The sequence below is a fragment of the Cherax quadricarinatus genome, chromosome 16 (assembly GCF_038502225.1).
Source record: "Cherax quadricarinatus isolate ZL_2023a chromosome 16, ASM3850222v1, whole genome shotgun sequence".
Classification (NCBI taxonomy): domain Eukaryota; kingdom Metazoa; phylum Arthropoda; class Malacostraca; order Decapoda; family Parastacidae; genus Cherax; species Cherax quadricarinatus.
In genome coordinates, this window is record NC_091307.1 from 37,568,542 (window position 1) to 37,640,630 (window position 72,089).

Genomic DNA, 72,089 nt, shown 5'->3' on the forward strand with positions numbered 1-72,089 from the left:
ACTTTTCACAGATATTAAACAATATATTAAAATCATTGAACCTAATGTGTGAGTAACTTACAAGGTAAGCAAAATTATTTACCTTGTATCAGTGGTTTAATTCATTTAAATTATTATTAATATTATGAGGAAGTAATTCTAACTTGAAGAGAGAGATACATATTTGAACTAATATATAACTCATATTTAACTCTTCGTGAAATGTGTTACTTACCATTTCGGCCTTCTCTCTCTCTCTCTCTCTCTCTCTCTCTCTCTCTCTCTCTCTCTCTACCTGAACACAAATAATCATTTCTACCATAGAGAATGTTTACTTCATTTAAGTTAACAAGAAGAAAAGCAACTTAGTTCATTTAAGTTAACAAGAGGAATACTGATGTAACACTTGAGAGACATATGTTTGGGGTAGTGAAAAAAATATATAACTTTTAGTTGGTTTATATCTTTTACAGGTGATGATGCAAAATTCTCCCATTATATGCTAATGAAATAAACAATATTAACATTTACAGGTATCGATGTGACGGGGCTTGGAAGAACAAGAAAAAGACCTAGAGAGGAGGATTTATGATGTTTAGAGCATGTTGTTACACCAAGACTAATAATATATGATGATTCTTTCATTAAAAAGAGAAATGTTTAATAAAAATTTTAAGACATGATGATTTTTAAATCAATCAATCCTTACCATGAAAAAAATATTGAGGTAGAATACCAACGTTATATCTCTATACATGTTTACTTCGTTTAAGTTAACAAGAAAAAGAAAAGTAACTTAGTTCATTTAAGTTAATAAGGGGACACAATACGATTATGCTTTCAAGTTAATAATGGGAAGATATCTGTTGTGCTTCCTTGCACACTTTTAGTTCATTTAAGTTAATTTCATGGTGTCTGTCAGCCCTGTGACCTCACCAAATTTTAGCACAAGAGGACACAGTTGGACTGGAAAGAGATGATTATCTTAAATCTAGCTTTGGTGTGAATAACATTTATGGCACTCGTCTGTCTAACCTGTGTTGACACAGGTGTTCAGTAAGGAGATATGTAATGACTATGTGATTTTCTACCTTGGGTGTGAACACCATTTCATGGCGTCTGTCAGAGCGAGGATTGTGTTTCTATCAGGAAATCGAGTAAATATTTCTACCATTGACTGTTTTCACCAACAAGAAAACAATGTTCGATTTTAAGATAAAGTCTCCAAAACTAATTTGGAAATATCCAAAATGGAGTCATTCAAAGTAATTCTGGAGTACTCTAATGTATTTTGGAAGTGTTCCAATATATTTTTGAATGTGTTCCAATGTAATTTGGAAATATTTTGGAAATGTTCTAATGTTATCCCAAACACTTTGTTCATATTACAGAAATCGAGGGAATGTGGCTAAAATGTGATTTGTATCATATCATATCTTAGTTGGATGTGTTCGTGATATATTTATAAAAAATAAGTGTTTTCTAAAAATTTGTGACACGTTCTGAATATTACTGAGTCAAAATGAAAATGTGATGACTTTTTTTTTCTGTTGAAATAGTTAAAACGAGAAAAATTGTGGGTTATAAGTATAATATTAATCTATGTGGATTTGAGGAGATGGTATGGAATGAATTTTATTAGAAATTTAGTGAGTGTAGGGAGGAATGTGCATTACATTTAAGAAAAAATTGTGGGTATTTCTATAAAATGGGTATTAGCTGGCAGTGCTGATCTTAGTTTCTGGTGATTTTTAGTGGCGTTTGAGCAGTATTCAGTGGTGTTTTTGGTAGTATTCAGTGGTGTTTTGGGAGTATTCAAACATAATTGATGTTTTTTTTTTGTGTTGTTCAAAGCATAGTGTGGTATGTATGAGTTAGTTTTTATGATAATGTTGTAAAGCTTGGAGAACGCAGGAGGAGTTTGGTGGATGAGTTGTAATTTAATGAAATGTGTAAGTGTAGATGAGAATGTAAATTGCTGGGTGAGTTAGAGAAGACAAAAATGTTATGTGATCTTAGTAAAAGTATAGATAGTTTTAGTGATCTTGACATAAGCAATCTTAGTTTTTAGTGATCTTGGTTATGATGTTTTAAGTGAATGTGTGTACAAAACTTGTGATCTTAGCGGTGGGGTTATAGAATTTGGTAAACGTCTTGACTGTGGTGATCTTAGATACTGGAGATATAACAGGTTGAAACAAGTAACTTCCTCTCATGAAGTTAAATGAAGTAAAAGTGGGGGTGTGACATCATGTTTTGGTGGCAGTGAGGTGAGTGTATTAGATATTGTAAGGAGTTGATGATTGTGATTTTTTTTGTGAATGTTTATAAAAATGAGTGTGGGGTTGTTTTTGGTGTATTCAAAGGAGTTTGATGATGTTTATGAATGTGTTCAAATGATGTTTTTGAAGTAATCAAAGGTAATTGATGGTGTTTTTGGTGTTGTTCAAAGTAAAGTGCGGTGTGTGGTTGTGTGTGTTAGTTTTGGTTAAATGTCTCATGTCATAAGTGTTTGAGTTAGTTTTTGTGATAATGTTGTGAAGTCTGGAGACTTAGGGAGGAGTTTGGGTAATGAGTTGTAATTTAATGAAATAATGTAAGTGTAGATAAATTAGAGATGTCAAATCTTATTTGGGAGTATTCAAAATGTTATTTTAGAAGTGTTTTAGTGTTGTTTGAAAATGTTCAAAGGTGTTTTTGTGAATATTCAATGATTTATGAGAGTGTTCAAAGTAATCTGGGAGTTGTTCTGTAGTGAGATGATAAAGGTGTTCATGAGAGAATATATTTCTTAAGGGAAAAGTGTGTGTGTGTGTGTGTGTGTGTGTGTGTGTGTGTATTAACTTTGTAATATGTAAAATTGTGACTAGTGAATTTATCGAAAAGTGGTTATAAGTTGTAAGAGTTGTGGTGACTTTTTCTGATGAAATAGTTAAAACGAGAAAAATTGTGGGTTATGAGTGAAAATTATGGCTTGGTGGAGGAGAGCAGGTCATAGTCTCAGACAATGCTATGGGGTGACCTGAGATGTTATCTGAGATTGGTCAGATAAGACTCGCCAGTTGGCAGATGTCTAGACTTGAGGAGAGTGAATCTTGTGTTGTATTTTGTAAAAAATTGTGGATTGTTGTGCGCATTAACGATAATGAGGAATTATTTGGATTATCCTGGGTTGAGAGTGAAAATGTGTATGGAGTGAGATGGTGATGACGAAGAAGATCCAGAATAAAATGCACAGAATTTCTTCAAGAGAAAAAGAATTACTCTATGTTGATTTTAGTCAATGAATTGTACCTTTTTTCAATTAATTTGTATTTTTTTTGTTGGATGTATATGAATTATTGTGTATTGGTTGTATAATAAATAAATGAAAATATTGTGTATTAGTGTTATCCTGCATTTTAAGATAATGTTTCGTCGACAAGATTCAGCCTGTGTGTGTGAGGTCATCACATGAGTCACTGACCGCTGAGGAAACACAGATGGGGTGAGGTCACACTTGTTTAGACCTGCATTAAGAGAAAGTACCATGCCTCATAGGGGGAGACCATTTGAATGCTTACCCCCCTTAGGGAGGAACCCAAAAACTTGATCCAAGGAGATAGAGCAGAAATATTGGGTTTAGAGGGTGGTGTGAGGGAGGGTGTTGATCCAAGAAGTTGGAGATCACAAGAAAATGAAATTTAAAAAAAATTTGAAAAAATCGGAAAAAATTCGAGGAGCGTGGCGATCCGGACGACGCTGCAGAAGGCGCAGGCGGGTGCACGGGACGGGCACGTGGGGCAGGCAGGGGGCGCGGGTGGGGGCGCGGGTGGGAGGCGTGGGTGGGGGCGCGGGTGGTCGAGGATGAGGTGGTCGAGGGTGAGGTCAAGGTCATTATCAAAGGTGCAAAAAGGCGGCACATGCCCTGAAGGGTTATTATCAGATAGGTGTCAAATTTCACACCTAGGTGTGAAAAGGTGGCATCCTTTGAGAAGCCATACCGTGGAAGCCATACTTTGGGAGCCACACAGTGGGAGCCATACTGTGGGAGCCATACTGTGGGAGCCATACTGTAGAAATCATTACTACTTGCTACAACCAGTAGTCACACATGTATTCCCTACACCAACAATGCTACAACCAGTAGTTACTGATATACCACCTAAACCAAGAACACTGTTACAACCAGTGGTAACTCATGTATCACCTACACCAACAATGCTACAACCAGTAGGTACTGATACACCACCTCCACCACGAACACTGCTACAACCAATGGTCACTCATGTATCACCTACACCAACAACGATACAACCAGTAGTAACTGATATACCACCTACACCACGAACACTGCTACAACCAGTGGTCACTCATGTATTACCTACAACAACAATGCTACAACCAGTTACTGATATACCACCTACACCAAGAACACTGCTACAACCAGTGTGACGTGTACTTAGCTGTGGTGACGTGTACTTAGCTAAGTGGTGACGTGTACTTAGCTCTGTGAAGTTCTGTCCAGTGTGTTCCCCATGAATCTGCACAAGATGTCCTCTCTTGAGCAACTGTACCAGCAGCTGAAAGAGGAGCTTAGGGCTGCTAAGCTTGAGATACAGCGACTGACGGAGGAAAACAAGAGGATTCGAAGTAATCCTTCCGTTGTGAGTCCTCAGGTCAAGAGAGGAACTTGGTCAGTGGCCGGCCAACATAGAACAAAGCTGAAAATCAAGAAGTCTTTTGGAGTGGCGGAAACAACGAAGATCCAGAAGATTGCTGTGGAGACATCCAACCCATTTTCGGTGTTACCAGACAAATGTGGATTGTCTACTGGGAACGTCACAACGAGCACCAAGGGAGCATTGGCAGACGTGAGTGAGACATCCCTTGATACCCCAATGAAGACCATCAAGAACGTCATGACAAATTCCACAAATGAAAGTAAGAACATTGTTTTAGTTGGAGACAGTCAGGTTAAGTTTATGGATAGGGCCTTTTGTTTAAGGGACAGGAAGAGGAGGCACAGGGTATGTTTTCCTGGGGCTGGGATGGGGGATATTGTTAGCCATCTGGACGACATCATGAAAGGTAATGGGAGAAATCCTATTATCTGCCTCAGTGCGGGAGGCAACGATGTTGGCAGATGTAGGAGCGAGGACCTGATTAGCAGGTATAGGTCAGCAATAGAGATAATTAGGAAGAAGGGTGGGAGCCCTGTCATATGTGGTATTTTGCCAAGGAGAGGAGTTGGAAATGAATGGTTGTCCAGGGCAATTGGTGTCAATTGCTGGCTGGACAAATACTGTAAGGAAAATGCGGTAACATTCATTGACAACTGGGACCTCTTTTATGGCAGAAATGACATGTATGCCAGGGATGGGGTTCAATTATCTAGGTCTGGGGTGGGGGCACTGGCAATGGCAGTGGAGGGAGCTGTTAGGTCTTTAAACTAGGAATGGATAGTGGCATAGGTTTTGTCGTGAATACAGTGAAGTCCCGGTGTAGTAATACTATGAGTTCTAGGGGAACTAGTAATAGGCAGAATGAGGTGGATATTGGAAAGCCAATGGCACTAGGCGACAAGGACAGTAATAGGTTTAGTGAAAAAACAGATATGAGCAGGAAGGGTAAAGAGAAAGGAGGGTCTTTAAAATTATATTATGCTAATTGCCATAGAGCTAGGAATAAGATTGATGAGTTGAGATTAGTTGCTGATGCAGGTAACATTGACGTATTTGCAATCACTGAGACATGGTTTAATTCCAAAAGTCGGGACATGCCTTCGGAGTGTCACATTCAGGGTTTTAAACTGTTCCAAGTAGATAGAAATATCGGTAAGGGAGGTGGGGTGGCACTGTATGTCCGAGATCACTTGAACTGTTGCTTAAAAATGGGTATTAAATCTGAGGTAACACATACAGAGTCTGGATAGAATTTTCAGAGGGGCATAAAAAATTGATGCTAGGAGTGATATACCGTCCCCCAAACTTAGATAGAGACCAAGGGAAATTACTGTGGGAGGAAATTGTTAAGGCCACGAGGCATGATAATGTAGTAATTCTAGGGGACTTTAACTTTAGTCACATTGATTGGAATTTCTTGACGGGGAATTTAGAATCAAATGACTTCTTAGTAGTAGTTCAGGAATGTTTTTTGAAGCAGTTTGTGACAGAACCTACAAGGGGAAATAGCCTACTTGATTTGGTTCTCGCAAACAAGGAAACCCTTGTTAATAATTTAGAAATTAATGAGTAACTTGGCACAAGTGATCACAAATCAATTACCTTTAGCATAGAATGGAAGTATGATAGTAGAGACAACTCAGTAACAGTTCCAGATTTTCGCTTAGCAGATTACAATGGGCTTAGAGAACACTTATCATCTGCTGACTGGGGTAACGAAGAGAGCTATCAATATGACAGTTTTCTGAACACTATACATGCTGCTCAAAGAACGTTTATCCCATATAAAGAAATTAGATCAAATAGAAATGACCCAAAATGGATGAATAATAGGCTCAAATATCTACTAGGGCATAAGAAAGGAATTTATAGGCGTATCAAAAGAGGTGAGGGTCATCTTATGAATCAGTATATTGACATTAAGAGGGACATTAAAAAGGGGATAAGAAAAGCTAAAAGGGACTATGAAATTAAAGTTTCTAGGGATTCTAAAACTAACTCAAAAAGGTTTTTCCAGGTCTATAGAACAAAAATTAGAGATAAGATAGGTCCCCTCAAAAATAACTATGGGCATCTTACTGACAAAGAGAATGAAATGTGCTCGATTTTAAATAATTATTTTCTCTCAGTTTTTACACAGGAAAACACTAACAATATTCCAGTAATTAACTTTTATAGTGGGCTAGAAGAAGATAAATTATGTAACATCACAGTCACTAGTGAAATGGTTGTGAAGCAGATAGACAGACTGAAGCAAAATAAGTCGCCGGGTCCTGATGAGGTTTTTTCAAGGGTTCTTAAGGAATGCAAAATGGAACTCTGTGAACCATTAACTAATATTTTTAATTTATCTCTTCAATCAGGTGTAGTGTCTGATATGCGGAAGATGGCTAATGTAATTCCTATTTTTAAAACAGGGGACAAGTCGTTACCGTCAAATTACCGCCCAGTAAGCCTGACCTCAATTGTAGGCAAATTACTAGAGTCAATTATAGCTAATTTTATAAGAAGCCATCTCGATAAGCATAGCTTGATTAATGATACTCAGCATGGATTCACAAGAGGCCGGTCTTGTCTAACTAATTTATTAACTTTCTTCAGTAAAGCTTTTGAGGCTGTTGACCACGATAAAGAATTTGATATTATTTACTTAGATTTTAGTAAGGCTTTTGATAGAGTTCCGCACCAAAGACTGTTAAAGAGAGTGGCAGCTCATGGCATTAGGGGAAAAGTGCTCTCGTGGATCGAGTCATGGCTCACAGACAGGAAGCAGAGAGTGTCCATAAATGGGGTTAAATCCGAGTGGGGATCTGTAACAAGTGGCGTTTCACAGGGATCAGTCTTGGACCCATTGTTGTTTATAATATATATCAATGATCTTGATGAGGGAATTACTAGTGATATGAGCAAATTCGCCGATGACACAAAGATAGGTAGGATAATTGATTCAAACGTAGATGTTAGGGAACTTCAGGAGGATTTAAACAAACTCTATTCTTGGTCAGAAAAGTGGCAGATGCAATTCAATGTAGATAAATGCAAGGTTCTGAAGCTCGGAAGTGTCCATAACCCTAGCACTTATAAGTTAAATTATGTAGAAATTAGCCATACAGATTGCGAAAAGGACTTGGGGGTTATGGTGAGCAGCAACCTTAAACCAAGACAGCAATGCCTAAGCGTACGTAATAAGGCAAATAGATTACTGGGATTTATATCAAGAAGTGTAAGCAACAGAAGTCCAGAGGTCATACTGCAGCTTTATACATCATTAGTAAGGCCTCACCTAGATTATGCAGCTCAATTCTGGTCTCCATATTACAGAATGGACATAAATTCGTTAGAAAACATTCAGCGTAGGATGACTAAATTAATACATAGCATTAGAAATCTTCCTTATGAAGAAAGATTGAAGACTCTTAAGTTACACTCACTTGTTAGACGAAGAATGAGGGGAGACCTGATCGAAGTGCATAAGTGGAAGATAGGTATTAATAAAGGGGATATTAATAAGGTTGAACATTAAAATGGATATTAATAAGGTCTTGAGGATGTCTCTCCAAGAGAGAACCCGCAGTAATGGATTTAAATTAGATAAATTTAGATTTAGATAGGACATAGGAAAGTATTGGTTTGGAAATAGGGTAGTTGATGAGTGAAACAGTCTACCTAGTTGGGTTATTGAGGCTAGGACTTTGGGTAGTTTCAAATTTAGGTTGGATAAATACATGAGTGGGAGGAGTTGGATTTGAGTGGGACTTGCACACCAGAGCTTATTTCTCGGGTAGCATTGAAAATTGGGTTGTGCAAAATTTTTTTTTAGTGGGATGAATTGTAAAGGACCTGCTTAGTATGGGCCAACAGGCCTGCTGCAGTGTTCCTCCTTTCTTATGTTCTTTTAATTAACCAGTGGTCACTCATGTATTACCTACAGCAACAATGCTACGACCAGTAGTTACTGATGTACCATGTACACCAAGAACACTGCTACAACCAGTGGTCACTTATGTATTAATTACACTAACAACACTGCTACAACCAGTGGTCACTCATGTATCACCTACACTAACAACACTGCTACAACCAGTGGTCACTCATGTATCACCTACACTAACAACACTGCTACAACCAGTGGTCACTCATGTATCACCTACACCAACACTGCTACAATCAGTGGTCACTCATGTATCACCTACACTAACAACACTGCTACAACCAGTGGTCACTCATGTATCACCTACACTAACAACACTGCTACAACCAGTGGTCATTCATGTATTACCTACAGCAGCAATGCTACAACCAGTAGTTACTGATATACCACCTACACCAAGAACACTGCTACAACCAATGGTCATTCATGTATTACATACAGCAACAATGCTACGACCAGTAGTTACTGATACACCATGTACACCAACAACACTGCTAAAACCAGTGGTCACTCGTGTATCACCTACACTAACAACACTGCTACAACCAGTGGTCACTCATGTATCACCTGCACTAACAACACTGCTACAACCATTGGTCACTCATGTATCACCTACACTAACAACAGTGCTACAACCAGTGGTCACTCATGTATCAGCTACACTAACAACACTGCTACGACCAATGGTCACTCATGTCTTACCTACACCAACAATGCTATACCAGTAGTTACTGATATACCAAATACAACAAGAACACTGCTACAACCAGTGGTCACTCATGTATTACCTACACCAACAATGCTACATCCAGTAGTTACTGATATACCACCTACACCACGAAACACTACTACAACCAGTGGTCACTCATGTATCACCTACACCAACAATGCTACAATCAGTAGTTACTGATATACCATCTACACCACGAACACTGCTACAACCAGTGGTCACTCATGTATCACCTACACCAACAATGCTACAACCAGTAGTTACTGATATACCACCTGCACCACGAACCCTGCTACAACCAGTGGTCACTCATGTATCAACTACACCAACAATGCTACAACCAGTAGTTACTGATATACCACCTACACCACTAACACTGCTGCAACCAGTGGTCACTATGTATTACCTACAGCAACAATGCTACAACCAGTAGTTACTGATATACCACCTGCACCACGAACACTTCTACAACCAGTGGTCACTCATGTATCACCTACAGCAACAATGCTACAACCAGTAGTTACTGATATACCACCTACATCAAGAACACTGCTACAACCAGTGGTCACTCATGTATCACCTACACCAACAATGCTACAATCAGTAGTTACTGATATACCACCTACACCAAGAACACTGCTACAACCAGTGGTCACTCATGTATCACCTACACCAACAATGCTACAATCAGTAGTTACTGATATACCACATACACCACGAACACTGCTACAACCAGTGGTCACTCATGTATCACCTTCACCAACAATGCTACAACCAGTAGTTACCTGTGTTCATAATAGGTAGTCTCCTTTAAGAGTGAAGGGAGAGCGTTGATGAGTCGGGGTTCCTTAACACTTAGTGAGTTCTAATTCAGTGTGCTCATCGCTTCCATGCTTCGCATTAGACTAGAAGTATACTGTACCGTCTGCCAAGCCTCTTATGTTTTTTGTAACATAAGTTAAATAACGGGTTTCGAATTATCAAAGAAAAAAAAGAAAAGTGTGTGTGTGTGTGTGTGTGTGTGTGTGTGTGTGTGTGTGTGTGTGTGTGTGTGTGTGTGTGTGTGTGTGTGTGTGTGTGTGTGTGTGTGTGTGTGTGTGTGTGTGTGTGTGTGTGTGTGTGTGTGTGTGTGTGTGTACTCGCCCAATTCTCACCTAATTGAGGTTACAAGGGTGGATTCATAACTCCTGGTTCCGCATTTTCACTGGTCGCCATAGGTCCACTCTGTGTGTGTGTGTGTGCACTCACCTATTTGTACTCACCTATTTGTGGTTGCAGGGGTCGATTCATAGATCCTGGCCCCGCCTCTTCACTGATCGCTTCTTTGTCCTCTCTCTCCCTGCTCCATGAGCTTTATTAAATCTCGTCTTGAAACTATGTATGGTTACTGCCTCCACTACATCACTTTCCAAACTATTCCACTTCCTGACAACTCTGTGTCTAAAGAAATACGTACTTCCTAACATCCCTTTGACTAATCTGAGTCTTCAACTTCCAATTGTGACCCCTTGTTACTGTGTTTCATCTCTGGAACATCCTATCTCTGTCCACCCTGTCAATTCGTCGCAGTGTTTTGATCTGTCGTTATCATGTCTTCCCTAACCCTCCTGTCCTCCAGTGTCGTGAGGAAGATTTCCCTTAACCTTTCTTCGTAGGACATTCCCCTTAGCACTGGCACTAGTCGTGTTAGAAAACTTCGCGCTTTCTCTAACTTCTTGACGTGCTTGACCAGGTGTGGATTCTAAACTGGTGTTGCATTCTCCAGTATGGGCCTGACGTACATGGTGTAAAGAGTCTTGAATGATTCCTTACTGAGGAATTGGAACGCTATTCCCATATGCTGCAGCAGTTATCTGGTCGATGTGCGCCTCAGGAGATGTGCTCGCTATTATAATCACCCTAAGACACTTTTCCTTGAATGAGGTTTGCAGTCTTTGGCCATCTAGCCTATACTCTGTCTGCAGTCTTCTTTGCCCTTCCCCGATCTTCATTACATTTGCATTTGGCAGGGTTAAATTCGAGGAGCCAGTTGCTGGACCTGTCTTCCAGCCTGTCCAAGTTGCTTTGTAGTCCTGCCTGTTCCTCATCCGATTTAATTCTCATTAACTTCACATCATTTGCAAACAGGGACACTTCTGAGTTTATCCCTTCCGTCACGTCATTCATATATACCAAAAATAGCATCCCTGTGGAACCCCCGCTTGTCCCAGGTGCCCACTCTGACACCTTGTCATGTACCATGACTCATTGTTTTCTCTCTGTCAGGTATTCTCTAATTCATTGCAGTGCCCTTCCTTTTAAGTGTGCCTGATCCTCTTGCTTTTGCATTATCTCTTGTAAGGAATAATTGTGTCTAAGGCCTTCTTGCAGTCCAAGAAAATGCAATCTACACACCCCTCTCTCTCGTGTCTTACTTTCATTGCCTTAGCATAAAACTCCAGTAAATTTGTGACACAGGATTTTCCTTCCCTGTATCCGTGCTGGTTGTCGTTTATAAGCTGGTTCCGTTGTAGGTGCTCCACCACTCTCCTCTTGATAAACTTTTCCATGACTTTGCATTCTATACACTGGTCTGTAGTTTAATGCCTCGTGTTTGTCTCCTTTCTTAAAAATGGGGACTACATTTGCTCCATAACTCAGGTAGTTACCCATTTTCAATGGATGTGTTGAAAGTTGTCAGTGGCACATACAGCATCTCTGCTCCCTCTCTAAGGACCCACGGAGAAATATTGTTCGGCCCCACTGCCTTTGAGGTATCAAGTTCACTTAGCAGCTTCTTCAGTTCCTCTTTGGTTGTGTTTTTTATCCAGCACTTGTTGGCATATCCCGTTGGTGTACCCCCCTAATCTGACTTCCCGGAGTCCTTTCTGTCCCAACTGTAAATACTTTCTTAAATCTCATGTTGAGCTCCTCACATACTTCCTGGTAGTTTCTTGTGAGCTCCCCACCTTCTTACCTCAGCCTGATTACCTGATCCTTGACTGTTATCTTCTTCCTGATGTTGCTATACAACAGCTTCGGGTCAAACTTGACTTTCGATGCTATGTTGTTTTCGTACTATCGCTGGGCCTCCCTCCTTATCTGTGCATACTCGTTTCTGGCTCTCCGACTAATATCGTGTTGTTGTGTGTGTGGCGCTGGGTGGGTATTTTAATGGGTGTATGGTTGGGTGAGTGGGTAGCGAGATGAGTGACAAGACAGCTCAGGACAGCGACGCAGAACTGAACATAACACAAACAACCAACATAAACAGGAAACGTCTCGTCAATGCAGGAGAAAAAAAATGGAAAAATAAACATTACTTATGAATATCCGCTGCGACTGTAAAAAAAAATGAAAAGAGAAGGGAGAGGAATATGTAGCTGGATAAGAGAAAGGTACATTATCCATCAACAAGGAGGCCCATTGCTTCTCGCTTCCTGTAAACATTCAGATACAATTTTCTAAATTTGAAGTTAGATTAGGCTAGGTTGGGTTAGGTTAGATTAGGCTAGGTTGGGTTAAGTTGATGAGGTTAGGTTGAGTTAGGTTAGATTATCTTAAGTTAGGTTGAATTGCTAGATTAGGTTAGGTTAGACTGGATTAGGGTACGTAAACCTATATAAATGAAACAGGTTGATGAGTGGCAACAGGAGTCACGAATGAAAAACAGGGAGCACGTGTGTGTAGTTGAAATGTTCGTCACGGAATCTGCTGGTAGCGCTGTAGCTGACATGTTAAGCTGGAGTCTCTCTCTCTCTCTCTCTCTCTCTCTCTCTCTCTCTCTCTCTCTCTCTCTCTCTCTCTCTCTCTCTCTCTCTCTTTCTCTGTCTGTCTGTCTGTCTCTCTCTCTCTCTCTCTCTCTCTCTCTCTCTCTCTCTCTCTCTCTCTCTCTCTCTCTCTCTCTCTCTCTCACACATCGTTATGGCTCCCTCTTCCCAGGTTCCTGCCAACTTCCCGATGCTCTACTTTCATCCCATCTTCTCAAAATCTCTTACACAGTCTCTGCACCTTTGCATGCTCACGCTGTGGCCCTCCCAGCTGCATGCTTTGCTTTTTAACCATTTCCTCCTCTCATTCCTTCATTCCCCTTGCACTCTCCCTCTTCCAGTGGCTCAATTAGTTCCCCATATTACCACACGAAGGAGGAAGGCAATGAAAAGGTACGTAGCAATATAAACCTGGAGGAATAGCAGCCTAAGATGATGAGGCAATATGTAGAGGAAAGAAAAAGTAAAAACAGCGATATAAACTAAAAGAAATAATAAGATAATGCACGGGAGAAAGACAACACAGAGATACGAGACAATCTTTAACAAACAGTGATAACTCTGTTGAAAATGGTATAAAATTCTGACAAGCTGATGAGCAAGACACATGTGCAACAGTTGGGTCTCTTTATTGATGAAACGTTTCGCCTGAGGGATTGACCCCTTTGAACATTATTTCTCAAAGGTTGATGTACGGATTACATAATCTTCATTTCACTACAACACCTCTAACCTCTGTATTGGGCTGAGGACGACTACCGTATAGGCGAAACGTTTCAACAATACAGACACCCAGTTACTGCACATTAGAGAGTGGTAACACGAGCAGCGAGGAGAGTGATGGAAGGCAGCACCGTGTGTTATCATGTAATGGTTTTATAACTTATCTTAATGTTGTATTCTTACGTAATCTCAACGTCATAATATTCACAGTTATTATTTTGTTTTATTTAAAGTTAGTTTGGGAGAGGGAAAGTTATATGAGCCTTTATGAAAAGGCATTGAATTACAGTCAAAGATATTACAGCAGGAAACGTATATTTTTGAACGTATATCACTGGTCGTAGGTTATTGGATTATTTAAGATATAATGATAATGCAAAGGAGGGTAAACAGTGAGTCAAGACTCATGGCTTGACCAGGAGTGAAGACTCATGACTTGACCAGGAGTGAAAACTCATGGCTTGACCAGGAGTGAAGACTCATGGCTTGACCAGGAGTGAAGACTCATGGCTTGACCAGGAGTGAAGACTCATGGCTTGACCAGGAGTGAAGACTCATGGCTTGACCAGGAGTGAAGACTCATGACTTGACCAGGAGTGAAAACTCATGGTTTGATCAGGAGTGAAGACTCATGGTTTGACTGGAAGTGAAGATTCATGGCTTGACCAGGAGTGAAGACTCATGGCTTGACCAAGAATGAAGACTCATGACTTGACCAGGAGTGAAGACTCATGACTTGTCCATTAGAGATTATTCATGGCTTGACCAGGACTGAGGATTCATTTCTTGACTAGGACTGAGGATTCATTTCTTGACTAGGACTGAGGATTCATGGATTGAACAAAATAGTTTCATGCCTTAACATGGAATGGAGGCTCATGGCTTGAAGAGGACTGAAAATTCATGATTTGACCAGGAGTGAAGACTCATGGTATGACCAGGAGTCAAGATTCATGGCTTGACCAGGAGTCAAGATTCATGGTTTGACCAGCAGTGAAGATTCGTGGCTTGACCAGGAGTGAAGATTCATGGTTTGACCAGTAGTGAAGATTCATGGCTTGACCAGGAGTGAAGATTCATGGCTTGACCAGGAGTGAAGATTCGTGGCTTGACCAGGAGTGAAGATTCATGGCTTGACCAGGAGTGAAGATTCATGGCTTGACCAGGAGTGAAGATTCATGGCTTGACCAGGAGTGAAGATTCATGGCTTGACCAGGAGTGAAGATTCATGGCTTGACCAGGAGTGAAGATTCATGGCTTGACCAGGAAAGAAGATTCATGGTCTGACCAGGGGTGGAGGCTCATGGCTTGCCAAAACAACGGAACAAAGCTACTTTCCGGCCGTGAAGAGACAAGGAAAGATTTGACCATCAGTCAGCCACGGCCGAGCTACCATTAACGTTTCTCAGGCTGAAGAGATTATTGTACGGACCGAACCAGCACTCACACAAGACACGGACGCTTGTACAACGTGCGCTCACAGAACTCACTAGTCCCCGACGCTTGTGCCAGAAATTCCTAAGCATGCTAGTGGCCTTTGTAATTCATATTTTGCAATATGTAAACCATAAATTGAAATTAATATACTATAATATGTAATCCCGACATTGCAATATTTACAGAGAAACAAACATTTCAATTTCAATTTTAGTACCCAAAAGATACAGACGCTTGTAGAACCAGAACCTACGAGATATGAATGGTTGTACCAGCAACACTCACAAGATAGGGAAGGTTATACCAACAACAGTTACAAGACCTGGACGCTTGTACCAGCACTTACAAAACCCGAACTCTTGTACCAAAAGCACTTACAAGATACGGACGCTTGTTCCAGCAGCTCTCACAAAACCCGAATGGTTGTACCAACAGCACTCACAAAATGCGGATGGTTCTTTCAACAGCACTCGTAAGATAAGGATGGTTGTACCAGCAGCACTCACAATATAAATATGGTTGTACCAGCAGAACTCACAAAATAAGGATGACTGTACCAGCAGCACTCACAAAATAAGGATTGTTGTAGCAGCAACACTCACAAGCAATGGATGGCTATACCAGCAGCATTCACAAAATAAGGATGGTTGTACCAGCAGTACTCAAAAGACAGTGTCAAAGAAAATTGACCTAAGGTTATTTAAATCAAAGAAAAAAAAATGGATTGGAAAGATCGTCTTGACGAACCAGAGTTTCAAAACGTAAATGTTGAGTTTTCTTCCTAAAAATCCAGAGTGAGGAAAACTAGGAAATAATCAGAATATAGAAACGCAGGAACAGAAAAGGATATTCGTAGAGCCAGCTCAAATGCAGCTTTGTATGTACTAGCAGAGCTGTGTCTGTGGGAGTGTGGACACAGTTCTTAGCCCCCTCAGCCTGAAAATGAGAATGGTTAAGTTTGATGCAAGGAAGAGGAGGACAACTACAATTTCTTGAGTCATTTTACCCCTCCCCTTGAAGGACTCTCTTCCCTATGACACCTGGTGTTGTTGATTCTTAATTTCATTCGCTCCTTTGTTTCCTTGATTTCTTGCACGTTGATTCCATCTTCCTGCTCATGCAGTTTTTTTCCATATATTGAATTTCATGCACTTACACTTGCTTCTTAGCACAGTGTGAGTCATCTGAACCTTGAGCTGCCATCATCGTCACACTTGATGATATAGTAATATCCTCGAGGTGTTCGTGATAAATACTGGAAGCAGTAACTGAATTCTTTATTCACACAACATTCTGTTTGTACAACATGATTTTTCATTTGAGTTGCAGTGTCTGTGTCCTCTTGTTTCTATTATGTGCTAAAGTCTGCCCTCGATAATATGTCAGTAATTATGATTACCCTGTTTGCCGTGATCATGTCTCTTCTGATCCTTCGTTCTTTAAATTGGCAAGATGCACATCTCCTTTAGTCTTTCCTCATACCTCGTGTCTCTAGCTATGAGATCAGTGCGGTAAGAAATCCCTGGTATTTCTCAAGATTTTATGATGTTTTAATGGATGTGTGTCAAACGCTGGCTCTGCACATTCTAGGGTCCTGTACGCACTTCCTATAAGGGCGATCTGCCTTTACTGTGCAGCCTAGAAGACAGTGAGGTTTGATGTCTACCTCCTAAGTCAGTCTCATTGTCTGCCTTACCGAAGTGTCATCCTGCCAGGACACAGACTGTAGTGTGTTTATATTTATGTCTACAAGGTTTGAGCTTAACTTTTGGGTTCAGCCTCGCCAACAGTCGACTAGTTTGAGTCTTCCCTCACTCAGTGAGTTTCGAAACATCTTCATCAGCATGCACAAGCTGGATTCACACTCAAGAAGGCTCATATATTTTCCTCATATATTATGATCCGAGGAAATGAAGCTATCTTCTCTTTCCTTGGAACACACCCAATTATCATCTATTCCAAAGGCGATGTATGACAGTACAAGTTTAAAGTTTCCCCGATGACTCGAATAATAATAATTGTATTTCCTGATCAAATGAATGTTCTATTTCCATTTAAATGACCACTTCCTGATATTTTATGGTCTTGACTGTGTCCCCGGCGAGACATCTCTTCTCCGGCGATCTGACATTAATCTCTTTTAGTTCATCCTCTTTCCTTTGTTACTTTACTTCTTGAACCTTCCGAGCAGGAAAACTCAGGATATTTTTTTCAAATATGTAAATATCTGTTCGTAGCTACAGGAGTTGAAGAATTGAGATACTTATGCAACATATGAGAATCTTTATTGAAAAAACTTTTTACGTAAGTGTCTCAGTTCTTCAGCTTGTCGGTTTTCAGAACCATTCATCACAACTACAGGAGTAAAACCATGCTCATGATTCTAAGTCTTCTGTAATAATTTCATTTGAAAAATAAGGTTTTCAATGGTTATAGAACTTACTACCAAATTATCAAATTCATTTGTTTGTTCCAGTATGGACTACGAAGTTTCATGATGGAGCGACGTATTCTAATACAAGTGTTATGTATACACTATGATAAATTCCCTTGATTTCACTAAAAACTTTTCTTTGTAAATCTAGGATTCGTCACGCTAATATATATATATATATATATATATATATATATATATATATATATATATATATATATATATATATATATATATATATATATATATATATATATATATATATATATACATATATATACATATATATACATATATATATATATATATATATATATATATATATTATATATATATATATATATATATATATATATATATATATATATATATATATATATATATATATATATATATATATATATATATATATATATATATATATATATATATATATATATATATATATATATATATATATATATATATATATATATATATATATATATGCTGGGGACTTTCTGTTGGCTGTTCCCAACTCCAGCCTTGGCACACATCTCGACCCACAGACCATCCGCATCGGTGTTGCCCTTCGACTTGCCGCCCCTATTCTCGCCGAACACAGGTGTAATTGTGGCAGTGAAGCAGCAGACCGATTCGGGTACCATGGTCTTGTGTGCCGTAAATCCGAGGGAAAGATTGCAAGACATGAGGAGGTTAATAACATTATCAAGAGAAGCCTCACAACAGCTGGATGCCCAGCAGTAAGGGAGCCACCCCAACTATGCAGATCTGATGGCAGCCAGAAGCGTCCAGATGGTATCACCCTTCAAGCCTGGACAGATGGGAAGCAGGTGGTGTGGGACTATACATGTGCATCTACCTTGGCTGATACCTATCTCCAATACACCAGGGAGGAAGGAGGGGCAACTGCCAGCTTCAGGGAGTCCCAAAAGTCTAGAAAATATGGAGAACTTGCCCATCATTATATGTTTGTTCCCATAGGCTCAGAGACCCTTGGCTCATGGGGAAAGAGTGCATCTAAATTCCTTAAGGAGCTGGGAAAAAGACTCATCAGGGTAACTAGGGATCCCAGGGCAGCTAGTTTTCTGTTCCAGCGGCTCAGTGCGGCTGTTCAAAGGGGTAATGCCTGCTGTATTTTGGGCACACGCCCCAGCTCTGAGGAGCTGGATGAGATTTTCGCCTTATAATCGGTGACACACACGTAACAACATGTACCGTATATGCCACCTTTATATCAACAATGTATCTCTTAAATCTTCTGTACCATATTAAGTAATAAAATATTCCTATTAGTAAAAAAAATATATTTCAAAAGATGGGGTGGTAGGGGAAGTGGAATATTCAAACGGCTTCAGGAAGAAATCCAAATATTTTTCCTTGAAGCCTTTTTATCCACTTCTCCGAGGCTGTGGGTCCCACAATTTACACCAGAGGTGGACCCCATTATATATATGTATATATTATATATATATATATATATATATATATATATATATATATATATATATATATATATATATATATATATATATATATATATATATATATATATATATAAAGAAAAATTGGATATCAAATTGGGGAATGTTACAAAAAACGCGATTTCTGATAAGCTTAGAGATCTCCAGTGAATACTAGAAAGGACTGCCCTTCTAGCATCCAGCCTGTTACTGGGTTTTCGGAACAATTAGTCAGTATCCTGGTCCAATTATCCATTAGAATTCAGTAAGAATTATTAGTGCTTCAGGATTACAACTGGTAGGCTACTAACTAGAGAAATTAAAATTTAATAAATTTATTAACAATAATAATGTCTAGGAGTATATTATCAAATTAAATTAAATTAATCACAGTAATCAAAATAATAATAATCACTTCTCTCGTGTACAGAAATATTGTGCTGAAAGCACATATCACATTTATATGTCTTAAGTACCGTCTGGTACATTGTTAACATTTAATAACCTAATACATATATATACAAATAAGTTTGTGTGTATGTGTGTAAGTGCTCTAAGTAGTTCGCTATGTCTCACGACTCGACTAGACTTAAACCAGTGACTGACAAAGTCCTCACATAATCTAACTTCTTGACCAATTGGCAATCAGAACAGCTTGCTTGAACAATAAACGACCGCTAAGCCCAATAGCAATGTAACAAGCAACTGCGACACAGAATCAGGATCAAGGAGATAATATAACGACACTAAGTAGGGACCATCTGCAGATCCTCCACAAAAGTCACAAAACTCCCATACTACTGAATCTAAGTTCAGCATAAGAAAATCCCCGACTGTGACAGTACACAGATACCAGTACAAGTTAGGTCAGAAGCTACAGCTCAGGACCTGAGTTGCTCAGAGTGTCTATGCGACACACAACCTCAGTACAACGTCGAAAATCACTAAGTCTAGACAATGTTCTGTGAACAGTTCTACAGAACCAACAACAAGAAAGCGACAGAGACGATCTTCCAACAAGGGCCCACAAGAGAGGAGTGTGGGGCATCTGGCCAGGAGAACGTCCAACCACCAAGAGAGTCTAGCCCAGACTGACTACTTCAGGCGAGGTGTGAACACCTTCCTCGATCACGTGATAGCTCCATGGACAGTTGCTGCCCAGCAACAGAGAAGCCGGCAGAGTAACGAGCCACGAGCGATAATTACAGTAGTTAGACAATCAAGACTTGAACTATGAGCACATAATAACAATATATGAATGTTACATCCTACCTAACAATATAACTAAGCCAAATAATAATATAAAGCAATATATTTACGATTTAGCTATTATCGCAGATATAAGCAATATAAAATTATATGAAAAGGTAATATACATTATATACATTGTGACCCATTCAGGAGTTGCAACAGGGAGGAGGAGTATGGAAGAAGTGAATGTTTTCAGATACTTGGGAGTTGACGTGTCGGCAGATGGATTTATGAAGGATGAGGTTAATTAACCATAGAATTGATGAAGGAAAAAAGGTGAGTGGTGAGTTGAGGTAAATGTGGAGACATAAAACGTTATCTATGGAGGCAAAGAAGGGAATGTATGAAAGTATAGTAGTACCAACACTCTTATATGGGTGTGAAGCTTGGGTTGTGAAAGCAGCAGCGAGGAGGTGGTTGGAGGCAGTGGAGATGTCCTGTCTAATGGCAATGTGTGATGTAAATATTATGCAGAAAATTCGGTGTGGAAATTAGGAGAAGGTGTAGAGTTAATAAAAGTATTAGTCAGAGGGCTGAAGAGGGGTTGTTGAGGTGGTTTGGTCATTTAGAGAGAATGGATCAAATAAGAATGACATGTAGAGCATTTAAATCTGTAGGGGAAGGAAGGCGGGGTAGGGGTCGTCCTCGAAAAGGTTGGAAGGAAGGGGCAAGGGAGGTTTTGTGGTCTAGGGGCTTGGACTTCCAGCAGGCATGCATGAGCGTGTTCGATAGGAGTGAATGGAGACGAATGGTATTTGAGACCTGACGATCTGTTGGAGTGTGAGCAGGGTAATATTTAGTGAAGGGATTCAGGAAAACCGGTTATTTTCAAATAGTCGGACTTGAGTCCTGGAAATGGGAAGTACAATGCCTGCACTCTAAAGGAGGGGTTTTGGGATATTGGCAGTTTGGAGGGGTATGTTGTGTATCTTTATATGTGTATGCTTCTAAACTGTTGTGTTCTGAGCACCCTTGCGAAAATAGTGATAATGTGTGAGTGTGGTGAAAGTGTTGAATGATGATGAATTTTCTTTTTGGGGATTTTCTTTCTTTTTTGGGTCACCCTGGTTCGGTGGGAGACGGCCGACATGTTGAATATATATATATATATATATATATATATATATATATATATATATATATATATATATATATATATATATATATATATATATATATATATATATATATATATATATATATATATATATATATATATATATGTCGTGCCGAATAAGCAGAACTTGAGATCTTGGCTTAAACAGCAACGCTCATCTTGCCATATAAGACAAGTGAAAATTTGTGTATGCAATAATTTCGCCAAAATCATTCTGAACCCAACGAAAAAAAAAATATTTCATTGTGTTTATTTAATATTAAATTACTGTAAGCAAATCTAAAACATATTTAGTTGGGTTAGGCTAAAATAAATTGCTCTTGTTATAACAAGGTTAGGTAAGTTTTCTATGTTTCTTTTGGTGCAAAATTAAAAAAATTTACATTAGCATTAATGAAAAAAATATATCTTTAAACGTATAAGAGAAAATTTTGGAAAGGACTTAATTTTAAATGAGTTCTTCCTAATTGACCAGTTTTACATATTCGGCACGACACATACATATACATATATATATATATATATATATATATATATATATATATATATATATATATATATATATATATATATATATATATATATATATATATATTGTCTTTTCAGAGAATGAGGGTCCCCAGTCCAGTTATAGAGGTGGTACCTCCCTATATGTATTTAACTATTTCTTACATATATATATATATATATATATATATATATATATATATATATATAAATATATATATATATATATATATATATATATATATATATATATATATATATATATATATATATATATATATATATATTATATACATATGTCGTGCCGAATATGTAACACTGGTCAATTAGCAAAAACTTATTTAAAATTAAGTCCTTTCCAAAATTTTCTCTTATACGTTTAAAGATATATTTTTTTCATTAATGTTAACGTAAAAAATTTTAATTTTGCGCCAAAAGAAATTTAGAAAACTTACCTAGCCTTGTTTTAACAGGAAGCAATTTATTTTAGCCTAACCCAGCTAAATATATTTAAGATTTGTTTACAGTAATTTAATACTAAACAAGCACAATGAAATACATTTTTTTCGTTAGGTTCAGAATGATTTTGGCAAACTTATTTCATACACAAATTTTTGCTTGTCCTATATGGCAAGATGAGCGTTGCTATTTAAGCCAAGATGGCAAGTTCTGCCTATTCGGCACGACATATATATATATATATATATATATATATATATATATATATATATATATATATATATATATATATATATATATATATATATATATGTATATATATATATATGTATATATATATATATATATATATATATATATATATATATATATATATATATATATATATATATATATATATATATATATATATATATATATATATATATGTCGTGCCGAATATGTAAAACTGGCCAATTAGCAAGAACTCATTTAAAATTAAGTCTTTTCAAAAATTTTCTCTTATACGTTTAAAGATATATTTTTTTCAATAATGTTAATGTAAAAATTTTTAATTCTGCACCAAAAGAATCTTTGAAAACTTACCTAACCTTATTATAACAAGCTCAATTTATTTTAGCCTAATCCTACTAAGTATATTTTAAATACGTTTACAGTAATTTAATGCTAAACAAACACAATCAAATATATTTTTTTTCGTTAGGTTTAGAATGATTTTTGCGAAATTATTGCATACACAAATTTTAGCTTGTCCTATATGGCAAGATGAGCGTTGCTATTTAAGCCAAGATCGCAAGTTCTGCCTATTCGGCACGACATATATATATATATAAATATATATATATATATATATATATATATATATATATATATATATATATATATATATATATAAATAGGTAGTAGGTTGGTAGACAGCAACCACCCAGTGAAGTACTACCGTCCTGCCAGATGGCTGTAAAACAAAAACCTGTAACTGTTTTGCATGATGGTAGGATTGCTGGTGTCTTTTTCTGTCTCATAAACACGCTAGATAACAGGGATACCTTGCTACTCCTACTTACACTTTGGTCACACTTCATAGACACGCACATGCATATATATATATATATACATACATCTAGGTTTTTCTCTTTTTTCTAAATAGCTCTTGTTCTTCTTTATTTCTTCTATTGTCCATGGGGAAGTGGAAAAGAATCTTTCCTTCGAAAGCCATGCGTGTCGTATGAGGCGACTAAAATGCCGGAAGCGATGGGCTAGTAACCCCTTCTCCTGTAGAACTTTACTAAAAAAGAGAAGGAGAAAAACTTTATAAAACTGGGATGCTTGAATGTGCGTGGATGTAGTGCGGATGACAAGAAACAGATGATTGCTGATGTTATGAATGAAAAGAAGTTGGATGTCCTGGCCCTAAGCGAAACAAAGCTGAAGGGTGTAGGGGAGTTTCGGTGGGGGGAAATAAATGGGATTAAATCTGGAGTATCTGAGAGAGTTAGAGCAAAGGAAGGGGTAGCAGTAATGTTGAATGATCAGTTACGGAAGGAAAAAAGAAAACATGAATGTGTAAATTCAGGGATTAGGTGGATTAAAGTAAAGGTTGGATGAGAAAAGTGGGTCATAATAAGCGTGTATGCACCTGGAGAAGAGAGGAATGTAGAGGAGAGAGAGAGAGATTTTGGGAGATGTTAAGTGAATGTGTAGGAACCTTTGAACCAAGTGAGAGAGTAATTGTGGAAGGGGACCTGAATGCTAAAGCAGGGGAAACTTTTAGAGAGGGTGTGGTAGGTACGTTTGAGGTGCCAGGTGTAAATGATAATGGGAGCCCTTTGATTGAACTTTGTATAGAAAGGGGTTTAGTTATAGGTAATACATATTTTAAGAAAAAGAGAATAAATAAATATACAAGATATGATGTAGGGCGAAATGACAGTATTTTGTTGGATTATATATTGGTAGATAAAAGACAGTTGAGTAGACTTCAGGATGTACATGTTTATAGAGGGGCCACAGATATATCAGATCACTTTTTAGTTGTAGCTACACTGAGAGTAAAAGGTAGATGGGATACAAGGAGAATAGAAGCATCAGGGAAGAGAGAGGGGAAGTTTTATAAACTAAAAGAGGAGGCAGTTAGGGTAAGATATAAGCAGCTATTGGAGAATAGATGGGCTAATGAGAGCATAGGCAATGGGGTCGAAGAGGTATGGGGTAGGTTTAAAAATGTGGTGTTAGAGTGTTCAGCAGAAGTTTGTGGTTACAGGAAAGTGGGTGCAGGAGGGAAGAGGAGCGATTGGTGGAATGATGATGTAAAGAGAGTAGTAAGGGAGAAAGAGTTAGCATACGATAAATTTTTACAAAGTAGAAGTGATGCAAGGAGAGAAGAGTATATGGAGAAAAAGAGAGAGGTTAAGAGAGTGATGAAGAAATGTAAAAAGAGAGCAAATTAGAGAGTGGGTGAGATGTTATCAACAAATTTTGTTGAAAATAAGAAAAAGTTTTGGAGTGAGATTAACAAGTTAAGGAAGCCTAGAGAACAAATGGATTTGTCAGTTAAAAATAGGAGAGGAGAGTTATTAAATGGAGAGTTAGAGGTATTGGGAAGATGGAGAGAATATTTTGAGGAATTGTTAAATGTTGATGAAGATAGGGAAGCTGTGATGTCGTGTATAGGAGAGAGGAAGAGCCAGTTGTGAGTGTGGGGGAAGTTCGTGAGGCAGTAGGTAAAGTGAAAGGGGGTAAGGCAGCCGGGATTCATGGGATAAAGATAGAAATGTTAAAAGCAGGTGGGGATATAGTTTTGGAGTGGTTGGTGCAATTATTTAATAAATGTATGGAAGAGGGTAAGGTACCTAGGGATGGGCAGAGAGCATGCATAGTTCCTTTGTATAAAGGCAAATGGGACAAAAGAGAGTTCAAAAATTATAGGGGGATAAGTCTGTTGAGTATACCTGGTAAAGTGTATGGTAAAGTTATTATTGAAATAATTAAGAGTAAGATGGAGAATAGGATAGCAGATGAACAAGGAGGCTTTAGGAAAGGTAGGGGGTGTGTGGACCAGGTGTTTACAGTGAAACATGTAAGTGAACAGTATTTAGGTAAGGCTAAAGAGGTTTTTGTGGCATTTATAGATTTGGAAAAGGCATATGACAGGGTGGATAGGGGGGCAATGTGGCAGATGTTGCAGGTGTATGGTGTAGGAGGTAGGTTACTGAAAGCAGTGAAGAGTTTTTACGTGGATAGTGAGGCTCAAGTTAGAGTATGTAGGAAAGAGGGAGATTATTTCCCAGTGAAAGTAGGCCTTAGACAAGAATGTGTGATGTCACCGTGGTTGTTTAATATATTTATAGATGGGATTGTAAGAGAAGTAAATGCGAGGGTCTTGGCAAGAGGCGTGGAGTTAAAAGATAAAGAATCACACATAAAGTGGGAGTTGTCACAGTTGCTCTTTGCTGATGACACTGTGCTCTTGGGAGATTCTGAAGAGAAGTTGCAGAGATTGGTGGATGAATTTGGTAGGGTGTGCAAAAGAAGAAAATTGAAAGTGAATACAGGAAAGAGTAAGGTTATGAGGATAACAAAAAGATTAGGTGATGAAAGATTGGATATCAGATTGGAGGGAGAGAGTATGGAGGAGGTGAATGTATTCAGATATTTGGGAGTGGAGGTGTCAGCGGATGGGTCTATGGAAGATGAGGTGAATCATAGAATTGATGAGGGGAAAAGGGTGAGCGGTGCACTTAGGAGTCTGTGGAAACAAAGAACTTTGTCCTTGGAGGCAAAGAGGGGAATGTATGAGAGTATAGTTTTACCAACGCTCTTATATGGGTGTGAAGCATGGGTGATGAATGTTGCAGCGAGGAGAAGGCTGGAGGCAGTGGAAATGTCATGTCTGAGGGCAATGTGTGGTGTGAATATAAAGCAGAGAATTCGTAGTTTGGAAGTTAGGAGGAGGTGCGGGATTACCAAAACTGTTGTCCAGAGGGCTGAGGAAGGGTTGTTGAGGTGGTTCGGACATGTAGAGAGAATGGAGCGAAACAGAATGACTTCAAGAGTGTATCAGTCTGTAGTGGAAGGAAGGCGGGTTAGGGGTCGGCCTAGGAAAGGTTGGAGGGAGGGGGTAAAGGAGGTTTTGTGTGCGAGGGGCTTGGACTTCCAGCAGGTATGCATGAGCGTGTTTGATAGGAGTGAATGGAGACAAATGGTTTTTAATACTTGACGTGCTGTTGGAGTGTGAGCAAAGTAACATTTATGAAGTGGTTCAGGGAAACCGGCAGGCCGGACTTGAGTCCTGGAGATGGGAAGTACAGTGCCTGCACTCTGAAGGAGGGGTGTTAATGTTGCAGTTTAAAAACTGTAGTGTAAAGCACCCTTCTGGCAAGACAGTGATGGAGTGAATGATGGTGAAAGTTTTTCTTTTTCGGGCCACCCTGCCTTGGTGGGAATCGGCCAGTGTGATAATAAAAAAATAATAATAATATATATATATATATATATCTATTTATATATATATATATATATATATATATATATATATGTATGTATATATATATATATGTTTATATATATATATATATATATATATATATATATGTATGTATATATATATGTATATATATATATGTATATATATATATATATATATATATATATATATATATATATATATATATATATATATATATATATATATATATATATATATATATATATATATATATATATTACAAAAGAATGTAAGGAGGTACCACCTCTAGAACTTTACTGGGGACTATCATCCTCAGAGAAGGCAATAAACGTACTTCAGGGAAAACTCAAGGTTCTCCCCCAAGCTGTTTGAATATTTCTTCTCCTACCACCCCCTATATTTTATTTTCTATATGAAATTTTATTGATAGACAGAATACATTGACAGAAAATACAAACATGAATAAATTGGTACAATATATCAAAGATTATGATTCTCCTCCAGCTCCTCCGAAGCCGAACGCGAGCCAAGTATGCAGCAAGCATTTCCCCTCTGGATGGCCTCGCTGAGGCGCTGGAACATGCAAGTGGCTGCCTTTGGGTCCCTGGTGGTGTCGATGAGTCTGGAACCCAGTTCTTTAAGGAAACGTGTGGCATTTTTTCCCCATGATTCCTAGGTCTCTGATCCCAATAGGACAAATTGATACTGTTGGCTTATGTCCCTGTACATACTGATCTTGTACTTCTTCCTGTGATCAGCAGCTCCTCCCTGCCGCTCGACACTGTGATGGATGTAGATGTCAGCCAGCGTCGACACACAGGTATAGTCCCATGCTAAAAGATTGTCATTCTTCCAAGGTTAGATGGTAATCCCGTCTCGGCGGTTTGCTGGGTTGTGGGAATTGTTAGCTGTTAGTGATCGGGGCTCCCTCTCGGCTGAGCATCAAGCTGTACCAAGGGTTCTCTTTACTATGTTGTTTACTTGATTGTGTCTTGCATCCCAGCCCTTGGTTTAGGAACTGTTAAGACCATGTAGACCACATTGGTTGGCTTGCGCATCGCCGCAAATACAGGTATATTCCGTGTGAATTGGGGCAGCAAGGCGCAGAACCACTGCAGTACGGAGGGTCTTAGGGTCCAGGCGTGTTCCCATTGCCGAAATGGGAACTGTTTGGAGGAAGTCCCCTAGAACTGGACTGGGGACCCTCATCCTCATAGAAGACAATATACGTACCTCAGGGAAAACTCAAAGTTCTCCCCGGAACTGTTTGAATATTTTCATCTAGTACCACCCCCTATATTTTATATTTCATATGAACTTTATTAATAGACAGAATACACTGACAGAAAACACAAACATGATATATTATTGTAACCACGGACGAGTGGTATTTAATCCATAACATCACTGTGAATAGCCGAGGACTCGAACCAATGTAGTTTTGGCCTGCCTCATGGTAAGCGAAAATCATATGATGCTCTAACCCACAGGACCACCAAATCCTACAAGAATCAAGCACTCAGCAGAGCTAGGTGTTTTACCTTGATCCGAGGGCATACGGTGGTGTGGGTGCCTCTGAGTTAATTTCATTTTACTCCTCGTTTGGTGTACTAGCCTCCATGAGCAGTATATATATTATTGTAACCACGGACGAGTGGTATTTAATCAATAACAACACTCAAGTCCAACCCTTCTCATTCATGTTTTTATTCAACCTAAACTTAAAACTACCCAAGGTTTTATTTTCAATAACCCTACTAGGCAAATTGTTCCACTCATCAACTACCCTATTTCCAAACCAATACTTTCCTATATCCTTTCTAAATCTAAATCTAAATCTAAATCTAAAAGTTTTTTTTTTTAATGTATCAAGATTTTTAAATACAACTTGATATTAAAAGAGAAGGTATAAATGTTGATGAGGAAAGGGAGGTAGTAATTTCATGGTATCTTGCAACAGTGAAGAAGAGCAGGATGTGAGTGTGGGGGAGGTGTGTGAGGCATTACGTAGAATGAAAAGGGGCAAAGCAGCTGGAAGTGACGGGATCCTGACAGAAATATTAAAAGCAGATGGGATATAGTGTTGGAGTGATAGGTATTTTTGTTTAATAAATGTATAAAAGAGGGGAAGGTACCTAGGGACTGGCAGAGAACATGCATAGTTCCTTTATATTAAGGGAAGGGGAACAAAAAAGATTGTAAAAATTATAGGGGAATAAGTTTACTGTGTATACCATGTAAAGTGTATGGTAGAGTTATTGAAAAAATTAGAGGTAAGACAGCAGGATTGCAGATGAACAAGGAGGCTCTAGAATGGGTAGGGGATGTGTAGATCAAGTTTTTACATTGAAGCATATATGTGAACAGCATTTAGATAAAGGTAGAGAAGTTTTCATTCAAGTTTTCATTATGGATTTAGAAAAGGCATATGATAGAGTGGATGGGGGAGCAATGTGGCAAATGTTGAAAGTGTATGTAATAGATAATAAATTACAAAGAGATTTTATGAGGAGAGTGAGGTTCAGGTTAGGGTGTGTAGGAGAGAGAGAGACTACTTCCCAGTAAAAGTAGGTCTTAGACAGGGATGTGTAATGTCACCATGGTTGTTTAATATATTTATAGATGGGGCTGTAAAAGAAGTAAATGCAAGGGTGTTCGGGAGAGGGGTGGGATTAAATTATGGGTAACGAAATACAAAATGGTAGTTGACACAGTTACTTTTTGCTGATGATACTGTGCTTTTGGGAGATTCTAAAGAAAATCTGCAAAGGTTAGTGGATGAACTTGGGAGGGTGTGTAAAGGTAGAACGTTGAAAGTGAACATAGATAAGAGTAAGGCGATGAGGGTATCAAACGATTTAGATAAAGAAAAATTGGATATCACATTGGAGGGAGGGAGTATGGAAGAAGTGAATGTGTTCAGATATTTGGGAGATGACTTGTCAACGATGAGGCTAACCATAGAATTCGTGAAGGAAAACAGGTTAGTAGTGCGTTGAGGCATCTGTGGAGACAAAAAACGTGATCCATGGAGGCAAAGAAGGTAATGTACGAGAGCACAGTAGTACCAACACTCTTATATGGGTGTGATGCATGGGTTGTAAATGCTGAAGCGAGGAAGAGGAGCCTGGAGGCAGTGGAGATGTCGTGTCTAAGGGCAATGTATGGTGCAAATATTATACAGAGAATTCGTAGTGGAAATTAGGAGGAGGTATCAATAAGTCTAAAGAGGGGTTGTTGAGGTGTTTTGGTCAGTTAAAGAGAATAGAATAAAGTAGAATGACTTCGAGAGCGTATAAATCTGCAGGGAAAGGAAGGCGGGGTCGGAGTTGTCCTCGAGAAAGTTGGAGGGAGGGGAGTAAAGGAGGTTTGTGGGTAAGAGGCTTGGATTTCCAGCAAGCGTGCATGAGTGTGTTAGACAGAGTGAATGGAGACGAATTGTTTTTGGGACTTGACGTGCTGTTCGAGTGTGAGCAGGGTAATAATTTGTGAAGGGATTCAGGGAAACTGGTTAGCCGGACTTGAATCCTGGAAATGGAAATACAGTGCCTGCACTTTAAAGGACGGGGTTAGGATATTGGCAGTTTGGAGAGATATCTAAATTGTCGTATATGAGCGCCTCTAGAAAGACAGTGATTATGTATAGGTGATGGTGAAAGTATATATATATATATATATATATATATATATATATATATATATATATATATATATATATATATATATATATATACATATATATATATATATATATAATTATTTATATATATATGTATATATGCACTTCTCCGAGGCAATGGGTCCCACAATTTACACCAGAGGTGGACCCCATCCTATAAATATATATATATATATATATATATATATATATATATATATATATATATATATATATATATATATATATATATATATATATATATATATATATATATATATATATATATATATTATGAACACACTGGCCGATTCCCACCAAGGCAGGGTGGCCTGAAAAAGAAAAACTTTCACCATCATTTACTCCATCCCTGTCTTGCCAGAAGGGTGCTTTACACTACAGTTTTTAAACTGCAACATTAACACCCCTCCTTCAGAGTGCAGGCACTGTACTTCCCATCTCCAGGACTCAAGTCCGGCCTGCCGGTTTCCCTGAATCCCTTCATAAATGTTACTTTGCTCACACTCCAACAGCACGTCAAGTATTAAAAACCATTTGTCTCCATTCACTCTTATCAAACACGCTCACGCATGCCTCCTGAAAGTCCAAGCCCCTCGCACACAAAACCTCCTTTACCCCCTCCCTCCAACCTTTCCTAGGCAGACCCCTACCCTGCCTTCCTTCCACTACAGACTGATACACTCTTGAAGTCATTCTGTTTCGCTCCATTCTCTCTACATGTCCGAACCACCTCAACAACCCTTCCTCAGCCCTCTGGACAACAGTTTTGGTAATCCCGCACCTCCTCCTAACTTCCAAACTACGAATTCTCTGCATTGTATTCACTCCACACATTGCCCTCAGACATGACATCTCCACTGCCTCCAGCCTTCTCCTCGCTGCAACGTTCATCACCCATGCTTTACACCCATAAAAGAGCATTGGTAAAACTATACTCTCATACATTCCCCTCTTTGCCTCCAAGGACAAAGTTCTTTGTCTCCACAGACTCCTAAGTGCACCGCTCACCCTTTTCCCCTCATCAATTCTATGATTCACCTCATCTTTCATAGGCCCTTTCGCTGACACGTCCACTCCCAAATATCTGAATACATTCACCTCCTCCATTCTCTCTCCCTCCAATCTGATATCCAATCTTTCATCACCTAATCTTTTTGTTATCCTCATAACCTTACACTTTCCTGTATTCACTTTTAATTTTCTTCTTTTGCATACCCTACCAAATTCATCCACCAACCTCTGCAACTTCTCTTCAGAATCTCCCAAGAGCACAGTGCCATCAGCAAAGAGCAACTGTGACAACTCCCACTTTATGTGCGATTCTTTATCTTTTAACTCCACGCCTCTTGCCAAGACCCTCGCATTTACTTCTCTTACAACCCCATCTATAAATATATTAAACAACCACGGTGACATCACACATCCTTGTCTAAGGCCTACTTTTACTGGGAAATAATCTCCCTCTTTCCTACATACTCTAACTTGAGCCTCACTATCCTCGTAAAAACTCTTCACTGCTTTCAGTAACCTACCTCCTACACCATACACCTGCAACATCTGCCACATTGCCCCCTATCCACCCTGTCATATGCCTTTTCCAAATCCAAAAATACCACGAAAACCTCTTTAGCCTTATCTAAATGCTGTTCACTTACATGTTTCACTGTAAACACCTGGTCCACACAACCCCTACCTTTCCTAAAGCATCCTTATTCATCTGCTATCCTATTCTCCGTCTTACTCTTAATTCTTTCAATAATAACTCTACCATTCACTTTACCAGGTATACTCAACAGACTTATCCCCCTATAATTTTTGCACTCTCTTTTGTCCCCTTTGCCTTTATAGAAAGGAACTATGCATGCTCTCTGCCAATTCCTAGGTACCTTACCCTCTTCCATACATTTATTAAATAATTGCACCAACCACTCCAAAACTATATCCCCACTTGCTTTTAACAGTTCTATCTTTATCCCATGAATCCCGGCTGCCTTACCCCCTTTCATTTTACCTACTGCCTAACGAACTTCCCCCACACTCACAACTGGCTCTTCCTCACTCCTACAAGATGTTATTCCTCCTTGCCCTATACACGAAATCACAGCTTCCCTATCTTCATCAACATTTAACAATTCCTCAAAATATTCTCTCCATCTTCCCAATACCTCTAACTCTCCATTTAATAACTCTCCTCTCCTATTTTTAACTGACAAATCCATTTGTTCTCTAGGCTTCCTTAACTTGTTAATCTCACTCCAAAACTTTTTCTTATTTTCAACAAAATTTGTTGATAACATCTCACCCACTCTCTCATTTGCTCTCTTTTTACATTGCTTCACCACTCTCTTAACCTCTCTCTTTTTCTCCATATACTCTTCCCTCCTTGCATCACTTCTACTTTGTAAAAACTTCTCATATGCTAACTTTTTCTCCCTTACTACTCTCTTTACATCATCATTCCACCAATCGTTCCTCTTCCCTCCCGCACCCACTTTCCTGTAACCACAAACTTCTGCTGAACACTCTAACACTACATTTTTACACCTACCCCATACCTCTTCGACCCCATTGCCTATGCTCTCATTAGCCGATCTATCCTCCAATAGCTGTTTATATCTTACCCTAACTGCCTCCTCTTTTAGTTTATAAACCTTCACCTCTCTCTTCCCTGATGCTTCTATTCTCCTTGTATCCCATCTACCTTTTACTCTCAGTGTAGCTACAACTAAAAAGTGATCCGATATATCTGTGGCCCCTCTATAAACATGTACATCCTGAAGTCTACTCAACAGTCTTTTATCTACCAATACATAATCCAACAAACTACTGTCATTTCGCCCTACATCATATCTTGTATACTTATTTATCTTCTTTTTCTTAAAATATGTATTACCTAAAACCAAACCCCTTTCTCTGCAAGTTCAATCAAAGGGCTCCCATTATCATTTACACCTGGCACCCCAAACTTACCTACCACACCCTCTCTACCACAATTACTCTCTCACTTGGTTCAAAGGTTCCTATACATTCACTTAACATCTCCCAAAATCTCTCTCTCTCTCCTCTACATTCCTCTCTTCTCCAGGTGCATACACGCTTATTATGACCCACTTTTCGCATCCAACCTTTACTTTAATCCACATAATTCTTGAATTTATACATTCATAATCTCTTTTCTCCTTCCATAACTGATCCTTCAACATTACTGCTACCCCTTCCTTAGCTCTACCTCTCTCAGATACTCCAGATTTAATCCCATTTATTTCCCCCCACCGAAACTCCCCTACCACCTTCAGCTTTGTTTCGCTTAGGGCCAGGACATCCAACTTCTTTTCATTCATAGCATCAGCAATCATCTGTTTCTTGTCATCCGCACTACATCCACGCACATTCAAGCATCCCAGTTTTATAAAGTTTTTCTCCTTCTCTTTTTTAGTAAATGTCTACAGGAGAAGGGGTTACTAGCCCATATATGTATATGTATATATATATATATATATATATATATATATATATATATATATATATATATATATATATATATATATATATATATATATGTGTGTGTGTGTGTGTGTGTGTGTGTGTGTGTGTGTACTGACCTATTTGACCTATTTGTGGTTGCAGGGGTCGAGTCACAGCTCCTGGCCCCGCCTCTTCGCTGATTGCTACTAGGTCCTCTCTCTCCCTGCCCCATGAGCTCTATCATACCTCGCCTTAAAACTATGTATGGTTCCTGCCTCCACCACATCACTTTCTAGGCTATTCCATGGCCTGACTACTCTATGACTGAAGAAATACTTCCTAACATCCCTTTGATTCATCTGAGTCTTCAGCTTCCAATTGTGACCTCTTGTGTCTGTGTCCCATCTCTGGAACATCCCGTCTTTGTCCACCTCGTCTATTCCGCGCAGTATTTTATATGTCGTTACCATGTCTCCCCTGACCCTCCTGGCCTCCAGTGTCGTCAGGCCGATTTCCCTCAACCTTTCTTCATAGGACAATCCCCGTAGCTCTGGGACTAGTCTTGTTGCAAACCTTTGCACTTTCTCTAATTTCTTGACGTGCTTGACTAGGTGTGGATTCCAAACTGGTGCTGCATACTCCAGTATGGGCCTGACGTAGATGGTGTACAGAGTCTTAAACGAATCCTTACTGAGGTATCGGAACGGTTTCCGTAGGTTTTCCAGGCGCCCGTATGCTGCAGCAGTTATCTGATTGATGTGCGCCTCAGGAGATATGTTCGGTGTTATACTCACCCCCAGATCTTTTTCCTTGAGTGAGGTTTGCAGTCTTTGGCCATCTAAACTATATTGTGTCTGTGGTCTTCTTTGCCCTTCCCCAATCTTCATGACTTTGCATTTGGCAGGGTTAAATTCAAGGAGCCAGTTGCTGGACCAGGCTTGTAGCCTGTCCAGGTCTCTTTGTAGTCCTGCCTGATCCTCGTCCGATTCGATTCTTCTCATTAACTTCACATCATCTGCAAACAAGGACACTTCAGAGTCTATCCCTTCCGTTATGTCGTTCACGTATACCAAGAACAGCACAGGTCCTAGGACTGACCCCTGTGGAACCCCGCTTGTCACAGGCGCCCACTCTGACACCTCGTCGCGTACCATGACTCGTTGTTGCCTCCCTGTCAGGTATTCTCTGATCCATTGCAGTGCCTTTCCTGTTATGTGTGCCTGATCCTCTAGCTTTTGCAGTAACCTCTTGTGAGGAACTGTGTCGAAGGCCTTCTTGCAGTCCAAAAATACGCAGTCGATCCACCCCTCTCTCTCTTGTCTTACTTCTGTCACCTTGTCATAAAACTCTAGTAGGTTTGTGACACAGGATTTTCCTTCCCTGAAACCGTGCTGGTTGTCAATTATACACTTGTTTCTTTCCAGGTGCCCCACCACTCTCCTCCTGATGATCTTCTCCATGACCTTGCATACTATACACGTTAGTGATACAGGTCTGTAGTTTAGTGCCTCATGTCTGTCTCCCTTTTTAATAATTGGGACTACATTTGCCATTTTCCATATCCTCAGGGAGTTGCCCAGTTTCAAATGATGTGTTGAAGATCTTTGTTAATGGCTCACACAATATCTCTGCTCCCTCTTTAAGGACCCATGGAGAGATGTTGTCTGGTCCCACCGCCTTTGAGGTGTCAAGTTCGCATAGCAGCTCCTCACTTCCTCCTTGGTTATATGTACCTCATCCAGCACTTGCTGGTGTGCCCCCCTGTTCTGATTTCTTGGAGTCCTACTGGTTTCCACTGTAAATACCTCTTTAAATATTGTGTTGAGCTCCTGACATACCTCTCGGTCGGTTCTTGTGAATTCCCCATCACCCTTCCTCAGTCTGATTACCTGGTCCTTGACTGTTGTTTTCCTCCTGATGTGGCTGTACAACAGCTTCGGGTCAGTCTTTACTTTTGATGCTATGTCATTTTCATATTGTCTCTGAGCCTCTCTTCTTATCTGTACATATTCGTTTCTGGCTCTTCGGCTGATTTCTTTATTTTCCTGAGTTCTCTGTCTTCTGTACCTTTTCCATTCTCTAGTACACCTAGTTTTTGCCTCCCTACACCTTTGGGTGAACCAAGGACTCGTTCTGTTCTTCCCATTATTTCTGTTTCCCTTGGGAACAAACCTCTCCTCTGCCTCCTTGCATTTTGTTGCTACATAGTCCATCATTTCTTGTACTGGTTTTCCTGTCAGTTTCCTCTCCCACTGAATGTCTTGAAGGAAGTTCCTCATGCCTGAGTAGTTCCCCCTTTTGAAGCTTGGTTTTTCCCAGCTTATTCCTGCTACTCTCTCCACTTGGAGCTCAACTATGTAGTCGAAGCACAGAACCACATGATCACTAGCTCCCAGGGGCCTTTCATACATGATACCCTCGATGTCCGAACTACTCATGGTGAATACAAGGTCCAACCTTGCTGGTTCATCCTCTCCTCTCTCTCTGGTAGTGTCTCTAACATGTTGATGCATGAGGAGTGTGTGTGTGTGTGTGTGTGCGTATGTGTGTGTGTGTGTGTGTGTGTGTGTGTGTGTGTGTGTGTGTGTGTGTGTGCATATATATATATATATATATATATATATATATATATATATATATATATATATATATATATATATATATATATATATATATATATATATATATATATATGTGTGTATACATATATATATATATATATATATATATATATATATATGTATATATATATATATATATATATATATATATATATATATATATATATATATATATATATGTGTATACATATATATATATATATATATATATATATATATATATATATATATATGTATATATATATATATATATATATATATATATATATATATATATATATATATATATATATATATATATATATATATATATATATATATATATTTATATATATATATATATATATATATATACATATATATATAATTATATATATAATTATATATATATATATATATATATATATATATATATATATATATATATATATATATATATATATATATATATATATATATATATATATATATATATATATATATATATAAAGAGAGAAAAAATATAGAGAGAGAGCTACTCTGACAAGAGCTGATGCTGCAATATGTTGCTAAATATACAAAAATCTCATCACCATATTAACAATTTTTTTCCATTGCTGCCTCGTAATTCATTTAATCTATGTATTTTTTGTTTAAACAAATTCCCCACTAAAATACTCCATCAGCTTTTATTAATAACACATTATTATTTTAAGGTAATTCCTGGTTAAAGTAAACAAATTCTTCCCTGATAGAATTTAATCACGTTTTATACGACGGTTATTAGGGACCACGCATAGGCCTAATTATATTTCGACGTGAAGACCTAATTACCTGTCGATTATCGGACCTAATTACAGCTCGATGAGTTTGTACTGAATATTATTTGTCAATTTGCTCATTTAAGAGCCTTGTGATGATGTGTTCAGCGGAGCACATCACGTGGTGGGTAGCGGCAGAGCTAGGTGACGGTGGGTAGCGGCAGAGCTAGGTGACGGTGGGCAGCACTCTTACCAGGTGATCCACACTGTTACCAGGCGAGGGTGGGCAGGGTGGGCCACACTGTTACCAGGTGAGAGTGAGCAGAGTGGGCCACACTGTTATCAGGTGAGGGTGGGCAGGGTGGGCTACACTGTTATCAGGTGAGGGTGGGCAGGGTGGGCCACACTGTTATCAGGTGAGGGTGGGCAGGGTGGGCCACACTTTTACCAGATGCGGGTGGGCAGGGTAGGCCACAATGTTACCAGATGAGGGGGGGCAGGGTGGGCAGGGTGGGCCACACTGTTACCAGATAAGGGTGGGCAGGGTGGGCCACACTGTTACCAGATGAGGGTGGGCAGGGTGGGCCACACTGTTACCAGGTGAGTGAACATTAAAATAGTATAAAATACCGACAGGTTGTTAGGTAAGACACATATGCAACAGTTAGGTATCTTTATTTCGAAACGTTTCGCCTACACCAGGTGAGGGTGGGCAGCGTGGGCCACACTGTTACCAGGTGAGCGTGGGCCACATTGTTATCGACGTCTCAGTTGATGTACAAATACTCTCAGCTCATAACAGTAGCACAAGAATGTTGAACTCATCCTTCGTCTTGATAAACTGGAGAGCAGCAGACTAAGGCACAGGACGGATGATTCTCTTTCTCCATGAAGAAAAAAAAAATGATTATATTCATAGCCATAATTTTTCGAGAGGTGGACCGGTAAGCTTTTGGTCAGATGACCGATAGATTCAGCGGCGGTCATAATATGACTAAGACCCGCGTCAGGAAACACTTATATTATTTCCTGACAAATCTTACCTAACCTCCATGAAGGAGTGTCAGAAGTAGAGAAACAGAATACCAATTAATCCGGAGGCCTGTCAGTTCTGCATGAAGTCAGAGGACAGTATTGACATTCTACAGTTTTTCCTGAAACTGAAGCTTACCAAATAATTTCGAGAAAAAGCTCTTCCGAGTGAGTCTAAAGTATTAATTAAACTTTATGTGCTGGTGAGTAAGACATGTGCAACAGGTGAGTTATCTTTATTTTTCGATAATAATGTTGCACATGTGTCTTATTCATTTTCTAGTCAGTGTTGTATATCATTATTATAAACATTCATGTGGTGATGTTGTATTGCGTGAGATGAAGTACCAGCTTCAATCGGCATTTCTTTTCGTATTGCGTTACTGAAGATGGCCACGAGGACAACGAAACTTTACGAGGAAGTAACATCCTTGAAGAAACTCTTGGTATGGTTGAAGAAGAGGATCCCACTGCTGGGAGGAGATACTTCATCATGAAGACGCTGTATCAAGAAATAAGGAAGACGGCGCAGCTATTCAAGAAACCATACTAAAAACGATAGTATCGCAAAGGTTTGCTCCTATGCTAAAAAAGGAGGAAGGTTTCCTGAGAGAAATAATTCTAATCTACTCTACAACAATAAAGAGTTTGGTTCAGTGGTCTTTGGGTGTCCGCTGCTCCGTCGAAGATTATCGTCTTCTCTCAAAAGCTATGGCCTCATTGTGTACACTGCCCTTCTCCAAGACAGTGCTGAGGATGAACGAAGTGCTCCAGCTATTGTTCAGTTCATCTCCAGCAAATACACAGACCCTTCAAAGGCACGGTCAATCATTGGCCGTATATCTTTTACTTCTCATTTATTCGAAACTTCGAACCGAAAGTCTGGCCAATAAATTAAATCATCTGCGTCTCCCACTAATTTATTATATTTCAATACCTGGAGCACAAGTTTTGCAGCAGTTTGGTGCAGACAGGCTAGTTTGTTCAACAGAATTACGCAATGGTCTCTTCACTGTTCAAATCGATAACACTGATCATAATCCATCATACAGAACAACAAAGGATTTCTTTCACTGTACTGCCGTTTTAATTTTTCCAGCAAGGTGGAGTGAGGATGATGGCGTAAGGAGAGATTTTCTTAGGTATGTTGTGTATCGGATAAGCAAAGAACTCCAAATAAATTCACAGGAAAGCCTCAGCTTGCCAAAGGCTTGGACATGAGCTCGCAAAAATCAGAAGCACGCGAAATGGATAAAGAAATGGCAATTAGAAAAGGGGTTCCTTAAGCACAGATGAGAAAGGAGGAAGAGAAGGCTGAATTGAAATCTTACAGACTGACGATCACAGAGTTCAAGAAGTTTCAAATATTCCGTGCATTAACTTGGTCAATATGTCAGGAGCAACACCTAAACAAAGTGGCCCCTTGAACCAGCGGCTTCTTTCCTTTGTTCAAAGAACCAACAAGCGATCCCAAAACGATTCTGCACGCACTGCAAATACTAATAATAATAATAATAAAAGGAGTAAATCATCTGAATCAGAATCAGATCCTGGTTATCACTAGAGATGTGTTAGTGTTCGTCATCAAGAAGAAACTTCGGAGGAAACACATATTTTTAAGTGAAACTATGAATACAATAATACGGTTCTCTACAAATGTACTTAAGCCAAAATGTGACTTGTTCCTAATCAGCTACTAAGTGTATATTCTCAGAAGTAATAAATATCCTGCCATTATTCTCGTGAAAAATTTGAATGTTAAACTTTACATCGTCCATCTCTGTATGTGTGTGTGTGTGTGTTTGTTAATGTTAATGTTTGTTAATGTTTTCCTAGCTTTAAAATGGAAGCACTACCGATGATGTAGAACTCTTTAAGAGTTCTACAAGTGGGAAAAAAAACGGAGTTTTTAATTTCGTAAACTGCCGAATTAAAGTCATTTATAGTGTTGTAGCAACTATTTTCTCCGCAGTTTTTTATATGATCCGATCACTTTTAAACCTTAGTCTTTCAATAGTAATGCCATCCAGTACTCATTAGTGAACACAAGAAATCTTTATCTCCATAACCGACGGAGTTATGGCATTTATATTGTTGCGGCAAGTTATTTCATTGGAGAGTCATTGTGCTTACCTAAAATGAAGTATAAAGACTTAAGAATAACTAGCTGGATACTTCATCAGAGAAGATATAGAATTTGCATCCATATCCATCTTGTGGTCGGCAGCGCAAGAGCGTATGGATAAACAAAAAACCTGAGAACTAGGCCCTAAAAGTTTTAACGTGAGTACATCTAGATGCAAGAAAATTTAGGAAATTTGCTTAATATGTCAGGTACGTTATTTTCTTTAATAAGATACCTTGACACATCACAGTTTTTTTCTATATTCCTGAAAAAGTGGACAGTTAAGCACGCAGTGTTCAAGGAAGGGACAATACGGCTGACTACATTTAATTTGATCATACTGCCAGAAATACTTGTTACCAAAAGTAAGCCTGACTAGTACAACATCAGCCAGCCTGTTCATATTACAAGTTGTACTGTCCATAAACGTACTTACGTTTATGTTATAGTGAGTGTTAGATTTACTCAGGCTTCTAACTGCAATCCTATAACATTCATTATCATTGCTTTTTTTCTTCTTCTGTCATATTAAAGATAGGCGAAATCATAAGAAAATTATAGTCTACAGTTCTCTTCAGGACTTTCCATGACTAACTTAACTGTTGTGTGATGGAATAATTTTTTTTTAATTAATTCCATTTTCTCTGTTTTTTTTTTTTTTTTTTTTTTTTTTTTTAGTATTTATATCTGGTTTGACCAATGAGCATGTTATCAGGATCACCAAGGGAGTCAAGAGCCTCAGTAATGACATAGACTCAGTAAGAGTAATCACTGAGCCAGTCATAATATCGTAAGTTAACTTTAGTGCCATTAGGCATCAGAGATGCTAATTCACAACTACAGAGTACGTAATGCTTATTATTACGTGTTTTAATTACAAATAAATTTCTACATATCTGTTAAAAATGAGGCAGAATTTAACAGCTCCCAGACACTTATTTTAATATGTATATCCTCATTTATATGGTGTGGCATGCAAAGAGTACAGTTATTCGGCATATGAACACACTCCCATATAGGCTGCCTCCCAACCAGTGTACCGGGTGCTATGGGTTTAACCAGTTTTAGGGTACCCGTCGTTAAATCAGTACCTTGGTTCATTGTGCAATCACAGGAGAGCCAGTCAAATGCTGAGGCGACGTGGTTCACTCGCGGTCAACATTTGCCAGACTCGTCTAGCAGCTGGTTGATTATAATGCTTTCTCTCTCTGGCTTCTGTTTGCCATTCTTTGTCACCGTGGTACACTTATATTCAACTCCTGTACATAGTGTACATAAGTGTAAATAACTGTATATATATCTGCTGAAGGAAATACAAGTTAAATAGTACTGTCGAGTTTGCTTTGCTCCAAAAAAACACATTACGACCAGGTTACAGGCCATTCTATTACCTGTGTTTGTAATACATGACAAAATTGAAACTTACCTGGAGTCTACCTGGAGAGTATTCCGGGGATCAACTCCCCCGCGGCCCGGTCCATGACCAGGCCTCCTGGTGGATCAGGGCCTGATTAACGAGGCTGTTACTGCTGGCCGCACGTAGTCCAACGTACGAACCACAGCCCGGCTGATCCGACACTGACTTTAGGTATCTTTCCAGCTCCCTCTTGAAGACAACCAGGGGTCTGTTGGAAATTCTCCTTATGGCTGGTGGGAGGCTGTTGAACAGTGTTGGGCCCCGGACACTTATTTCGTTTTCTCATAGTGTACAAATGGTGCCTCTACTGTTCACTGGGGGGTATGTTGCATAGCCTGCCAAGTCTTTTGCTTTGGTAGGGAGTGATTTCTGTGTGCAGATCAGGGACCCGTCCCTCCAGGATCTTCCAGGCGTAGATTATGATGTATCTCTCTCGCCTGTGCTCCAGTAAGTACAACTTAAAGTAGGTAATACAAGAGCTCACACACTCACGACAACAGTGACACACGAGGGCTCACCACTCACAACAACAGTGACACACCCACACCAGGGTTCACACACTCAAAACAGCAGTGACACACACGAGGGCTCACACAAGAGTGACACACACGTGGGTTCACACAAGAATGACACACACGAGGGCTCGCACAAGAGTAACACACGAGGGCTCACACAACAGTGACACACAAGAAGGCTTACACAACAGTGACACATAAGAAGGCTTACACAACAGTGACACACAAGGGTGCTCACACAACAGTGACACACAAGGATGCTCACACAACAGTGACACACAAGGATGCCTACACAACAGTGACACACAAGAAGGCTCACACAACAGTGGCACACAAGAAGGCTCACACAACAGTGACACACAAGAAGGCTCACACAACAGTGACACACAAGAGGGCTCACACAACAGTGGCACACAAGAAGACTCACACAACATTGACACACAAGAAGGCTCACACAACAGTGACACACAAGAGGGCTCACACAACAGTGACACACAAGAAGGCTCGCACAACAGTGGCACACAAGAAGGCTCGCACAATAGTGACACACAAGAGGGCTCACACAACAGTGACACACAAGAAGGCTCACACAACAGTGACACACAAGAAGGCTCACACAACAGTGACACACAAGAGGGCTCACACAACAGTGACACACAAGAAGGCTCACACAACAGTGGCACCCAAGAAGGCTCGCACAATAGTGACACACAAGAGGGCTCACACAACAGTGACACACAAGAAGGCTCACACAACAGTGACACACAAGAAGGCTCACACAACAGTGACACACAAGAGGGCTCACACAACATTGACACACAAGAGGGCTCACACAACAGTGACACACAAGAAGGCTCACACAACAGTGGCACACAAGAAGGCTCACACAATAGTGACACACAAGAAGGCTCACACAACAGTGACACTCAAGAAGGCTCACACAACAGTGACACACCAGAAGGCTCACACAACAGTGACACACAAGAAGGCTCACACAACAGTGACACACAAGAAGGCTCACAAAACAGTGACACACCAGAAGGCTCACACAACAGTGACACACAAGAAGGCTCACACAACAGTGACACACAAGAAGACTCACACAATAGTGACACACAAGAAGACTCACACAATAGTGACACACAAGAAGGCTCACACAACAGTGGCACACAAGAAGACTCACACAATAGTGACACACAAGAAGGCTCGCACAACAGTGACACACAAGAAGGCTCACACAACAGTGACACACAAGAAGGCTCACACAACAGTGACACACAAGAAGGCTCGCACAACAGTGACACACAAGAAGGCTCACACAATAGTGACACACAAGAAGGCTCGCAAAACAGTGACACACAAGAAGGCTCACACAACAGTGACACACAAGAAGGCTCGCACAACAGTGACACACAAGAAGGCTCACACAACAGTGACACACAAGAAGGCTCACACAACAGTGACACACAAGAAGGCTCGCACAACAGTGACACACAAGAAGACTCACACAATAGTGACACACAAGAAGACTCATACAACAGTGACACACAAGAAGGCTCACACAACAGTGACACACAAGAAGGCTCACACAACAGTGACACACAAGAAGGCTCACACAACAGTGACACACAAGAAGGCTCACGCAACAGTGACACACAAGAAGGCTCACACAACAGTGACACACAAGAAGGCTCACACAACAGTGACACACAAGAAGGCTCACACAACAGTGACACACAAGAAGGCTCGCACAACAGTGACACACAAGAAGCCTCACACAACAGTGACACACAAGAAGGCTCACACAACAGTGACACACAAGAAGGCTCGCACAACAGTGACACACAAGAAGGCTCGCACAACAGTGACACACAAGAAGCCTCACACAACAGTGACACACAAGAAGGCTCACACAACAGTGACACACAAGAAGGCTCACACAACAGTGACACACAAGAAGGCTCACACAACAGTGACACACAAGAAGGCTCACACAACAGTGACACACAAGAAGGCTCACACAACAGTGACACACAAGAAGGCTCGCACAACAGTGACACACAAGAAGCCTCACACAACAGTGACACACAAGAAGGCTCACACAACAGTGACACACAAGAAGGCTCACACAACAGTGACACACAAGAAGGCTCACACAACAGTGACACACAAGAAGGCTCACACAACAGTGACACACAAGAAGGCTCACACAACAGTGACACACAAGAAGGCTCACACAACAGTGACACACAAGAAGGCTCACGCAACAGTGACACACAAGAAGGCTCACACAACAGTGACACACAAGAAGGCTCACACAACAGTGACACACAAGAAGGCTCACGCACACTCACAGAAATATTAAAGAATTTTATCTTTGATATTAATTCTTGGTGCGACAGCACTGCAGAGTTATGCGTGTTTTATTACACTCACACACGCGCGCGCGCACACACACACACACACACAGGCACAGACACACTCACACACACACACACACACACACAGGCACAGACACACACACACAGACACACACAGACACACACACACACAGGCACAGATGACGTGAAGTTGATGAGAAGAATTCACTCGATCGAAGACCAGGCAGAACTACAAAGGGATCTGGACAGGCTGCAGACCTGGTCCAGCAATTGGATCCTGGAGTTCAATCCCACCAAGTGCAAAGTCATGAAGATTGGGGAAGGGCAAAGAAGGCCGCAGACGGAGTACAGTCTAGGGGGTCAGAGACTACAAACCTCACTCAAGGAAAAAGATCTTGGGGTGAGTATAACACCAGGCACATCTCCTGAAGCGCACATCAACCAAATAACTGCTGCAGCATATGGGCGCCTAGCAAACCTCAGAACAGCATTCCGACATCTTAATAAGGAATCATTCAGGACCCTGTACACCGTGTACGTTAGGCCCATATTGGAGTATGCGGCACCAGTTTGGTACCCACACCTAGCCAAGCACGTGAAGAAACTAGAGAAAGTGCAAAGGTTTGCAACAAGACTAGTCCCAGAGCTAAGAGGTATGTCCTACGAGGAGAGGTTAAGGGAAATCAACCTGACGACACTGGAGGACAGGAGAGATAGGGGGGACATGATAACGACATACAAAATACTGAGAGGAATTGACAAGGTGGACAAAGACAGGATGTTCCAGAGATTGGACACAGTAACAAGGGGACACAGTTGGAAGCTGAAGACACAGATGAATCACAGGGATGTTAGGAAGTATTTCTTCAGCCACAGTAGTCAGTAAGTGGAATAGTTTGGGAAGCGATGTAGTGGAGGCAGGATCCATACATAGCTTTAAGCAGAGGTATGATAAAGCTCACGGCTCAGGGAGAGTGACCTAGTAGCGATCAGTGAAGAGGCGGGGCCAGGAGCTCGGACTCGACCCCAGCAACCTCAACTAGGTGAGTACAACTAGGTGAGTACAGACACACACACAGACACACACACACACACACACAGGCACAGACACACACACAGACACACACACACACACACACACACACACACATACACACACACACACACACACACACGCACACACACACACACACACACACACACACACACACACACACACACACACAAGATGATGGATGTGGTACTTGATAACCTCATGCATCAACATGTCAGGGACACAACCAGAGAGAGAGGGGAGGATGAGCCAGCAAGACTGGATCCTGTGTTCACCCTGAGTAGTTCAGACATTGAGGACATCACTTACGAGAGGCCCCTTGGAGCTAGCGATCACGTGGTTCTGAGTTTTGACTATATAGTAGAGTTACAAGTGGAGAAGGTAACAGGAACTGAAGGGGACAGGCCAAACTATAAAAGGGGGGACTACACAGGTATGAGAAACTTCCTGCAGGAGGTTCAGTGGGACAGAGAAATGGTACGAAAATCAGTAAACGAGATGATGGAATATGTGGCAACAAAGTGCAAGGAGGCAGAGGAAAGTTTTGTTCCCAAGGGAAACAGAAATAATAGGAAGACCAAAACGAGTCCTTGGTTTACCCGAAGGTGTAGGGAGGCAAAAACTAAGTGCAACAGAGAATGGAAAAGGTACAGGAGGCATAGGACCCAGGAAAACAAGGAGATTAGTAGAAGAGCCAGAAACGAGTATGCACAGATAAAAAGGGAGGCCCAGCGACAGTATGAAAACGACATAGCATCGAAAGTCAAATCTCACCCGAAACTGCTGTATAGCCACATTAGGAGGAAGACAACAGTGAAGGACCAGGTGATAAGGCTGAGGAAAGAAGGTGGAGAACTCACAAGAAACGATCAAGAGGTATGTGAGGAGCTCAACACGAGATTTAAGGAAGTATTTACAGTAGAGACAGGAAGGACTCTGGGGGGACAGACCAGATGGGGACACCAGCAAGGAATACACCAACAAGTGTTGGACGACATACATACAGATGAGGAGGAGGTGAAGAAACTGCTAAGGGACATCGATACCTCAAAGGAAATGGGACCGGACAACATCTCCCCATGGGTCCTTAGAGAGGGAGCAGATATGTTGTGCGTGCCACTTACCACAATCTTCAACACGTTCCTGGAAACTGGGCAACTACCTGAGGTATGGAAGACGGCAAATGTAGTTCCCATTTTTAAAAAAGGAGACAGAAAAGAGGCACTAAACTATAGACCTGTGTCATTGACGTGTATAGTATGCAAAATTATGGAGAAGATTATCAGGAGGAGAGTGGTGGAGCACCTGGAACGGAACAAGAGTATAAATGCCAACCAGCACGGATTCACGGAAGGCAAATCCTGTGTCACAAACCTTCTGGAGTTTTATGATAAAATAACAGAAGTAAGACACGAGAGAGAGGGGTGGGTTGATTGCATCTTCTTGGACTGCAAGAAGGCCTTTGACACAGTTCCTCACAAGAGATTAGTGCAGAAGCTAGAGCATCAGGCGCATATAACAGGAAGGGCACTGCAATGGATCAGAGAATACCTGACAGGGAGGCAACAACGAGTCATGGTACGTAATGATGTATCACAGTGGGCACCTGTGACGAGCGGGGTCCCACAGGGGTCGGTCCTAGGACCAGTGCTATTTTTGGTATATGTGAACGACATGACGGAAGGGTTAGACTCAGAAGTGTCCCTGTTTGCAGATGATGTGAAGTTAATGAAGAGAATTAAATCTGATGAGGACCAGACAGGACTTCAAAGAGACCTGGACAGACTGGACACCTGGTCCAGCAAATGGCTTCTCGAATTTAATCCTGCCAAATGCAAAGTCATGAAGATAGGGGAAGGGCACAGAAGACCACAGACAGAGTATAGGCTAGGTGGCCAAAGACTGCAAACCTCACTCAAGGAGAAAGATCTTGGGGTGAGTATAACACCGAGCATGTCTCCGGAAGCACACATCAATCAGATAACTGCTGCAGCATATGGGCGCCTGGCAAACCTGAGAACAGCATTCCGATACCTTAGTAAGGAATCATTCAAGACACTGTACACCGTGTATGTCAGGCCCATACTGGAGTATGCAGCACCTGTTTGGAACCCGCACTTGATAAAGCACGTCAAGAAACTAGAGAAAGTACAAAGGTTTGCGACAAGGTTAGTTCCAGAGCTAAGGGGAATGTCCTATGAAGAAAGATTAAGGGAAATCGGCCTGACGACACTGGAGGACAGGAGGGTCAGGGGAGACATGATAACGACATATAAAATACTGCGTGGAATAGACAAGGTGGACAAAGACAGGATGTTCCAGGGAGGGGACACAGAAACAAGAGGCCACAATTGGAAGTTGAAGACACAAATGAGTCAGAGAGATAGTAGGAAGTATTTCTTCAGTCATAGAGTTGTAAGGCAGTGGAATAGCCTAGAAAATGATGTAGTGGAGGCAGGAACCATACACAGTTTTAAGACGAGGTTTGATAAAGCTCATGGAGCGGGGAGAGAGAGGGCCCAGTAACAACCAGTTAAGAGGCGGGGCCAGGAGCTAAGACTCGACCCCTGCAACCACAAATAGGTGAGTACAAATAGGTGAGTACACACACACACACACACACACACACACACACGGCGGTAGAGTGTAGTGAGTCACAAGGCTCCGAGAATCTTAGTGCTTTTAGGGCGTGCATTAGCTGCTAGCAGCAACCAGTGGTAGTGACGTCAGTGAACAACCCTACAAGTGATAACCAAAGTTATTAGTTAAAAAAAGGCGAGAGGAAGCCTGAAATTATACAAAATTTCAAAGTACCAATTCATTAAGGGCCTAGTAGGCACCTGTAGCCACACAGTTACAAATATACTAAAAACAAAGCGAGTGTGAAAGTAGGTGGTCAAGAATTACGAGAGGTTGGTTAACAATTGAAATGTGGGGCAGCATACAGTGAGAGTGAAAAAGTTAACAAGAAAAGGAAGAAAAGAAAAAAATATATAACTAGGGAAGGTGGCAGGAGTAGACCTTCTTGAAGTGGTGACGTCATAGCAGGTTAAGTGCCATTATAAATAAGAAGTGTAACTTACCAAATGTGAAGTGTATTTTATGAAAAGTGAAAACACTTGAGGAGTGGATGGAGTACGAGCATAAATGGATATAACTATCATGGGTGAACGATTTCCAAAAGTCCTGGAAGGCCTACGTGTACGACAAGGAGAATTAGCAACCGGCAATTTGTCCACCGCCCCGCTTCCAGTGAAAGTTCCTCTCAACTATTGTGGTTGCATGTTGTGTCAGAATTCTGGTCTCTGCACACTGTAAGCTATGGGTCACTCACTCCTGCTAGCTATTACCAGAATTAGAGTAGAAACAACATAGATAAGGTGGAGATAGGATTGATGAGTGTGTGAGGAGAGGTTGGTGAGGAGCTAGTGAGGGATAACCATCAAACACAAGCACACACACTCGACCTGATGACACTGGAGGACAGAAGGGTTAGGGGAGACATGATAACGACATACAAAATACTGCATGGAAAAGACAAGGTGGACAGAGACAGGAAGTCCCAGAAAAGGGACACAGAAACAAGGGGTCACATTTGGAAATTGAAGACCCAGATGAGTCAAAGGGATGTTAGGAAGTATTTCTTCAGTCATAGAGTAGTCAGGACGTGGAATAGCCTAGCAAGTGAGGGAGTGGAGGCAGGAACCATATATAGCTTTAAGATGAGGTATGATAAAGCTCATGGAGCAGGGAGAGAGAGGACCTAGTAGCACTCAGTGAAGAGGTGGGGCCAGGAGTTGAGTCTCGAACCCTGCAACCACAATTAGGAGTACAATTAGGTGAGTACTAGCACAAGTGTTAGGCACTTGTAGAAGCTGAGTGTGAGTACTAGAGGCACTAGTATTATAAGTATTAGAATTACTAGTATTATTATTGGTACTTTATTAGTATTATGGATACACAGAAGTGAGGAGCATTATTTCTGGGCACATGTAAACAACTGAACACTCACACACACACACACACACACACACACACACACACACACACACACACACACACACACACACACACACACACACACACACACACATACACACACACATACACACACACACACACACACACACACACACACACACACACACACACACACACACACACTCATACACACACACACACACACACATACACACACACACACACACACACACACAGGACAGGCTGCAGACCTGGTCCAGCAATTGGCTCCTGGAGTTCAACACACACATGGGGAAGGGCAAAGAAGACCGCAGATGGAGTACAGTCTAAGGGGCCAGAGACTACAAACATCACTCAAGGAAAAAGATCTTGGGGTGAGTATAACACCAGGCACATCTCCTGAAGCGCACATCAACCAAATAACACACATCAGAACAGCATTCCGACATCTTAATGAGGAATCGTTCAGGACCCTGTACACCGTGTACGTTAGGCCCATATTGGAGTATTCGGCACCAGTTTGGAACCCACACCTAGCCAGGCAAAGGTTTGCAACAAGACTAGTCCCAGGGTTAAGAGGTATGTCCTATGAGGAGAGGATAAGGGAAATCAACCTGACGACACTGGAGGACAGGAGAGATAGGGGGGACATGATAACGACTTACAAAATACTGAGAGGAATTGACAAGGTGGACAAAGACAGGATGTTCCAGAGAGACACACACACACACACACACACACACACACACACACACACACACACATTTTGATTCTGGTGTTTAAGCGGTCACTCTTCCCCCTCCCCCTCCTTCCCTCTCCCCCTCTCTCTTACACTCCCAACCCCAATCCTATCACTTCCTCTCTTTTTTTTTTTTTTTTTTTTACACAGGATTTGACAAGGTTAGCTTAAGGATCCATGTCAGTAGGGAAACCTGGACATTCCATTAAACCTGCACCTCTCCAGCCTATACCTGCTGATGGAGAACCTTTTGCAGAATTAATTATAGATTGTGTAGGACCACTACCTAAGTCCAAGTCTGGAAATCAGTACTTATTTACCATTATGGATAGAGTAACTAAATACCCAGAAGGAATTCCCATGTGCAGTATTAGTACTAAAGCCATTCTCAAGGCTTTAACAAAATTCATCTCTTGTTTTGGCATTCCTAAATCTATTCAAAGTGATCAAGGTACTAACTTTACTGCCAAAGCATTTAGGGAAGCATTAACTAGGTTAGGGATAATCCACAACTTATTCACTGCCTATCATCCTCAGTCCCAAGGAGCCCTGGAAAGATTCCATCAGACGTTGAAAACCATGATGAGAACTTTTTGTATGCATTTTCCTACAGACTGGGATGAATCACTACTTTTGTTGCTGTTTTCAATAAAGGAAACTGTAAGAGTCTACCGGATATAGTCCGTTTGAGCTGATCTTTGGGCACAATGTACGAGGTCCTCTTTAAGAGGGTGCTGCTCCTTCAATCCAGGAAACAAGGTGTTGGTACAGGAGCCTATACCTGGCCATATACGGGACCTATGCAGATTGTAAGTAAATTATCTGATGTAAATTATGTGGTGTCTCCCCTTGACAAGATCTCAAAAACTAAAACTTACCACATTAATCAAACTAAAGCATTTAATACACCAGAAAAAGTCCTAGTAATGACTCTATCCTCTGCCTCTGATGATGACTCTGACTCTTTGCACTCTATTTTTGAAATTAATGTCAAGCTTCCGAACTCTGTCCTCCTCAAGGATCCTAGCCCTTTAATGGTGAGGCTATCTAAAATTCAATTAACAAGTTTAACTGTGTTTTTACGATCATACCCTGATATTTTCTCGGATGTGCCGAATAAATGTACATTAGGTTATCATGATGTAGATGTGGGAAACTCTAATCCTATTAAACTCTTCCCATACAGAGCTAATCCTGAAAAACAGAGGCTACTTCAGAAAGAGGTAGAATTTCTGTTAGAGCATGGGTTAGTGGAGGAGTCATCTAGTCCATGGGCTTCACCGTGCATCCTTGTTAAAAACGCTGATGGAGGTTTTCGAATGTGTACAGACTACCGTAAGGTGAATGAGATCACAATTGCAGATGCTTACCCTCTTCCTCGTCTGGATGACGTAATCGACTTTGTGGGTAAGGCTACTTTTGTGTCCAAGTTAGATCTCCTTAAAGGTTACTATCAGGTACCTTTGAGGGATAAGGCGAAGGAAATTTCTGCCTTCATAATTCCAGGAGGTCATTATCAATATACAGTTACACCCTTTGGAATGAAAAACTCTCCCTCTTCATTCCAGAAACTTATCAATCAGGCTATTAAAGGACTTGAAGGCATGGCAGCTTACCTAGATGACATAGTGGTGGTGTCTGATACTTATGATCAACACCTGTTTAGGCTTAAGGCTCTCTTTGAGACCTTCCAGAGTTCCCACCTAACTGTTAATTTATCTAAGTCTTCCTTTGGCCAGGCTACTGTTAATTTTCTGGGCCATGAAGTAGGTAGTGGCAAAGTTGTCCCTAAATTTGCTAACGTTCTTACCATTAAAAATTATCCAGTTCCTCATGATAGGAAATCTCTTCAACGTTTCCTAGGCATGATAGGATTTTACAGAAGATTCTGTAAAAATTTTTTAGATTTTGTAGCCCCTCTTACCTCTCTTACCAGTCACAAAGTGCCCTTTAATTGGACCCCAGAATGTCAAAATGCTTTTATGAAAGCAAAAAGATTATTGAGTACTGCACCCATTCTTTTGTCTTCAGATTTCTACAAATCTTTCTCATTACAGGTTGATGCTTGAGAGTCTGGGGTTGGGGCAGTACTGTTGCAAGCCGGGGACGATGGGTTGCAGCCTGTCGCCTACTTCTCAGCCAAGTACCAGCTGCACCAGAGGGCCTACTCTACCATTTAAAAAGAAGCCCTCACGCTGGTACTAGCCTTGGAGCACTACTTAAATGTTTACGTGGGTCAGACTTCACAGGTGGTCACCGTTTATAGTGGCCACAACCCTCTGGTGTATATCCAACCCATAAAGACCCACAATATAAGGCTCATGAGGTGGAGTCTATGGCTGCAGCCCTATCCTCTCAGAATAATACACATAGCCGGCAAAGAAAATAAGCTGGGTGACTCACTGTCACGAGTCTAGATTTCAAATGTATTAGGTTAGGATGTGTTAAGGACCTGTGGTAATTGGTTTCGAGCTCTTTTTTTTCTCTTTTATATATAATGAGCATTCATTGTTGTGAGGGTTTCTTTTTAGTGAGGTGATGTCCTGTTTCTGTCTGCAGGTATCTTGGACCTACGTTAGCCCTACTGTCTGCTGTCTCGCTCTGAGTTTAGAGTTTGGCTTTATATCATGAGTAATGTTGAGCTCTACCTAAGAGTTGGATGGTTGAAAGGAAAGTCGGTCCCATGATATTGTGCCATGGTGGCAGGGTTACCAGTGGGAGGGGGGAGCCTATTCCTGAGCCCTCCCGGGGTAGGGGTGTGGCATGCAAAGAGTACATAACCTTTATTCAGCACATGTACACACCCTCGTTGAAAGGCTATCTCCCCAACCAGCAAACCAGTACTAAGGGTCAAATGTTGGGGCCCCATCATTCGATAAGTACCATGATTCAGCAAATGAGAAGGTGGGTCTGGCAATTGTGGGGGTGGTGTGGCCACCACCCACCTGTCCACCCTTGTCATTTCCATTCTAGAGCTGGTCAAGACTGTGTCTTGACCTTTAATTAACCAGGTTGTACACATACATTTACAACTATATATAGTGTACATACTTGCTATCGCTCTTGGTGAAGGAAAATATATTTCAAAGTCATTCGGTTGTGTTTGTTCTGCTCCTTGCTCCCCATTACCCCCAGGATAACAGGCCTTATTGTGCCTGGGTTGTAATAATGGTTGTGTTGAGTGGGGTTCCACAGGAGTCAGGCCTAGGTCCAGTGCTGTTTCTAGTATATGTATGACATGACACAATGGATAGATTGAGTGAGAGGCATCCCTGTTCACAGATGATGGGAAGCGAATGAGAAGAATGCAAGTGTACGAGGATCAGGTAAGCCTACAAGGAGATCTATACTGACTGGAAGCCTGATCCGACAAATGGCTCCTGGAGTTTAACCTCAACAAGTGTAGAAAAATCACTTTATATTTTCCAGACATTAAACCCATCCCCAGTTGGGGGAATATAGAAGGACGACGACTCCTATAGGGGTACCATAGTTCTGTATCAACTTTAATTTCTAAGACTCAGCCTAGTAAGTAGACTTCCACTGGCTAATATATTATGCACTACTTCTTACACATATTTAAGCTAAGTTAGAGTCAGTCGTTTTAGCTTAACATAATCACACTCTCTACAAATTAATATGCTGGAGGCACTCCTTTACCACCAAGAGCACCCACGCCCAGCTTTACCGCGCCTAAGGCCAGCAGTCAAACTATAACAGTGAGATAGACGAGGCGCCCTTCCCCATGATAACCTTGTGCCGTGAAATAACATTCGTTAAGACATACACAATGTATATCAGATACATTTCACCGCATTCAAGGAGCTTTTGCTATTGGACCAGACCTCTTGGCACAGTGAAGAGACTCTTGGTCTGAAGAATTAGACCTTTTGGTCTCCTTCCTCAGACTGAACCTAATTACCCCCAATCCCCCCTTCCCTATCCCATCCTCCCCATCCCTCCTTTTCCTTTTCCTCCCCCACCCAACCCTTCCTTTTCCCCATCCCGTTTGTAGCTACTGGGGTCCTCACCCTGGCATTACGGTTTCTAGGTAGGGAGAAGTGTGCTGGGGTTCATCCCACTCTGTGGGGTCCCTCGGGAGTAGTGTAGTTTGCCGTGGAATCTGGATCATCTGGAGGTGCCCTGCTCCCTTCCTGGATTTGCGGGAGGTAGGGCAGGGTGCCCTGCAGGTGACAAGTGTATCTCCAGAAGCTGCCTATCAGTTCTGGGAGGTGACAGCCGAGGGAGGTGTTTTGTGATGAATGTTCGAACGCCCTCTCTTTTGTCCACCGAGGTGGCTCAGTGGATGTGAGGTTGCTATCCTGGAGCGCTGGTTTTCTGGTGTGAAGGGTAGGGTATGGCACAGGTTCCACTCTGCATCTGCGCTGCTGGCAGTTTCGAGGTCCTCTTGGATGAAGAGAGGAACTTACAGCCCTTCCATGCCTTCTAGTAACTGTCCCCCTGCTGTCCCTTTCTTTTTTCCCCCTTCTTTTTTTCTTAAAATAATAATAAGAAAGAAGTGCCACCATCATGGAGTCTTTATTCCGTGACCCCCCTTCTTCTCCCAGGCCCCTTTTTATTACTGCATCCTGTTCTGGCCCAGATTTGTTACTGGACCATTCTCCAAACTTTTTCCATACCCCTATACCTTCTACTGGTGATGTTTCATCACCTTCTCCAGGTGCTGAGGCTCCACCCATTTCTTCCAGGGCCTCTGCCCCTTGCACAACTTTAACTATGCATCCAGCTTCCCCACATATGGTGTATCAGTTTTGGATCACCCACCTGCCTCAAGATGGGCCGCCTGCAGTCCTGCACCTAAAAGTTCCAGACCCTTTTCCCTTCAGGGAAATCTTCCCCGTGTTCCTTATTCTCAAGTAGTTAGAAGACCTCCAACCTCGGCGGTTCTCCTGCCTACCAGCTCCTCCTCCAGTGCCATGTCTTCCTAGGTCACCCCACCTCTACTTCTTTCCCACTAGTTTCTCAGTGTGCGAGGCCTTGCACGCCTGCATCTTCTTCCTGCCTTTCACCTGTGAAGTTGAACCTGTTTCCTAAGCCCAAGTCTCTTTGTATTCTTCCAGTGCTATATAAAGTTACACCAAGTCACATCGCGACGTTAAAGAAAATACACAGAGGTTAAAGGTGTCATACAATTCCCCAACTGTTTTCCTTTTCGACATCGTTGCCTAGTTCTCACCCCCATTCTAACTCTCACACGATGGTGGAGGTTCACCCCCCTTATGTGGTCCCCTCTTCTCCTGTTCCTTCCCAGACTTCTTCCCCAGTCACCTTCCAGCCTCCTTCCTCTCCTGTTCCACTACAGGACTCTTCTGTCCCTGCCAGTGCATCTCTCTGGTTCATACTCCCCTTCCCTCTCAGACCTCTTTGGTTCCCTTCATAGTCTTCCCGATCTCTACTTGCTCTACCTCACCTGTCTCTGAAGTCATGGTATCGGCATCTTCCTTGTCCACTGAGACATATGATGCTATCTTCGACTATATTGTGGAGAAGAAAACCCTCGATGGACACCGATGCACCTCCTTTTACCCCTTCTTTTCACGACCCTTGCAACAATCTATTCCTTCACAGCATTCTGATTCCTCCTTGCTTACACGCTTTCTGTTGCCTGCACACATTGACTTCACTTACCATACTAGCCCATAGATTTTATCACTTCTTACTGTTGGCATACCTGTCTTTGTGAATAATGACTCATTTACAATGGAATATTCGTGGCCTCAGGGGTAAGCCGGGAGAGCTCTAGGTGTTGGTCTCCCAGTTTTCCCCAGTATGAGTCGGGTTACAAGAGCCCAAAATTCGTTCATCAGTTATCCGTCCCGTTTCGGGCTATGTGCTGTTATATTCTTCTGATCCCTTTCCTGATGAACCATTTAATGAATGTGCTTCTTGAGCACGTTGGTATACTGTATCAACAGGTCTTTGTTCGTTGCCTGCTGCATTATACTGCAGCTCATATTTATTTGCACAGTTAGTATACAGTTTGCTCTCTCTATATCTTTCTTTTTCCCGTGCATTCTGTATCTCGGATATTGCGTTCTTGATCTCTTCTCTGCCGCTGCCCATCTTGTTGCAAGGTGATTTTAATGCTCACCATCATCTTTGGTGAGGATCCCACTGTGTCTCTCATGGTGATCAGTTGGAGACACTTCTCACTTTTCATCCTCTTCATGTTTTAAATATGGGTGCTCCCTCACATTTTTGACTCTCTCACTCAGTCTCTCTCTTGCATTGATCTTTCTATCTGCTCCTCTTCAATTGCACTTGATTATGCTTGGCCTGCTCTCCCGGATTTGCACGACAGTGATCACTTTTCGACCACCTCTTAGCCCTTGTTGGCAATTTAGAGAAGCAAATTGGGACTTATATTCTCATCTTACCGCTTCTTGTGGGGACCCTTCTTCATGCTCTATTCATAAGCTGGTGCACCAGTTTTCGACCTTAGTTTTGACAGCAGAATCACGTTCTATTCCTCAAACCTTAGGCAGGCATTCTCAGACATGCATGCCTTGGTGGTCTCCTGCGTGTGCCCGTACAGTGCATTTGAAACATGCTGCATGGGGCTGTTATCGATATAATGAGACTGCAAATCGAATTCTGGATTTTAAGAGGGCAAGGGCAGTTGCTCGTCGTGTCATACACGACGCTAAATGCACTGTTGGGAAGACTACGTTTCTACAGTTACCTCGACTTCCCCTATGTGTACAGTTTGGAAGAAGGTACAAAATGTCTGTGTGGCAAATATGCTCTGGACCCAGCTCCTGTTTTGTGGGTTGCTGGTGTTAGTGTTGCCGAACCTCTTGAAGTTGCCATGGAAATCAGCAACTATCTTGTGTGTGTCTCCCAAGGGCTTCACCTCTGTCCCTCATTTCTCGTGTCTAAGTCTACCAGGGAGCAATCGCCCTTGGATTTCTCTTCTAATGGAATGGAGCCATATAATGTACCTTTCACTTTCCTAGAGCTAGAGTCCACGCTTTCCACTTGCTGGCCATCGGCAGCTGGGCCTGATGATATTCATATCCATATGCTACAGCATCTGCATTCTACAGCCCTTACAGTCCTTTTGCATCTTTTCAATCTTATTTGGATAAGAGGGGTTCTCCCTCGGCAATGGAAATCTGCCATTGTACTATCGTTTCGCAAACCAGGCACCTCGGGGCTTGATACCTCTCACTATTGTCTCATTGCTCTGACCAGTGTAGTCTGCAAGGTGATGGAACGACTGGTCTGATATGGTATTTGGAGACTCAATAGTCTTTCTCCTAGCCAATATGGCTTTCGCAAGGGCCGCTCTACTTTGGACCCCTTGCTCCACTTAGATATGTATGTGGAAAATCCCTTTGCTAATAAACACTCCATCCTGGCAGTCTTTTTTTGATCTGGAGAAGGTATGTGACACCACTTGGAGGGATAACATCTTAGCCCTATCTTGCTGCTTTCTTATCTGAAAGACATTTTCGTGTTCGTGTTGACGTCTTGCTTTCCTCAGACTTTGTTCAGGCCAAGGGAGTCCTGCAAGGTTGTGTCCTTAGCACTACCATTTTCTCTTGGCTATAAATGATCTACCTTCCGTTCTTCCATCGCATATTTGGTCATCACTTTATGTGGATGACTTCGCTATAGCTGACGAAGGCGCTGACTGTCGCCTGTAGCGGCCTCCCTTCAGGATACGATTGACCAAGTTTCCTATTGGGCCACTTCTCATGGATTTAAGTTTTCTAGTACGAAAACCCATTTCACTACCTTCACTAGATGTCCTCTTGTCCCAGATATTCCACTGTATTTACACGGCTCATGTATTCCAGAATATGATATGGTCGTGTCTCCCCTACTGCCGTACGCCAAAGCTCTCCTACCTACGGCTGGTTCTCACTCTCTTTTTCTTGATCATTTCCAGTCGCATGCTCATGCCATCGCTGTTTATACAGATGGTTCTAAATCTTCTGATGGTGTTGGGTTCGTGGTGGTGTTCCCTGACGATGTTGTCTGAGGTCATTTGTTAGACTAGGCTAGTATTTCTACCACAGAGTTGTATGCCATTCTCATAGCGATTCTCCATATTACATATATGTCTCCTTCAACGTTCGTGATCATGTCAGATTCCCTCAGCACTTTACAAGCCATTAAACAATTTGATTCCTCTTATTCACGGGTCCTTCGTATTCAACTATGGTTGCTCTGTATGGATAGCAAAAACAAAGACGTTTTCTGTTGGGTCCCTGAACACGTTGATGTGCAGAGCAATGAACAGGCGGATGCTGCTACATGGTCAGTGGCACGTGATTTTCCGATTTCCTCTAGAGGTATTCCGTTCAGGGATTATTTTACAGTCATCTCTGCCCATCTTTGCGACCGTTGGCAGCAACGGTGGTCAGATATGCATCATAACAAATTGCACTCTACTGAACTGATTTTAGGTTTTTGGTCATCTCTTACCATCATTGCCATACTCGGGAAACTGCTCTCTCCCGTCTCGGCATTGGCGTACTAGCCTTACCCATGGGTATCTCATGGAACGATACCCCATTTCTCTCTGTGAGGTTTGTCAGGTCCCTATTTCGGTTCTTCAATTTCTTGTGGATTGTCCGGTTTACCAGCAAGCTTGCAGGATTTGCCTCCACCCCCGCCACCGCCCTACCGCTCTAACCTTATCTTCCCTTTTGTGACTTATGATCACATTTTGACTTTTTGTCAGCAACTGCTTTACTGTACAAACTTTGACACACAGACCTTAGCGTTCCTTCCAGCCCTTCCTCTCACCTCTGGTCCCCTCTGTTTATAGCCCCGGCACTATTTTCTGCATGACCCTTGTCGGTTTAGTGTTTTATTTGATTATAATAATAATATTGGACCAGACAGTTGTACGTGATTCGGGTATTTCTCAGGTGTATCCAAGGACTCGATCTCCCCTTCATGTAAGTACTGGAGTCTAGGAATGTGAATTCTTGCATTGTACCACGTACAAGCGTTGGCCATTACCCATCAGAGATCTACTATAGCAACTGTCTATCAAATCACACTGTCTACTGTGTAGCATGAGGGTACGTACATATTAATTCAAGTAACCTAGGATGAGGCGGCAGGTCCGAGGATGAATTTCATGACCTAACAGAAACCACTAACCTACTCAGTCATAACCCATAAACAACTTCTGTTCTACACAGCAAGTGCAACGTCACGAAGTTTGGGGAAGGACAAAGAAGACCGCGGACGGAGTACAGCCTATTAGGTCAAAGGTTGCAAAATGCACTCAAGGAGAAGGATCTTGAAGTGAGCATCATACCGAGCACATCTCCTGAGGCACACATTCACCAAATAACTGCTGCAGCATATGGGCGCCCTGAAAACCTAAGAATAGAGTTTCTACATCTTAGTAAGGAGTCACTCAAGACACTGTAAACTGTGTACGTCAGGCCCATATTGGAGTATGCAGCACTAGTATGGAACTCAAACCTGGTTAAACATGTCAAGAAATTAGAGAACGTGCAAAGCTTTGCAACAAGATACTTCCCGAAGCTTAAGGGGTATGTCCTACGAGGAAAGGTTAAGGGAAATCATCCTGACGTCACCGATGGACAGAAGGGATAGAAGGGACATGATAACGACATACAAAATACTACGAGGAATTGACATGGTGGACAGAGACAGGATGTTCCAGAGATGGGACACAGAAACAAGGGGTCACAATTGGAAGTTGAAAACTCAAATGAGTCAAAGGGATGTTGTGATGTAGTGGAGGCGGGAACCATACATAGTTTTAAGACGAGTTATGATAAAGCTCATGGAGCAGTGAGAGGACCTAGTAGCGACCAGTGAAAAAACGGAGCCAGGAGCTATGTCTCGACCCCTGCAACCACAAATAGGTGAGTACACACAAGTTGGTAAACTCAGGTACAACACATCAACCACACACACACTACAAATTGAACTAGAAATAGAATTTTTGTCGTTTCATATTAAGTAGCAAATCATAGTGTTATTTTCTGGCTGTGTTTTATGAGTTCACCTCCATAACCAATCATGTTAAATTATTTAGCAATACATTGTTGTATTGCTTTCAACAATTTATTGAGTTAATTTTCCATGTGTTGGCGGGTCCCAAAATATTGTTTGGAAATGATGTGTGGCTGTGTGTGTTGCAGTGCAGGGGTGGAGGACAGGTGTTGAGGGCAGGGGTGGAGGATAAGTGTTGAGGGCAGGGGGGGAGGACAGGTGTTGAGGGTAGGTGTGGAGTGCAGGTGTTGAAGGTGGGTGTGGAGGACAGGTGTGGAGAGCAGGTGTCGAGGGGAGGGGTGATGGGGAGGTTTGGAGGGGAGGGGTGGAAGGTAGGGGTGGAAAGCAGGGGTGGAGGAGGGCTGGGGGGAGGAGGGCTGGGGTCGTGGAGGACAAGGTTAGTGGAAGAATATGAACATACCCATTACACTGCAGGAACATTAATGGTAGTCACAACACAACACATTCATGGGACTGAACAACCTATTTCTCTCTCAGTTGAATGGAAACAGATCCCATCTTACAAAGATACCCGCTCGCGGTGTTTCAGCTAGCATGAACGATGAGTAGCCTTGGTACTTCAACTTACGTACGAGATAAATTCCTGATATTTCAACTTACAAAGAAGATGAATCCCTGATGTTTCAGCTTACAAAAAATATGCATCCCTGGAGTTTCAACTGACGAACAAGGTACTTTCCTGGTGTTTCAACTTGTGAACTAGATACATACCTGGTGTTTCAACTTACGAGCAAGATGCTTCCCAGATGTTTCAGCTTACGAACACGATGCATCCCTGGAGTTTCAACTTACGAACGAGATGCATTCCTGGTGTTTCAACTTACAAAACAATTTTTATTTTTTTTGTTTGGGAGAACAGTAATAAAAAGAATGTCTACATTTCACAGAATTCATGCTACATACTGGTGCTTATGAGGCTTTTTCCTAAGGAATGTGTGGAAGTTGAATCGTTCATAAGTTTGAGACACATGCTTGGAAAACAGTTGGGGACTTACAGTTCGAAAGTGAACATACACGACTATGAACAGCCTATTGCCGGGACTACATTTCGCTCTGTGAAGAACAAAACGCTGTCTTGATTAAAGTTGGTACTGCAGCTTGTGTGTTCTTCGCTACTAGCGGCAGTTCCTCCTTTAGATTCTGGTTGTTTACAAGCCAGTGGGGATATAATTTAATTGGCAATGTCAGCATGTACGGAGATTAAGCCTTAGCTATGCAGTATTTCCGTGGGTCGGCCCAATTTCCTTGACCAACTACGCTGATTGGTTGCGGCTTTATCCGGCAGTGGACTCAGACTTAAAAGGATGAGTACGACTCCTGTCGGCGATCGAGCGAAAGGCAGAGGTGAAGAGACTCCAGGAGAGCGAGGCAAGGAACAAAGTGCTTAAAAAACAAGAATCACAATTAAAAAAAAAATTAAACGATGTTCCACTCTGGCCTTCATTAAATATTGATACAAGACGGACCAAAAAACAAAAAGAGATGATCTCCGTGCTTTTCTGGTATACTCGCTTGTGATGAAACAACCCGTCCTCCGGAACCAAACGTAGATTTCTCTCATAAGATTTAAGCAAATTGCTCGTTATGCACTATTTAGGTTAGATTAGACTTGGTTAGGTTAGGTTAGACTGGGTTATATTAGGTTTGACTTGGTTACGTTAGATTAGACTTGGTTAGGTTAGGTTAGACTTGGTTAAGTTAGGTTAGGTTAGACATACGGTTAGGCTAGGTTAGGCTCGGTTCCGTTAGGTTTGACTTCATTAAGCTAGATTAAACTAGGTTAGGTGAGGTTAGACTTGGTTAGGTTATGCATGGTAAGGTTAGATTGTCATCTATAAACATGATTTAATTCATTAAAGGATACCATAATACCAACAGAGTTAATCATACATAAATACCCAAGAAACTTTGCAGTGTGAACAGAACAAGGAGACCCACCGAACGTGGTAATTCAGTTGTCACAGTCATACATTCCAGTGTCACAGTCAAACATTCCAGTGTCACAGTCAAATATTCCAGTGTCACAGTCACACATTCCAGTGTCACAGTTAAACACTCCAGTGTCACAGTGATACATTCCAGTGACACAGTCAAACACTCCAGTGTCACAGTGACACATTCCAGTGTCACAGTGACACATTCCAGTGTCACAGTGACACATTCTAGTGTCACAGTCAAACATTCCAGTGTCACAGTCAAACATTCCAGTGTCACAGTCAAACATTCCAGTGTCACAGTCAAACATTCCAGTGTCACAGTCACACATTTTATGTTTTTAACCACAATGATTTCCTGACGTTGATTAGAAACACCAGTCGGATAATGAAGAAGACATTACACCAAAAGATATAAAAAAAAAGCGTTTCTTTGCATTGATGAACGAAGCCCCAGCTGTCTTTTGTTATTCAGAGAACTAAACACACTCTGCTTCAGACGTTATTAAATTTTCACTATCGTCGTCAGCTTACTACTATCGTGACCATTAACTGCCACAGTAAAATTATAATCACAGAGCAAGCTAAAAAAAATTGTAAGTCAATTCTTGTCATTCCGTAATCCATATCTATTCTTCGTTAAATGTTCAAGGTTATAAGATGTAAACAAACTTAGATTATCAGGGGAAATGGTTCGCAGCATTTACGGCACTTATCCAACCTTGTGAGTATTGTACCGCTCTTGCCAGTCATATGACCCTCTTATTTTTAAAGGGGTGGCCAGTAAGCCAGCGGGAATTATTATTAAAGATTCGCCGGTATTCTCCCGGCCCGGGCCTTGTCCAAGTGGTGGCCCGGCCTTGGCTCCCTCTTTAGGGAGTGTCTGAGACCTAAGTCTCCCATGGGAGGAGGCACAAGTTCCTCCTCATCTTTGGGACCAACTGTCCCCAGGCCTAGCCACAAGCTAGGCCTCTCTGGTCTGCCATCCCCGCCCCAAGGGGGCAAATGGGAATGACAGTCTTATGAGCTAAAGGCTCGGGCTCAGGCACCTACCCTACCCTAGAAGGGCTGGGCATGGTGTCGATGAGCCAGCGGGAAGCCTCGGTTAGATAGTAACCAAGAGCTCCAGCTGCGGGTCATGTGAAGGGGATCCAGTGTCAGAAGGGGTTGCGGAGGTATAGGGAAGATAAAACGTGAAAGAGGCTAGAGGAAGAATTCTTCATAGCAGGATATTACGATTCACGCAGAAACAGCCTATCCTGTCTCCTATCTTCTTTTGTCCTGTGTAAATAACAGTACTTATCATGCCAGGGACTACCGAAGGGAAAGACTGTAACCAGTCCGCCTGGGTCACTGTGACCAGCCAGTCTGGCTTACTGTGATTAGCCAGCTTGAGTCACTGTGACCAGCCAGCCTGAGTCTCTGTGACCAGTCAGCTTGAGTCACTGTGACCAGCCAGCCAGGGTCACTGTGACCAGCCAGCCAGAGTCACTGACCGGCCAGCCTGGGTCACTGTGACCAGTCAGCCTGAATCACTGTGACTAGCCAGCCTGGGTCACTGTGACCAGTCAGCCTAAGTCACTGTGACCAGCCAGCCTGGGTCGTTGTGTCCAGTCAGCCAGACACACTGTGACCAGTCAGCCTGAGTCACTGTGACTAGCCAGTCTGGGTCACTGTGACCAGCCAGCCTGGGCTACTGTGACCAGTCAGCCTGGGTCACTGGAACACTGATTTTCATAATAACAGATCAGCGCACCAACAGTGATTAATATAGAACAGCAAAATAAAGTTTTAATTTGCTGAAATTCATGGCTTGCTGTTTGTTTTGGCCAAGTACGGTATCACTTTCCTGGGTGAAACAATTACGACCTGTGGTATATTAACTTCAAGTTGTTATGCGAAAATATTTCCGGAATATTTTTGATGAGATAAATGAGAAAGTGTGTTGCTGCGGCTCAGTGTAAACACCTTGGGCTTGCAGTGGAAGGTCTCCTTACACCTGAATTGGATATCAATGGTTCAGAAAGCTGACAAGTTGGGTATCTGTGTACTGGACTGGGGAAGCCACTGGCTGGTGAAGCGTTTCCACAAGAAAGATACCCAAGTGTTGCACAAGTGTCTCGTTCACCATCTCCTTACACCTGCTGCCTCTGCTCACTTAGCAATAAATAGATACTATGATGTTTACTGACTGTTGCGAGCGACAACTTGTAAAACAAGACACTATAACCCCCTTCCCTTATCTCCCTGGATGCAAGATAAAGCTGAACTTCGAAATAATTTAAGGTAGGATGGCAACTCTTCTTACTTGCAAACTCAACAGAGTAAAACAAAAATGACAATTCCAAAATTAAAAAAAAACTGTACGAAAAACAGCGTTATTTCCCTCCCATAGTCGTGAGTTAAAGGTTTCAAGGCTTTCGTTTAAACACTGACCACCTGATTGTCTTCAAATTTTCCTCCCTGGTGTACTCTAACTAGGACAAGGTTCAGCCAGGTACTGGCATGCGCAGGTGTCCTCTGGTCAATTTTATAAACACTATTCCCGGATCTGATTTCTGTGATATCTTGGAATGGTCTATTTTGCTCACCTTAAATCTTTAAGACTAATGCATTCTACTTATAATAATGTTTGGATTGTTATTGAAGTGTATGCGTATCAATTACCAATTTTGCCTTTAGAATTGGTACGGTAAATTTTACGAAGAAATAACTTAAGTATTGCTCATTTAAATGGCTTCAATTTTTGATGGGTGATGCAGCTTACAAAAGGACGTACTTGAAGGCTTTAGTTAGTGTTGGTTTCAATTTACGAAGTTACTAACATGTTCCTAAACTTGAAGTTGTTGATGTGTTCATCAAAGAAAGTTTCGCCTTGATTTTGAGTTGTGATAAGTTACAGTTTGCTAATTTTTATTAAAGAAATTAGTCTCTGTGCAGTAACTGGAGAATGTTTCTTCTGATCCGAGTTAAACCTTATATGCTGGGTGTTTTTCTTAAGACGGTTTGGATTGATTTCGGTCAGTGTAGAGACCAATTTACCATTATTATTGAAGTGGAAAAAGCTAAACTCAACAAACACGGAGACTTGGAACAATCGTAGTAATTTGTCCCAGTAAGATCATAGACCAAATGATTCTTGTCAAATGTGACACAGGTCTCCTCGGTGAACCAGATTTCAGGCTCACGGAAACACTAGTGTCTATGTGAAATTTTGTAAATCCCTCATCTGATCGGCTTCTAAACTTCAACGCCGATAATTTCAGAGATCGATTTCTAAACGTCTTAAAACTAAGGTGCTGGTGCATGTTGGATGTTGCTCTGTGGGATAACTCCCCTCAAGGAAGGCTCCTTGATGTTGGTGAGGGGCTCTTGATTTAGGGAATTGGATCTGTGCTCCAGTTCCCCGAATTAAGCCTGAATGCCTTCCACATCCCCCCCCCAGGCGCTGTATAATCTTCCGGGTTTAGCGCTTCCCCCTTGATTATAATAATAATAATCTGTGGGATAACTGGAAAATACATCTCCTGAATGACTCTTTTAAGGGTTCAGGGAAGGACTGAAACAAATTAGGATCTATGTACCTCTGTATATACCTTTGACGAGTTCCGAATGTTTTTCTACCCTCAGAGCCCGGCCTTGGTCCAGGCTTGTCTGGTGTTTGCCTGGTAAATCAGCCTATTGCTCCAGACTTTAACTTGTGAATGCCTCTCGTCGTTTCAGAAAAGTTTGAGACATTTTCTGACAAACTTTTTTTTTTTTTGTAAAAATACGTAAATTACCAAACTTTTAGTCGAAATTGCTACTACAATTGCATTTTATGTTAAAAAATTAAGATCATAATCTCTTAAAGGGTTTTAATCCTTCAAGAGAATTTCCTAAAAGCTGGTGAAGAACTCAGATTTGCTTCAGATCTTCTATGATGATATTTAAGAGTCTTATAAATTTGTGCTGCACTCTATTCCGTGCCTATTGAGCGCACTGAGGTAGAAAAGGATGAGCTTATAGGATCAATACCGTAGCCGCGATTTTAATCTGGGGGGCCTAAGCTAAGATGTTAATCTATTGGGGAGTTTAAAAATCACGACACTGAAAAATCGAAGAAATCATTGTTAAAAGAGTATAATTTTCAGAATGTGTGAAATTTCTTATACTCTCGTGCTTTCCTGGTCTGTGGACGATATTAAAATACACTGAAATTCTCCATTAATTGACAAAAACAAACAAACAAAGAAAAAAAAACATTTGCATCTAACAGGCTTCGCCCCCTTATTAACTCCCCCCCCCTGTCCCTCACCCACCGGATGGCTGCTCTACTGATGGGATACACCCCATCACCCAGCAACACAAGCATCTCCAGCTATTAATAATTCTAGACTTTTATGAGCGCCGAGGAATGACGATGAGTCTGACTGGGACAGAAAAAACATAAAATATGAAACAGCAGCGCAGGCACTCGCTTAGCTGCATTTGCAGGGGTCACTTAAAGCTCTTGCTTAACACCCCCTTCCCGGGCCTCTCGACTCTAATCAACAATGTGATGAGCTGAGCGCTGCTGGTGACTCACTGAGAGAAGAAAAAACAGCAGTTATTAACCCTTATCTATGAAGAGTAAGTCTTGCCATAACTACCTGGAGGGTGTTACTGACGTCAACGCCTCCGCGGCCCAGTCCTTGACCAGGCTCTTGTGTCTCTCTAACCGACAGTGAAACACATTTAAAAAAACTTTGTGTAACCGTGATGTCCAAACCTCGTACACACGAGCTGACTGATATTATTACAAATGCAGCAGCATAACGAATAGAAGAATTAATTAATAAAAGCATAGAGAAATGCCGCTATTCAATTCGTGAATGAATTGACAAGGCAGATGAGTTGATGCGTGAATGCTTAAATGTACGTAAAAATAACTAATAGACGTCTGAATGTAAGACTATTAACTTTCAACATTTCACTATTATCCCCCAGTATGCTTCCATGAAGAAACAAACACTAAATCACTCGATGACAGCTACACACAAGACGGAGTCCCGGCCGCCGCACCTCCCATCCCCCGTGAAAAAGCACCAACATAAATTTCTCCAGAAACTACCAATCCCAGGCGGCCAAAAATGGAAGTAACGGCATGGGAGAACTGACACGGCATACTGAGTCCTGGAAACCTCAAATGGTTGAGGAAATAAATCAGCAACACAGTGACTGGAGGAAATCAAAAGATCGTAAATTAGAATTTTATCTGGAACAACATTACGGGTTACCGGAGACTTGTAATGATGTTGCTAGAATTACCAATAATATGTCAAGTAAAAGGACGCAAGTGCAACTAATGTGATATTTTACGGCGGCAACGTTTCGCTCTCTAGAAGCTTTGTCAGTTCAAAACAAACAATATTAGAACACTGCGGATATGTATGTATGTATGTATCTATGGATATATATACATATATAAATATATATATATATATATATATATATATATATATATATATATATATATATATATATATATATATATATATATATAAATATAGAATATAAATATAGGGGGTGGTAGGAGAAGAAAATATTCAAACAGCTCCGGGGAGAACCTTGAGTTTCCCCTGAGGTACGTTTATTGTCTTCTCTGAGGATGAGGGTCCCCATTCCAGCTATAGAGGTGGTACTTCCCTATATTTTATATATATATATATATATATATATATATATTATATATATATATATTATATATTATATATATATATATATATATATATATTATATATATATATATATATATATGTCGTGCCGAATAGGCAGAACTTGCGATCTTGGCTTAAATAGCAACGTTCATCTTGCCATATAGGACAAGTGAAAATTTGTGTATGCAATAATTTCGCCAAAATCATTCTGAATCTAACGAAAAAAATACATTTCACTGTGTTTGTTTAGTATTAAATTATTGTAAACAAATCTAAAATATATTTAGTTGGCTTAGGCTAAAATAAATTGCGCTTGTTATAATAAGGTTAGGTAAGTTTTCTAAGTTCCTTTTGGTGCAAAGTTATAAATTTTTACATCAACATTAATGAAAAATATATACCTTTAAATGTATAATAGAAAATTTTAGAAAGGACTTAATTTTAAATGAGTTCTTGCAAATTGACCAGTTTTACATATATTCTCGCCGAACACAGGTGTATTTGTGGCAGTGAAGCAGCAGACCGATTCGGGTACCATGGTCTTGTGTGCCGTAAATCCGAGGGAAAGATTGCAAGACATGAGGAGGTTAATAACATTATCAAGAGGAGCCTCACAACAGCTGGATGCCCAGCAGTAAGGGAGCCACCCCAACTATGCAGATCTGATGGCAGCCAGAAGCGTCCAGATGGTATCACCCTTCAAGCCTGGACAGATGGGAAGCAGGTGGTGTGGGACTATACATGTGCATCTACCCTGGCTGATACCTATCTCCAATACACCAGGGAGGAAGGAGAGGCAGCTGCCAGCTTCAGGGAGTCCCAAAAGTCTAGAAAATATGGAGAACTTGCCCATCATTATATGTTTGTTCCCATAGGCTCAGAGACCCTTGGCTCATGGGGAAAGAGTGCATCTAAATTCCTTGAGCTGGGAAAAAGACTCATCAGGGTAACTAGGGATCCCAGGGCAGCTAGTTTTCTGTTCCAGCGGCTCAGTGCGGCTGTTCAAAGGGGTAATGCCTGCTGTATTTTGGGCACACGCCCCAGCTCTGAGGAGCTGGATGAGATTTTCGCCTTATAATCGGTGATACACAAGTAACAACATGTACCGTATATGCCACCTTTATATCAACAATGTATCTCTTAAATCTTCTGTACCATATTATGTAATAAAATATTCCTATTAGTAAAAAAAAAATAAATATGAAAAGATGGGGTGGTAGGGGAAGTGGAATATTCAAACGGCTTCAGGAAGAAATCCAAATATTTTTCCTTGAAGCGTTTTTATCCACTTCTCCGAGGCTATGGGTCCCACAATTTACACCAGAGGTGGACCCCATCTTATATATATATATATATATATATATATATATATATATATATATATAATATATATATATATACATATATATATAAATATATATATATATATATATATATATATATATACATATATACCTATATATATACATATATACCTATATATATACATATATACATATATATATATATATACATATATACATATATACATATATATATATACATATATATATATATATATATATATATATATATATATATATATATTCTTTCTTTCAACACACCAGCCGTATCCCACCCCTACCATCATGTAAAACAATTACAGGCTTACGTTTTACACTCACTTGGCAGGACGGTAGTACCTCCCTGGGCGGTTGCTGTCTACCAACCTACTACCTATATTTTTTATATATATATATATATATATATATATATATATATATATATATATATATATATATATATATATATATATATATGTATATATATATATATATATATATATATATATATATATATATATATATATATATATATATATATATATATATATATATATATATATATATATATATATATATATATATATATATATATACCCTCTGAGCCCTTGAATTGTTTGTATTGGTTTGATAAAGCTCACGGAGGTGCGAAACGTTGCAATAATAAAATTTCACATTAAGTGCACATGCGTCCTTTTACCTACCAGTCCTGTGACTCGTTTATGATCTATGGTGAAGCAAACAGCCGCCCAGTTTTCGTTTCTGTTACATACATGCGATGAGAGAAAAGACATAATAGTGTAGAAAATGAATCCTCAATAGCAAAATGGAAAAAAAAAATCCACCGATGTAAAACGTAGAATTTCTCCTTGGATATTTTAGCTTTTGTGACTATAAGGACATTCAGAGGGAACGTGACTTGACTACAGAGAAGTGGTATGATCAGTGAGCCTGGGTGGTAGGAACACTTGTATTCGTAAACACAGATCAGAGCACCAGCTGGGAGAGGAGACGGGGGACGGGGGGAGGGAGGAGAATAATATAGAGTAGCACAGAAAGTTTTGATTTGCTCAAACTCACGACCGGCAGTCTGTTTCCGCAAAGTGCGGTATCACTGTCTCCGTGAAGCAAGTCTCCCACTTTATATTCACACCAGCTTGTGATATGAAAATATTTCATGAATATTTTTGATCAAATAAATGATCAAGTGACTCGTAGGTCAGAACTAGAGCAGCTGACTTCAGGACCTGGATTCAGTCCGTAAGAGCAGCGTTCACGGAAAGGTCTCCTCAAACCACTTGTTCATCTAGCAATAAATTCATAGCCGGGTGTTCACTGTATGTTGAGGGAGATATCCTGGAGTAGGATGTCATTATAACACTCGCTCTTCTCTTCCTAGATGGGCGATATTACGGGCGCAAGTATAGACTATTGAAAACAAACCATACCACGGGCGGGATTTGAACCCGGGATTTGAACCAAAATAAGCCGGCATTTACAGCATATTTTTAGTCTATATACAGTATTTACAATTGTATAATGTACAATGAGGCAAATGCAAGCACTAGACACGGTGAGAACCTTGGCGACCAGCTGGGAAGGTAAGTCTGCCAAAGCTGCTTCACGAGTGTACCATATCGTTAACAGCTTTGGCGGGTTTCCTTGTGATTGGTTGGTTGAACCAAGGTACTGGTATAATTATGGGGCCTCTGCTCGTTAAATTCTTAGCACCCGCTTTGCTGGTCGGGAGGCATGCCTGTATGGGTGTATGACATACGCCGAATAAAGTATAGCATACTCCTAGCATGCCACAGACGATGTTGAGAAATGGCATTACCAGTTAAGTTTAAAGACTTATACTTAACTTAAAAGAACAACTCATCGCCTGCATAGCCGCCCCTGCAGACGAGGTCTAGAAGCTGTCGAAACCATCTCAACATGGGCTGTCAAGAAATATAATTTGTAAGATTATAAATTACCCCTAGGGGGTGTTATGTCAGCATATTTCATTCACTGATGGCTGACAAAATACCTACTTGTGTGGACTCAATGGTCCGCATATCACCGGGGTTTATGATAAGTGACTAACTCACGACTTTATACTCAACTGCACAGTCAATAGTAGTACATCACGAGTTAGAACACTTACCTGGGTATATGTATCTGATCCGTAATTACGCCCGGATATCCATTGAGTTGATTGAAGAATAGTGTTCTTTGAAGAATGTCGCACTACACTCTGTTGGATCGCAACACTCGTTGTTACACTGTTCATCAACAATTGTTCACACAATATCACTAAGAAGTTGATCACACTTCTCTGTAAGTGTTTATCGTGTTTTGTGAGACACTTTGTCCACACTAACGCACAGATCAGTGTTCTTTGTTGGTTATCCTGGCGTCAGTGTCACTCTCAGTAGAGTCAAAAGTAATCTGAAGACGCCACAGCGCCCCACGCCGTTGCT